Below are 58044 nucleotides of genomic sequence, written 5' to 3' on the forward strand. Positions count from 1 at the left end.
AGGGCAGTCCTCTTTGGCTTCTCCTCTGCTGCTCAGCCCAGGGCAGTCCCAGGGCTTTGCACCTTCAGTCTTTACCTGGCACATGCTGCTCCAGACTGGCTGAGAAGGCCTGAACCTGTCATAAACTTGGAACAGGCAGAGGGCTGGGAATGGAAAGGAGCTGAGGCAAAATGAACCTTTCCCTTTGGACAGCTGTTGGGACTGGGAGGTTCCCTTCCTGCCTGCCTGAGCTTAAGTGTCACTCTCCTGACCTTGGTGTACCAAATTGCAAGTCCCCCCTGCAGTGCTTCACCTGCTGCTGCTGCCCAGTGCTGCCTCTTCTCCAGCTCTCAGCTTGACAGAATTTCTTTCAGAGAAGCTTCCTCTCACCTGCTTGCCTCAGCTGCTCAACCCTTGCCTTGGCAGCCCCTCGGTGAGCTGCGTGTCCTTAAAGGCAGGGCTGCAGCTGCCTGCTCCTGCACTGGGGCTGAAGGCAATGAGAGAAGGCACTGAAAGCTTTCCCTGGAGGAGGGCTGGAGTGCAGGTGTCTCACCCTGCAGGCAGGAGGCAGGCAGCTGCCAGGACCCATCCCTGCAGCTGGGTTTGTGCTTTCCCAAGGGGCTGCTGTTCAGGCTGCTCTTACTGGCCCTGCTCCCTGCCCCTTCTCACCAACTCCTCAGCTGCTTTGGGCTTCTTCTTTCTGCTATCCTCTCTGGAGTCTCTCAGACCACTGGAAACTCAGACATGTGCCAGTTAGTTGTTGTGCTTAGGGTGGAGGTGAAACACTTGACCCTGACAGTTCTGCTGAGCCCTGGAGCAGTAGGGCTGCTGTGGGAGCTGCAGTGGAAGTTGCCAGCAGCTGCTGTGAAGGCAAGCAGAGCTGGGCCCCATTGCACTGGGAGCTGCTGGACCCTCCCCACTGTCCATGTTCCCTGTCTGTCCCTCCAGCCTTGCTGCAACACCATTACTGAGGCTCTGCTCTCTGTGGCCAAGAGAGGTTCTGGTGGCAGTGATGCTCAGGGGGGAGGCACAGTGCTACCTGTGCTGCAGCTTCCTGTTGTGAACCACGGCCTGGCTTTGCCTTCAGAGCAGATGCCTCTCTCCTGCCCCTAGGAATGTGCCACTGAGGCAGCAGAGGGCTTGTGGCCAGCTGTGGCTGGGGGGCAGTGAAGTGACAGCACCTAGGAAGATGCTGGGAGAGCTGCAGCCAAAGGCCCTGTTGGTGCAGAGCTGCAGGGGAAGAGCTCTGGCTGGTGCCTGCCTCTGTTGTGGGTTTGTAGGGTGCAGGGGAGCAGAGGGCTGCCTGAAGGCCACAGCCCTGCACAGGAGTCTGGGGTTGTCTCTATAAACCTTAAAAGAGTGAAAAAGGAGAGAGGCCAGCTGCTGTCACCTCCCCTGGCACAGCCCAGGGCAAGGCTGCTGCCTCAGGACTCAGCTCCTAGCTCTGAACACTGCTCTCTAGAACAGGCAGCATGGGGGCAGAGCTGCTCCCAGTGGGGACTCTGACCTCTGCCACAAAGGAAGGAAAAAGGTGTTCCAAAGGCAGGAGGCAGCTGTGAGAGGTGGCCAGCTGTGCAGAGAGGCTGCAGGGAGGCAGGGGGCAGCTGTTGGGAGCAGCTTTATTACAATATGGAGTGAGAGGCAAACAAAAACCTTACACCACCAGCAGGCTTGGGGAGCAGGGTAAGGCAAAGTGCCCTGTAGGAACGATGCTGTTTGAAGCTAGAAAGAGTTCAGGCCCTCATAGCTACAGCTACTTAACAGTGCACCACTGCTGCCCTGCCAGCACAGCCCCGGGGCAGGGGCCAGCAAGCTCCCCCCCAGGCCCCAAGCAGCGTCTCCGTGAGAGCCCCTCCTGGAGCACACCAGCCCCAGGGGAACAAAGGATACACAGGACACAAAGTATTCTGGGGAGCGAGTTCTGCACTGCAGCGAGGGCCAGGCTGGGAGCAGCGCCCCCTGCAGCGAGGGCCGGGAGCAGCGCCCCTGCAGCGAGGGCCAGGCTGGGAGCAGCCCCCCTGCAGCCCCTCAGCTGCGCAGCGTGGCCAGCCGCGACTGCATCGCCTCGATGTCCTCCTCCTCGTCCAGCGCTGCCGCCGCCCCCTCGGGCTCAGGCTCGGGCAGGGCATCTGTCACCTTGCTGGGGGCTTTGCCCAGGGCCCCTGCAACCAACCACAGCTCGTTAGTGTTGTCCCCGGAGCCGGGCTGAGCGGTGGGCGGCCTCCAGCTGCAGCCAGCTGCTTCTGCCGGGGGCCACTGCTGCCTGCCTCAGCCTGGGGCAAAGCCTCTGCTCCCACGGCCCCTGGCCAGCTTCCACCACAGCCCAGCAGGGAGGGAGCTGCTCCCACACATGCTAGGTTTAATCACATCTGACCACTCCTTTGGCTGCTCAGACTCTCCTCCTAGAGATGTCAAAATCCTCTGCTTGCTGCTTGGTGAGTTTCAAGCCAGGAGCAGAGCCTAGAGCCTTCACAGGGGCTCTGCTCAGAGACACCCCCTCCCATCCAGGCAGCTGGAAGGAACTTGTGGGGATCATCCAGTCCCTCCCCCCTGCAGTGAACAGGATCAGATTCCTCTCATCACCTGTACCCTGTGACAGCACAAATGGCAGTGGATGGAAACTGCAGCACAGGAGGCTCCACCTCAACAGGAGGAGAATCTTCTTCACTGTAAGGGGTCAGAGAGCCCTGGAGCAGGCTGCCCAGAGAGGTTGTGGAGTCTCCTCCTCTGGAGCCTCCCCAGCCCTGTCTGGATGTGTTCTGTGTGCCCTGTGCTGGATTCTCTGCTCCTGCTCTGGCAGGGGGTTGTTAGGGTTCCAACCCCTAACATCCTGTGAGCTGTGATCACACTGGGAAACGGGATGGAGAAAAGTCCCTCAGGAGGTGAGGAGGCAGCAGCCAGGCACAAGAGATCAGCAGGGCAGAGCTGGGAGCTGCCCTGCCAGCATGCTGCAGCTGAGTGCACCCCCAGCACCTCCCTCTGTCCCAGGAAATGCAGTGAGGCAATGCCCAGCACTACCTGAGCCAAGTAACTAACCCAGCAGGTCACTGCTGCCTCAGCTGCAGGGCAGAGGCTGGGCCTGGGGTTCCCCCCACCCCCCCAGCTAGCTCAGGACACTAACAGCATTTGACAGGCAAGAGTCCACACAGCTGATGACTCACCCACTGCAGCTCAGCTTACTCCCTGGCTCCCTTAGCAGCAGTGCATTTGACCACTCATGGAATGTCACCAGGACCCCAGTGCAGGCCCTGGTCTGCCAAAGCCCTGAGCACAGACCTGCACAGACCTCAGCTGCTGCAGCTGGCTTGGCTCGGCTGAACCTCCCCAGCCACTGCTCCCCGAGTTTGTCAGGCACTCCTTGCCTGCCAGCAGAGGGAGGGCACAGTGCAGCCTGAGCAGGCAAAGCTGTGAGCTGCTGCCTCCTACAGCCCACAGCAGGCAGCCAGCACTCACCAGCTGTGATTTCAAACAGGATTTTGTCAATTTCCATTTCAGCTTCCTCTTCCATTTCCTCCTGATCCTCCAGGCCTTCAAAGGTGTCCTCCAGCATCTCCTCTATAATCCCAGCCTGGAAGAGAACAAGGAGGCAGTGGATAACCCTCCTGGAAAGAGCAGCATGAGGAGACACTCAGGTGAGGCCATGGGCTCCAGGCCAGGCTGGGCTGCCCAGGTGCACTCCTCTGCACAGCTGATGCACAGGCAGTGGAAACTGAGGCCTAGGGACCCTCTGAACCCCTCAGCTGCTAGTCCCTGCTGCTGCCACCCTGCCTGCTCCAAGCTCGTGGCACCTCCCTGCAAGCTGCAGTGCAGCACCGGTTGTGTAGATGCTGCACAGCCAGTGCCTGACACAGGCTCCCTTTGCTCTTCTGCAGGGCCTGGCCATGGCCAAGATGCTCTGGAGCACATTGGTGACTTCATGAAGACACAAACTGATTTGAACTGAACAGTCTGGAGGGGTAAGAGAGGGAGCAGCAAACCCAGACTGGTGGTCAGAGAGGCAGCTGCCAGGACAGAGCAGCAGGCTTCAAAGGCAGAGCAGCCCAACAGGAGGTGACACACAGCTCCACCTTCTAAACCCTGCACCAGCTGAGCCAGCTTGCCTGAGGCAGGGGTCCCAGCTCCCCACTCCACAGCAGGCTGTGAGGGTCTTCCTTAGAGAACACTTTCACCCTGAAAGCAGAACTCAGCCTCTCCCAGGACAGACACTGGGCACAGAGTGAATCCTGTCCTGAGCCTTGGTCCGCCCCGGCCCAAGCTGCAGCTGCCCTGCTTTAGGGGGAGCTTCACACCAAGCCTGCTGCAGCCAGAGCTCTCCCCACACACAGCAATTTGCTGGAGCACCCCCAGCCCTCTGCTGCTGCTCAGAGCTCTGCCAGCTCTCACCTTCATCATCTCCTTGGACAGCTCCCTCATGGTTGCTTGGATCTCAGGGATTTTGACCAGGTTTTGCATAGCCTTCATGACTTCTGTGCTCTTCTGCAAGGAGCCTGCCACTCTGAGGACAGCTGTGAAGGAAAGGCATAGGAAGCCTGAGTGCTCCCTGCAGCACCCAAAGCAGGCTGCATCCTGCCCACCCACACAGCAGCTCAGCTGTGCTCAGGCAGTGCTGTTCAACAGACAGGGACAGCCCTCTCCTCCAGTCCTGTCCCCCTGCCCGGGCAAGCTCAGCTCCTGCCACATCCTGGATGGTTACCTGGAGCTCTCCAGCTTGCTGCAGAGAGCCTTCAACCCATTTGCTCTCCAGATCACAGAGAGACCCCTAAGGAGCTGTGCTCTTCAGCAGCCAGAGCTCTGGCTGGGGGTTCAACCGGCAGGGCTACAGCCCAGCTCCAGCTCTGGCTGCTGGCCAAGCTGCTGACCTCCTGCCTGACCCTGGGCAGTGGGGGCTGGCTGTGGCAGCAGCTCTAAGGGGGATGCCTTCACAGCCAACAGCAGGCTAGACAACCAGTCCTGAAGCAGGCAGGCTGGCAGCAAGGGCAGTCTGAACTGACCTGAACAGTGCTCTTTCCAGAGGCACTGCTCACAACACAGCCCAGAAGCTCTTCTCAGAGCTGATGCCAAAGCAAGAGCCAAAGGTAACAGCTGGGGGTACTCTGAGGGCCCTGAGCTGTGCCACCTCACCCTGCAGCTTCCCAGCCCTGCAGCACTTCCCTGTCTGGGTACAGAATGGGCACTGCTGGGGAAGCATCAGGAAGGTACAGCAGAGCTCACTGCTCACTGTGACACTTCCTGGCGTTCAGAACCCCACAGCTCTGATGGCAGCAAACCACCAGAAGCCTTGCCTGGAGCTCCACCACTCCCACAGAGGCAGCAAGCTAACACAAACCTGAGGCTCCTGCTGCTGGGCTGAGCACATCAGAGCACTCCCAGCACCAGGAGCATGCTGGCTGGCACTGAGGAGGAGGCTGCTGGGAGGCTTCCCTCAGAGGACACCTCAGGCCCAAGGACAGTCCCCACTTCCCCCCCTGACTGGGGATGTGGGGAGCCAGGCTGGCACTGCTGGGGTGGGCTGGGGACTGAGTGCCCTGGGAGCCAGGCTGGCACTGCTGGGGAGGGCTGGGGACTCTCTGCCCTGGGAGCCAGGCTGGCACTGCTGGGGTGAGCTGGGGACTCTCTGCCCTGGGAGCCAGGCTGGCACTGCTGGGGTGGGCTGGGGACTCTCTGCCCTGGGAGCCAGGCTGGCACTGCTGGGGTGGGCTGGGGACTGAGTGCCCTGGGAGCCAGGCTGGCACTGCTGGGGAGGGCTGGGGACTCTCTGCCCTGGGAGCCAGGCTGGCACTGCTGGGGTGGGCTGGGGACTGAGTGCCCTGGGAGCCAGGCTGGCACTGCTGGGGTGGGCTGGGGACTGAGTGCCCTGGGAGCCAGGCTGGCACTGCTGGGGTGAGCTGGGGACTGAGTGCCCTGGGAGCCAGGCTGGCCCTGACCTCAGGGCACTTTGCTGTCCCTCAGCTCTCTCCTCCAGCTGTGTCTGCTGCTGGCTCTGGCTCCTGTGGCAGTGAAGGCCTTGCTGGCCAAGCCCCTTTCTGGCTGTGCAGCTGAGGCCTATCAGGCCCAGCCTGGGGGCAGTGAGGCCTCACAGGAGCCTGCAGGTCCTGTCTGGGGGGGGCAGGTTTGAGTGGCTGAGGCCTGGCTGAGGCTGGTGCTCCCATCTGGAGAGCCAGGCCTGAGCTGGTGGTGCCTGCAGGCAGAGCCTCCTCCCTGGCTGCCTCTGGGGCCTGTGTGCAGTTTTGTAAGCAGCATTCCCATTCGAGCTCCAGTCCTGTGTGAGTGCTTTGGGGTGAAACACCTCCTGCCCCAGCTCAACCCCCAGTGGCACCTGTGGCACTCATCTGCAGTTAAACTCTGCTGGCAGCTGGCCTGGGTCATGCTGGGGGGGGAACACTTTGACCTTTCAGCAGCAGGTTAACCCCTACCAAGTCTCTCCTCCTCTTCAGTGCTTTCTGCTCTGCCCTGGTTGGAGGCTGAAGCACTGTGAGGTATGGAAATACTGCAGCTGGTCCATCACAGCACACATGGGGATGGGGACAAATGAGGAACAGGTGCTGGGGGGCTCCAAGGAGGGCTTACAGGGAGCTGGGTGTAAGCCAGAGGGTAAACCCACTCAGTCCCCATGGAGGAACTCAAAGCCAACTCCCCTGCTGCACCCAGGCCTCGTGAGCAGCAGTGCTGCCCAAGGTGAAGGGCATTCCACTGCAGGCAAGGAGCCTCCTCTCAGAGCCTGCCAGAGGCAGCTGCCAGCTCACAGGCACCAGGCACTGCTGAGCCAGGCACCTGAAACGTGCCCCAGGCTGCTGGGAGGGAGCTCTGCTACAGAGCCCCTGGCTCCTGTGTCACTGCAGGCAGGCTGAGGTGCTTGATCATCTGCTAGGCAGACACAGAGAGCCAGCCAGGGCCCAGGGAACAAGGAGGGCCAGAAGCTCCAGGAGGATAACTGGGGGCTCCCTGAGTACCCCAGGCTGGGAAACCTGCCCAGTAAGAAACCAGCTCCAGAGCATCCTGCAGACCAAGGGTGCTGCTGCCTACAGGGACAGGGAGGCAAGGCACAGAGCCTGGCTGGCTCTGGGAAAGCTTGCTACAGGGCTCTGAGGTGGCTGCAGGGGTGCAGGAACCACGATGGGATGCTGAGGGGAACAACTACAGGAAGAGAATGGGAGGGATCAGGGTGGACCAGGGAGACACACTGACCTCAGGGGCCTGCATGAGCAGGGAGCAGTTCAGGCAGGGGAGGGCTGGGCCCCAGCAGCTGGGCAGTTTAGACTGGGTGCCTGCAAACAGCCCCTGGAACAAGCCATGCATTGTGTGTGTGCTGCTCCCAGCCCTGCCTGCTCCTCAGCTGCAGAGGAAGGCCAGGACTGAGCTGCCAGGCGCTGCTGGTGCCCCTGTGCCGCTCACAGGGTGCTGTGAGGTCACTGCTGGGGGGTCAGGACACGAGGCTACAGCAGCCTCCCAGCCCAGCCCTTCTCAGGGCTTCAGGAGTGCAGGCCCACCCAGCTGTGCCCCAGGGCTGCCCCAGCAGCTGCTCTTACCCAGCTGGTTCTTCATGCCCATGAGCACGGAGTTCATGTGGGCCCTGGAGGCGTAGAGCTTGGCGACGGCGCGGCGGGAGCGCAGCAGCTCCTTGGCCAGGATCACGCAGGCCTCCCTCTGCCCCTTCTTGGCCGCCTCCTTGATCGACCTCTTCACCTTCTCCTCCTCCCTCTGGATGTCTGCAGCGCAGGGAGGGCACAGAGAGGGCTGAGGGCCTGCCCTGGGGCTCCCCACGGCCAGCCCGGGGCCAGCCTCCCTCTGCCGCCCCCCGGCACGGCTTCGCTGCCTGCCCGAGGAGCAGCAGGAGCATCCTCACCAGCTCTGCAGCCTCTGCACACAGCTCAGCTGCAGCACACACAGAGAGCTGGAGGCTGCTGTGCTCACCTGCCTCAGCCAGGGCTGCTGTGGCCCCCAGCAGCAGGAGCAGAGCTCTCACAGGGAGCCCTCAGCCTGCCTGCCTGCTCCTGCTGCATCTGACCCCGCTGCCTCAGAATCCCTGACTGGTGTGTCTCCAGCAAAACCAAACCCATTCAGGGAGAGGGCAGCAGGGGAGAATCAGCCCCCCCCTTCTGCAGGGAATGCCTCTGGGTGCACTCACAGCTCTGAGAGTTACTCAGGAACACAGATTAGTTAATTACTGCCCCAAAAGAGCCTGCAGACAGCCTCAATTATTCCCTCCTCAGGCACAACTCACTGAGCATTAACTGGATGCTGAGCCAAGACTACTCTTGGACTTGAGTTAAGGTCCTGGGTCCCTGCAGCTCACAGAGCAGAGGGTCAGTGGCACTTTCAAACCCTGGCTGGCTGCTGCCACAGCCAGGGATCTCTTACCAGCAAAGAGCAGAGTGCTGCTGAATGGGCAGAGCTAAAGCCGCCTGCTGCAGCTCTCCTGGCAGCCCTCCTTCAACAGCTGTCTGCAGAGCCTGCTGGAGCAGGAGCAGGGAGGCAAGGCTGCAGTGACTGAGCACCAAACACCTGCATTTAATGCTGCCCACTGAGGAAGCTCCCTTAAACCACCCAGCTTTCTCCAGGTCTGATGGGCTGCACATGCATCTGCCCTGCCAGACAGCCCTGCAGCCCAGGGCCTCAAGGAGCTCAAGGTGAGAAAGGCAGGGGCAAGCAGAGGCCAGCTGAAGCCCTCTCCCTCTCCAGACTCAGCAGGGCACTAGCCGCTGCTGAACCTGGCTCCAAGCTAGCCTGCAGGAAGGGAGCTCTCCCCAGCCCCAGAACTCAGGCAGCCAGGGTCAGACCCATGCCCTGCACAGCCCTGCACCACAACTGCAGTGACCTCTAGCAAGGGCTTTGCTCAAGCTGTGCTGCCAGACAGAAGTCACAGAGGCAGGGCTCAGAAGCTGTTCTCTCATCCACAGGCACCTCCTGGCACAGGCCAGCTTGGAGGCTCTGCTGCAGCCTCTCAGGTGGGAGCTAGTGAGCCCTGCACTCAGGAGGAGTCATCCCCTCAGTCTCACTCCTGAAGGACTGGCAGAGACCTGCAGGGTCAGCAGCAGAACAACACACTCCCTGCTGCTGCTCCCTGCAGAAGGGCCACAAGCTTGAAGGCTTCTCTGTGTCAGACACAGGGGTCAGAAGCAGCAAGCAGCAGCTGAAGTGGTGCAGCAGGGAAGAGCAAGCCCCAGGAGCACTGCAGAGCACGGAGCAATGGGGACAGGCTAAAAGCACAGGGCAGGGCAGGGGGGGGCTGGGCTCCAGTGAATGCTGCCAGGTGCCTGAGCAGCAGCTGCTGAGACTAATGGCATAAACTATGCAGGAATGGGCAACCTGCCCTCTGAAGGGCACTGCCAGCCATGCACCTCCCTGAGCCAAGCCCCTCTGCAGCCCCAGCAGGCAGAGGAGAGGCACAAGGCAGCCCAGAGCCCCCCTGAGGCCTGGCCAGCTCAGCTCAGCTCCCTTTGCTGTGCTGGTCCAACCACATTAACCTGGAAATTCAGTCTGGAGGTCACCAGGGACATCTTCAGCAGGCCTTCCAAGCTCTCCAGAGCAACCTGCTGCAAGCAAACCAGGACCAGAGCCAGCCACACTGTGCTGCTGTGCTGACTGCACTGCCTGGGCTCACCAAGCCCCTGAGCCATCCAAGGCCCCTGAGTGCACCCCAGGTGGAGCTGAGTGTGGCCAGCAGGGCACAGCCAGCAGAGCTTTCCCCAGGGCAGCTGAGGCAGGTCCCAGCTCAGCAGCTGCACTCCAAGCTTGCAGCAGTCTGCAGGGGAAAGGCCAAGAGGAGGCAGACCCCAGCTGCAGAGAGCAGCTCCTGAGGAAGCCCTCAGCCTGCTGGCCTGGCAGTGCTCAGCAGAACCACAGTCTCCAGGCTGCCACCCAGCCAGCTGGGAGATCCCAGCACAGGGAGAGCACTATGGAGATGACTGAACTCAGTGGGAACTGCCAGAGCTCAGGGCCTCACCCAGCCTGGCCCTGAACACCTCCAGGCAGGAGGCAGCCACAGCCTCCCTGGGCAGCCTGTGCCAGAGTCTCACCACCCTCACTGCCAGGAACTTCCTTCCTCACCTCCAGTCTCAATCTCTCCTCTCCCAGCTCAAAGCCATTGTTCCTCATACTGTCACTCCCAGCCCTTGTCACAAGTCCCTCCCCAGCACTCCTGGAGCCCTTCAGCTACTGGAAGGCTGCTCTGAGGTCTCCCTGGAGCCTTCTCCAGGCTGAACAGCCCCAGCTCTCCCAGCCTGGCCCCACAGGGGAGGTTCTCAGCCCTCTGATCATCTCTGTGGCCTCCTTTGGAGCCTCTCCAGCAGCTCCAGGTCCTTCTTGTGCTGGGGCCCAGAGCTGGAGGCAGTGCTGCAGGTGGGGGCTGAGCAGGGCAGAGCAGAGGGGCAGAATCCCCTCCCTGTGCTGCTGGCTGCTGATGCAGCCCAGGCCATGGCTGCTCATGGCAGTCTGATTCACCCTACCCAAAGGGATTGCACTGCATCCCCTCTGAGTGGAAGCAGACAATGTTCAGGTCCCTTTGGAAAAGCTCCTTGGAGCACTCCACAGCAATGTCACTTTGTGAGGCAGCCCAAGTCTGCCCCAGGCCCACACTGATCTGCCTCACAGCCTCCCCCACAACACAAACCCCTTCAAGGCAGGGAGGAAAAGCAGCACAAACCATGGGGAGCAAGTACCAACCTCTGATCTGTCTATCAATCACTCTCATCTCTTTCCTTATCTTCAGGGACCACTCATTGACCTTCAAAAGAGAAAGTGAGAGTTACTGAACTGCCTCCCACCCAGGCAGGGCCCTGCCAGCTGCCCAAGCTGTGGTTAGACGTGTCACCACTCAGAGCCCCCCAAACCACTGCAGACATCCCACCGGCTGCTGCAGCCCCTGGGCAGCCAGGCAGAGTGCAGGAGGCCTCCCTTTGGCACAGGCAGGCCCCACAGCCTGGGGGCACGGCCTGGGGGCACGGCCTGGGGGCACCCCGGGGGCACAGCCTGGGGGCACAGCCCGGGGGCACAGCCCGGGGGCACAGCCTGGGGGCACAGCCTGGGGGCACAGCCTGGGGGCACGGCCTGGGCTCAGCCCGGGGGCACAGCCTGGGGGCACAGCCCGGGGGCACAGCCCGGGGGCACAGCCCGGGGGCACGGCCTGGGCTCACCCCGGGGGCACAGCCTGGGCTCAGCCCGGGGGCACAGCCTGGGCTCAGCCCGGGGGCACGGCCTGGGCGCACAGCCTGGGGGCACGGCCTGGGGGCACGGCCTGGGGGCACGGCCTGGGGGCACGGCCTGGGCTCAGCCTGGGGGCACGGCCTGGGCTCAGCCCGGGGGCACGGCCTGGGCTCAGCCCGGGGGCACAGCCTGGGGGCACAGCCCGGGGGCACAGCCCGGGGGCACGGCCTGGGGGCACGGCCTGGGCTCACCCCGGGGGCACAGCCTGGGCTCAGCCCGGGGGCACGGCCTGGGCGCACAGCCTGGGGGCACGGCCTGGGGGCACGGCCTGGGCTCGGCCTGGGGGCACGGCCTGGGGGCACGGCCTGGGGGCACGGCCTGGGCTCAGCCTGGGGGCACGGCCTGGGGGCACGGCCTGGGCTCAGCCCGGGGGCACGGCCTGGGCTCAGCCCGGGGGCACGGCCTGGGGGCACGGCCTGGGCTCAGCCCGGGGGCACGGCCTGGGGGCACGGCCTGGGCTCAGCCCGGGGGCACGGCCTGGGCTCAGCCCGGGGGCACGGCCTGGGCTCAGCCCGGGGGCACGGCCTGGGCTCAGCCCGGGGGCACGGCCTGGGGGCACAGCCTGGGGGCACGGCCTGGGGGCACAGCCTGGGGGCACGGCCTGGGGGCACAGCCTGGGGGCACGGCCTGGGCTCAGCCCGGGGGCACAGCCTGGGCTCACCCCGGGGGCACGGCCTGGGCTCACCCCCGTGGGCACGGCCTGGGCTCAGCCCGGGGGCACGGCCTGGGGGCACAGCCTGGGGGCACGGCCTGGGCTCAGCCCGGGGGCACAGCCTGGGGGCACAGCCTGGGCTCAGCCCGGGGGCACGGCCTGGGCGCACAGCCTGGGGGCACGGCCTGGGGGCACTGCAGCAGGAGGGAGCCAGGATGGCAGCAGCAGGAGCCCTTGGCTGACCCCAGCCAGGAGGAGCCTCACCAAGCCAGCCCCCTGCTCCAACAGGAACAAGCTCAGAGGTCAGACAGCTTGCCCAGGGCCCCGTCCATCGAGCTGTGCCACTGTCCAAGGCCAGAAGCTCCCTGGCTGCTCTGGGCAGCTGCTCCAGCACCCAACCCCCTGGGCCCTGTCCCTGGGCACCCCCAGGACAGGCAGGGAAAGGCTTTAGATCCTTGGCCTTCACCTCCCCTTCTTGACAGGAGAAGGAGCCCAGCTCCCTCAGCCTCTCCTGCTGTGCCATGGGCCCCAGCCCTCCCCCACCTCAGTGGCCCTCTGCCACCCCTCCCCAGGCTGTGGAGAACATCCTAGCCCTGGCTGCTCCCACAGGGAGGCTTTGGCAGCAGAGCCACCAGGGGCTGGGCTGTCCCAGCTGCTGAGTGCTGCCCACTTGGCCCTCTCCACCATGGGGGCACGCTGCTGGCTCATGCTCATTGCCCACAGGAAGCCCAGCTGCTGCCCAGCTGGCCCCAGGCTGCCCAGCTGGCCCTGTCCCACCTGCACAGCCTGCCATCCCTCACCACCACAGCTTCCTGCAGGCTCATTCCTCCTGCTTGCTCAGCTCGTTGCTGCCCCTACCCAGCAGCTCTGCTCCCCAGCTTCCTTCCTCTGCCTGAGGGGAGACTCAAGCACAGCCACCCCCACACCAGCTTCCCCCCTGGGAAACCAACATCTCTCTATGGCCTCCTGCACCCCTGGCTTCCCCAACACAGGGCACTGAAAGAAGTGGAGAAAGTGCCCCAAGCCCCCTGCAGGGCAGCAGAGAGGGCAGGGGGGCAGCAGAGAGGGCAGGGGGGCAGCAGAGAGGGCAGGGGGGCAGCAGAGAGGGCAGGGGGGCAGCAGAGAGGGCAGGGGGGGCAGCAGAGAGGGCAGGGGGGCAGCAGAGAGGGCAGGGGGGCAGCAGAGAGGGCAGGGGGGCAGCAGAGAGGGCAGGGGGGCAGCAGAGAGGGCAGGGGGGCAGCAGAGAGGGCAGGGGGGCAGCAGAGAGGGCAGGGGGGCAGCAGAGAGGGCAGGGGGGCAGCAGAGAGGGCAGGGGGGCAGCAGAGAGGGCAGGGGGGCAGCAGAGAGGGCAGGGGGGCAGCAGAGAGGGCAGGGGGGCAGCAGAGAGGGCAGGGGGGCAGCAGAGAGGGCAGGGGGGCAGCAGAGAGGGCAGGGGGGCAGCAGAGAGGGCAGGGGGGCAGCAGAGAGGGCAGGGGGGCAGCAGAGAGGGCAGGGGGGCAGCAGAGAGGGCAGGGGGGCAGCAGAGAGGGCAGGGGGGCAGCAGAGAGGGCAGGGGGGCAGCAGAGAGGGCAGGGGGGCAGCAGAGAGGGCAGGGGGGCAGCAGAGAGGGCAGGGGGGCAGCAGAGAGGGCAGGGGGGCAGCAGAGAGGGCAGGGGGGCAGCAGAGAGGGCAGGGGGGCAGCAGAGAGGGCAGGGGGGCAGCAGAGAGGGCAGGGGGGCAGCAGAGAGGGCAGGGGGGCAGCAGAGAGGGCAGGGGGGCAGCAGAGAGGGCAGGGGGGCAGCAGAGAGGGCAGGGGGGCAGCAGAGAGGGCAGGGGGGCAGCAGAGAGGGCAGGGGGGCAGCAGAGAGGGCAGGGGGGCAGCAGAGAGGGCAGGGGGGCAGCAGAGAGGGCAGGGGGGCAGCAGAGAGGGCAGGGGGGCAGCAGAGAGGGCAGGGGGGCAGCAGAGAGGGCAGGGGGGCAGCAGAGAGGGCAGGGGGGCAGCAGAGAGGGCAGGGGGGCAGCAGAGAGGGCAGGGGGGCAGCAGAGAGGGCAGGGGGGCAGCAGAGAGGGCAGGGGGGCAGCAGAGAGGGCAGGGGGGCAGCAGAGAGGGCAGGGGGGCAGCAGAGAGGGCAGGGGGGCAGCAGAGAGGGCAGGGGGGCAGCAGAGAGGGCAGGGGGGCAGCAGAGAGGGCAGGGGGGCAGCAGAGAGGGCAGGGGGGCAGCAGAGAGGGCAGGGGGGCAGCAGAGAGGGCAGGGGGGCAGCAGAGAGGGCAGGGGGGCAGCAGAGAGGGCAGGGGGGCAGCAGAGAGGGCAGGGGGGCAGCAGAGAGGGCAGGGGGGCAGCAGAGAGGGCAGGGGGGCAGCAGAGAGGGCAGGGGGGCAGCAGAGAGGGCAGGGGGGCAGCAGAGAGGGCAGGGGGGCAGCAGAGAGGGCAGGGGGGCAGCAGAGAGGGCAGGGGGGCAGCAGAGAGGGCAGGGGGGCAGCAGAGAGGGCAGGGGGGCAGCAGAGAGGGCAGGGGGGCAGCAGAGAGGGCAGGGGGGCAGCAGAGAGGGCAGGGGGGCAGCAGAGAGGGCAGGGGGGCAGCAGAGAGGGCAGGGGGGCAGCAGAGAGGGCAGGGGGGCAGCAGAGAGGGCAGGGGGGCAGCAGAGAGGGCAGGGGGGCAGCAGAGAGGGCAGGGGGGCAGCAGAGAGGGCAGGGGGGCAGCAGAGAGGGCAGGGGGGCAGCAGAGAGGGCAGGGGGGCAGCAGAGAGGGCAGGGGGGCAGCAGAGAGGGCAGGGGGGCAGCAGAGAGGGCAGGGGGGCAGCAGAGAGGGCAGGGGGGCAGCAGAGAGGGCAGGGGGGCAGCAGAGAGGGCAGGGGGGCAGCAGAGAGGGCAGGGGGGCAGCAGAGAGGGCAGGGGGGCAGCAGAGAGGGCAGGGGGGCAGCAGAGAGGGCAGGGGGGCAGCAGAGAGGGCAGGGGGGCAGCAGAGAGGGCAGGGGGGCAGCAGAGAGGGCAGGGGGGCAGCAGAGAGGGCAGGGGGGCAGCAGAGAGGGCAGGGGGGCAGCAGAGAGGGCAGGGGGGCAGCAGAGAGGGCAGGGGGGCAGCAGAGAGGGCAGGGGGGCAGCAGAGAGGGCAGGGGGGCAGCAGAGAGGGCAGGGGGGCAGCAGAGAGGGCAGGGGGGCAGCAGAGAGGGCAGGGGGGCAGCAGAGAGGGCAGGGGGGCAGCAGAGAGGGCAGGGGGGCAGCAGAGAGGGCAGGGGGGCAGCAGAGAGGGCAGGGGGGCAGCAGAGAGGGCAGGGGGGCAGCAGAGAGGGCAGGGGGGCAGCAGAGAGGGCAGGGGGGCAGCAGAGAGGGCAGGGGGGCAGCAGAGAGGGCAGGGGGGCAGCAGAGAGGGCAGGGGGGCAGCCCAGAGGGCAGAGGGGCAGCCCAGAGGGCAGAGGGGCAGCCCAGAGGGCAGAGGGGCAGCCCAGAGGGCAGAGGGGCAGCCCAGAGGGCAGAGGGGCAGCAGCTGCCAGCCACCAGCTGAGCACTAGGGCAGAGGCTGTACAAGAGCAGGGCCCAGGGGGGGCAGCTGACCCCAGCACAGAGCAGGGAGGGAGCTCTGGTGCTGCTGTCACTGTTATTAGCAGCACAGGGTTTGCCCAGTGTCTGACCCCCCCAGCAGGAATCACAGAGCACATCCAGCTGGAAGAGACCTCCAAGCTCATCCAGGCCAGCCCTTAACCTAGCACTGCAGGCTCAGCACCACACCATGGCCCTAAGCACCACAGGCTGCTGGCACACCCCCAGGGATGGGCACTGCAGCACTGCCCTGGGCAGCCTCTGCCAATCTCTGAGATCCCTTCCAGGGCATAAAGATTTCCTGAGCTCCAGCCTGAGCCTCCCCTGGGGCAGCTTGGAGCCATTGCCTCTGCTCCTGTCCCTTGCCACCAAGGAGCAGAGGCTGTGCCCCCTCCTCACTCCAACCTCCCTGCAGGGAGCTGCAGAGAGCAAGGAGGTCTCCCTCAGCCTTCTCTTCTCCAGCCTGAACACCCCCAGCTCCCTCAGCCCTCCTCTAGCCCAGGGGCTCCAGGCCCTTCTCCAGCCTCACTGCCCTGCTCTGGACAGGCTCCAGCCCCTCAATGTCCTTCCTGCAGGGAGGGCCCAGAGCTGAACACAGCACTCAGGGGGTGTCATGGCAGCTCCAAACAGGCCCTGATGTGTCCCCCTCCTTGAGCATGGTCCCACTCTTCCCCCTCCTTCCTGCAGGAGTCAGGCTAATGCAGGAAGAGGAACAAAGGGACAGGAGCCAAGGTGTCTGGTAAACAAGTCTCCTTCTGGGGTAAGAGCCCTGTGCTGGGCACTGCTCCTGCCTGGCCAGGCCAGTGCTGCTGCCTTTTATGGCCACAGCCTGGCACAGTCCCTTCTCACTGGGTGACTTTGCTGGCTTCAGTTGCCCTGCTGAATCTTGGGCAAGAGACCTGCACAGGCTGCTCTCTGGCTGCCTCACCTCCTTGGCTCTGCCATGCTTCCATTTGCCTTGCCTCTAGCTGCCTGGGACAAAGCCATGAGCCCTGCTCACTGCAAGCTGCAGAAGCCAGCAGCCTTAGGAGCTGGGGCCAAGCCTTGCTTCCCTTTCCACCTGGAGCTCTGTGCCCAGCTCTGGAGCCTCTGTGCCAGGAAGGATCTGCAGGTGCTGGAAGGTGTCCAGAGCAGGGCCAGGAGAAGGAGCAGAGGGCTGGAGCTGCTCTGCTCTGCAGACAGCCTGAGAGAATTGGGGTTGTGCAGGCTGGAGAGGAGAAGGCTCCCAGGAGACCTAATTGTGGCCTTCCAGGATCTGCAGGGGGCTCCAAGGAAGCTGGGGAGGGACTTGTGAGGGTGTCTGGGAGGGATAGGACTGGGGAGGATGGAGCAGAACTAGAAGTGGGGAGATTGAGATTGGCTGTGAGGAAGAAGTTGTTCCCCATGAGGGTGGTGAGAGCCTGGCACAGGCTGCCCAGGGAGGTGGTGGAAGCCTCCTGCCTGGAGGTGTTTGCAGCCAGGCTGGAGGTGGCTGTGAGCAACCTGCTGCGGTGTGAGGTGTCCCTGCCCATGGCAGGGGGTTGGAGCTGGCTGAGCCTTGAGCTCCCTTCCAGCCCTGATGGTTCTGTGCCTGTAACTTCCCCAGGACAGAGTAGCTGCCAGTGCTGAGCAGCATCCTTCAGCCTGCCAGAGCCAGCCCAGCCCTGAGCTCTGAACCCCTGAGCCCTGAACCCCGAGCCCTGAGCCCCTGAGCCCCGTGCCCTGAGCCCCGCTGCCGGCAGCCGCCGTGCCTGGCACCCCAGAGGCTCAAGGGCTGGCAGCCAGCAGCAGCACTCCCTGCTTGGGCCGGAGGTGCTCAGCAGCACTTCACTGCCTGCCTCCTGCACACACAGCTCCTGTGCAGTCTCCCCTGGCCCAGCAGCACTCTGCTCCTGGGGGCTCTTAGTCCTCCCTGCTGGCTTCCCTGGAGCTGCCACAGCTGTGAGCTGGGCTGAGCGCTGCAGCCTCCCCCCGCAGATGTCTGCCCCAGCACAGCAAGCCTACTCCATGTGCCTTGGGACACTTTGCATTACTAAGGAGCTACTCCTCTTTTCACTCCTATTTGCCACATCTTGCTCACCAATTCACAAAGCCATTACAAGGGGAGGGTCACCTCCTGCCCTGCTGCCGAGCCCAGCCAGGAGGCCATCAGAGCACTGAAGAGCAGCCCTGGCTCACAGATGCAGCTGCAGGCCCAGGAGGGGCAGCTGGCTGGGGGACCTCGATTCAGGTGTGACTTTCAAACACTCAAATCCAAAGCTCTCTGAGCCTGCACAAGCTTCAGGGCAGAGCTGTGAGAGCACTGTGCAGGGCAGGAGCCCAGCAGAGCCAGGAGATTCTTGGCCTCCCAGTCACACCAGCCCTGCCTTCCCTGCAGACATCAGCCAAGCACAAAACCTGCTGCAAGAAATCCCCAGGCATCCTGCAGAGCTCTGTGTGTGCACATCCTGGCTGTGCAGGAGTCCTGAAGGGGCTTCAGGAAGCTCCTGCAGCTTCAGCTGATGCTCCACTGCAGGGAAAAAACTCAGGCTGAATCCCTGCAGGACTGACTGCAGCCTCCCCTCTCGCCCCCATTCCATGAGCAGAGCAGAAAATCAGACTGATGGAATGGGCTGGATGGGAAGGGAGCTTTAAAGGCCACCCAGTCCAACCCCCCTGCAGGCAGCAGGGACATCACAGAATCAGCCAGGTTGGAAAAGACATCAGAGATCAAGTCCAGCCTGTTACCCAACACCTAACACCTCATGACTAACTAAACCATGCCTTCAAGTGCACATCCTCAGCTAGAGCAGGTTGCTCAGAGCCTCATCCACCCTGACCTTGAAGACTTCCAGGGCTGGGCATCCTCCACCTCTCTGGGCAACCTGTGAGAATTTCCTCCCTCTCCCTGTAAAACAAATCTTCTATAGCCAGCCTGAATCTCCCTCTGCTGGCTTCAAACCATCCCCCCCTGTGCTGTCACACCAGGCCCTGCTCAAAAGTCTGGCCCCAGCTTTCTTATGAGCACTGCAAGGCCCCCAGAAGGTCTCCCTGGAGCCTTCTCCTCTGCAGGATGAACAACCCCAACTCTCCCAGCCTGGCCTCCCAGCAGAGGGCTTCCAGCCCTGCCAGCACTGCTGTGGCCTCCTCTGGCCCTGCTCCAGCAGGTCCCTGGCTGTGCTGAGGGCTCCAGAGCTGCCCCAGCACTGCAGGGGGGGCACAGCAGAGGGGCACAATCCCCTCCCTGCCCCTGCTGCAGGGAATCAGCCCAGGGCTGTGAGAGGGCATTGCTGGCCCATGTCCAGCTTTTCATCCAGCAGCACCCTCAAGTCCCTCTCCACAGTGTCTCAACATGTCACAGATTCCCTCCTCACCCTGCTAAGAAGCTGGGGAGGTTCCTCCTTTGAGAGCACCACCAGTGGGCAAAGCAGAGGGGAGGGACTGCAGCAAGCCACGGCTGCGCCTGCCACATCCCAGAGCAAACCTCCTCCAGGGATCAGCTCTGCAGCCTGGGGGCTCCAACAGCCCACTCTGGGTGAAGCCTTCCTGTACCAGCACAGCTGGCAGCAGGACTCACACCTCCTGTCTCTGTGAGGCACAGCCCAGCACAGACACCGTCACACCATGACTGCCCACACGCTGGCACCAAGCCCTGCCAGCTCTGCCAGCACAGGCCTCTGGGACAGCCCATCCCTGCTGCTGCCCATGCCTGTCCTGACAGAGGCAGAGCTGGGTGCCCCTGCATCCCCTGCTCTCCCCAGTTTTGTGCAAGAGGGAGAGGAAATCCCAGTGGCTCTGAGCCAGACAGCTGCATGCTTCCCATTCCATGAGACACAGCCATTAGCTGAGCAGTAAAGACACTGCAGTGCCAGCCCCAGGCAGGCCACCGGGGACACAGCTCCCCAGCCATGGCCTGGTGCAGTGGAGAGCTTGCACTGCTGGGACAGGAGTATGGATTGCCCCAAGCACAGCCCCATGCCAGTGAACCTACCCTGCTTCCACCTGTGACAAGCAACATTGTCATCCCCACAGCACTGCATCACCCCAGGGCCAGCCAGCAAAGCACCAAGCTGGACACAAACCACTTGAACTACACTGGAGTTCAAACCAGGCTTTAAGCTCCAACAGCTCAACCATGGCATTAGATCTGTAAAACCAAATCTTTTACAGCCAGCCTGAATCCCCCTCTGCTGGCTTCAAACCACCCTCCCTTGTGCTGTCACACCAGGCCCTGCTCCAAAGTCTGGCCCCAGCTTTCTCACAAGAGCCTTTAAGCACTTGAGGCCTTTAAACCCTTGCTTCAGACAGGCTGGAGTGCACCAGCAGCTCCTCACAGGGACTGGAGCTGATGCCTAGCATCATTCACATCAACAGAGAGCACACCAGGACCCCAGGGCCAAGCACTGCCAGCACAAAGCTCAGCCTCTTCCATCAGCAGCCACCCCCCGTGGGTGTGCTTGGGCTGCTCTCTCCAGCCCTGCCCAGGAACAGGACCTCCTGCACAGCTGCTGCCAGACACAAGGTCAGCAGTGCTGCTTCCCCATCGTCTACTGTGCAGAAGTAACTACTTCCTCCTCCTCCAGCTGCAATTACAAACAGGAGGAAAGAAGTTTCTTGCTGTGAGTGGGTTTCTCGGTATTGCCCACACCACTGCTCCCTGGGGGCCAGACATGCCTGCTCCCTACTGCCTCTGCAGCTGGCCTCCAAACAGCTCAAGGAGAGCCCATGCTGCCCCTGGGAACCCTGGCAAGCTTGGCAGCTAGGGAAGGGGCAAGATCAGTCACCAGGTGTGCCAATGCCCCCCACCACCGAGAGCAGCAGCCTCCAAGCCCCAGCTCCTTCTGTGGCATCTGCCAGCACCACCTGCACATGCAGGGAAGCCCAAGCAGGCTGTGTGGTGCTCAGGCACAGAGGAAGCACTCTCAGAGGGCTGCCCCTCCCCTGCCACCCAGCCAGCAGCAGCCACAGCCTGCTCCCCTGGGCTTCACCTGCTACAGAGGTGAGCCTCCAGCAGGGAGGCTCTGTGACACCACAGGTCTCCTGGGACTTCAGCCTCAGTGCCTGTCACCTTCCCCTTGCTCAGTGCCTCTAATGCATCTGATCCTCCCTGCTGCAAGGCAGCACAGGCTTTAACTAAAAATGCCAGCAGTGATTGATGGAAGGCAGCTGGGAAGGCTGTCACCAGCTTGCTCATTTGTTGCACTGTGACACTGGAAATCCAGGAGTAGAAGCCAGGCTTACACAGCTTGGCTGCAGACCTAACCCCAACTTCCAGCCTTTCAGGTACTCAGGCTTCTAAGCCTCTTTGCAGCAGGAGCTAGAGGTCTCCAGCAAAGCCAAGAGCTAGCAGCTATGCAAGACAGCCAAGAGCAAGCCAAAAAATCTGGAGCTTCTTTGGCTACTGGACACTGGCACAGGTTGCCCTGGGAGGTGGTGGAACCCTCCTGCCTGGAGGTGTTTGCAGCCAGGCTGGATGTGGCTGTGAGCAACCTGCTGTGGTGTGAGGTGTCCCTGCCCATGGCAGGGGGTTGGAGCTGGCTGAGCCTTGAGGTCCCTTCCAACCTTAACAATTCTATGCTGCTACTGCTGCTGTGGCCAGGAGTGGCCCTCTACAAGTCCCTGCACACCCCCAAGGGCAGGAGCACTCTGGCAGCAGAGCACAGGCACTAAGGAGCTGCTGCATTCCAGAAGAAATGAAGCACCTGAGCGTGGTGCCCCAGCGCGCTGGGGCCGGCTGTGGCCGCACAGCAGCTGGCACCGGGCACGCTTTGGCGCTGTGCTGGAAGCAGCGCTGGGCACACAGCGATGTCTTCAGCACTGATACGCAGCACCTCCGGCCAAGGGCTCTTCTGCCCCACAACACCCCACCAGAGAGTAGTCTGGGGGTGTAGGAGAAGCTGGAGGGGGCACAGCTGGCACCAGCTGACCGAAGGGATATCCCAGAGCATCTCTCAGCAGACACAGCTGGGGGAAGGAGGACGGGAGAGGTGTCGGGAGCGACAGCACTGGCGGTGCAGCCCTGCCCTCCTGCAGCCGGCACAGCACCGCAGGGGAAGCAGTGAGTCAGTGCCCTGCTTTGCTCAGCGGCTTTTGCTTTACCTGCTCAACCTGAGCCCCGCCAGGAGCTGCCTCACTCCTGCCCCTCCCAGGCTCCCTCCCATCCCAGCGGGACAGCTGAGCGAGAGGCAGCTGCCCCGGGTCCGGGCCCAGCCCCCGCCTGCCGGTGATGCTCGGTGGCCGCAGGGATGGCCGGGGTCGAGCTCAGCGGGGCACCCCGCCCGCACCGAGCCCTCCGCCCACGCCACGGGGACCGGGCTCGCCGCTCCCCGCTCGGGGCCGGGGCAGCCCCCGCGCAGCCCCCGCCAGCGGCCACGGCAACGCCGTGCAAGCAGGCCGCTTCCCCTGCGGCGCCCGCCCCGCCGCCTCCCGGCCCCGCCCGGGCTGGCCCCGCCAGCGGCCGCCTCACCATCTCCTTGGGCGGCTTCTCGGGGGTCTTCCCGAAGAGGCCCATGGCGGCAGCCGCCTCGCGCCGCCGGCCCTTCCGGGTGCCCGCCCCGGCCCCGCCCCGCCCGCGGCCCCGCCCCGGCGCCCCCCGCGCGTGCGCACAGCGCCGCCAGCCGCGACGCCTCCTGCGCACGCGCACAGAACCGCCCGGCGCGGCGCCGGGCGCGCTCCGCTTCCTTCCTGCGCGTGCGCGCCGTGCCGCCCCACCTCCTCTCTGCCCACGCCCAGAGGCCCGGCGCCAGCTTGCCCCAGTCCCTCCCCACGGCGTTCCTGGCGCATGCGCGCTGCCCCTCCGCCCGCGCTGATTGCCGCCGGTGCTGGCTCCCGCCCTGGGCGCGGCCGGCGGCGCCCCCTGAGCTGCGGTGTCCCTCCCGCATCCCCACGGCGCTGTGCGAGAGGGGTACCCGGCCCAGGGGCACAGCGAGGGGTTAACGGCATTTGTCCTGCCTGGGCCCCGCCGTGTCCGAGCGGCGCTGCGAGGCGGCGGCAGGTGCCCGGGCCGGTGCCCGCGGGGGGCTGGGCGGGACGAGAGCAGGAGGAGCAGGGCGGAGGATGTCGGCGCTCGGGCGGAGCCCTGCGCGCAGCCTGCAGGCAGCGCCGGGGAGTGCCGCTGCGGGCTGTGCGGGGCCGGCTCAGCTCCGGGCACCCGAGCCCCGCTGTGGCCTCAGCCGCATCGCAGCTGCGGGCGGCAGCTCGAGGCTTGGGTTCGCCACCCGCTGTGACCCCTGCGCTGCTGCGGCCGCGCTGGGGGCCTCGGCGCAGACAGGGACCTGTTGGGCTGGGGCCAGAGACCACAGCGGTGCTGGAAGCCCTCTGCTGTGAGGCCAGGCTGAGGAGTGAGGTTACTCGGGCTGGGGCAGAGGAGGCCCCAGGGACACCTTCTGGTGGCCTTTCAGTCTTGTTGGAAATCTGGGGACAGCCTTTTTGAGGGTGAGGAAATGCTCGCAGGTGGCCCGGAGAGAGGATGGCTGCCCATCCCTGGAAGCCTTCCAGGTCAGGCTGGCTGGAGCTTTGAGCAGCCTGCTTTAGTGCAAGATTCCTCACCGTAAGGGGGTGGGCTAGGTGACCTTTACAGGTTCCTTCCAACCCAAACCATTCTGTGACTATGGAATTACACTTCACAGCTCTCCCCTGCAGCCCAGGAAACACCCACAGGAAACCCAAAGGGAAAGAGAAGCAGCTGCTAGCACAGAATGTTACCTTCCTTGTCCTCAGCTGGCAGGGCTCTTTCAGAGATGCCCCACCAGCAAGGCCTGGCTCATCCCCAGCCTGTGCCATCCCCTCTGCAGCACAAGGCAGGTAACCTGGCCAGAATCAACAGACAGCTTGCAGCCCCCATGCTGGGTGCTGCAGGGCGAGCTCCAGCAAGTCATTCCATCTCCTTGTGCCCCAATGCACAGGCTGAGATGGAGAGGACTAAAAATACTCTCCAGTGCACAAAAGAGGCAAATTCTCAGGAAGAAAAAGGTGCCATGAGCTCAATCTACTACCTTACAATTGTACTTCCCCCCACTGTTAATTCCCAGGGAGAGACATTTTCACAGCAGTTGCACAGACCCTGAGTTCACCTTTGCAGAACAAACAGAGCTCCAAAAATGCTTTGGAAAGCAGAGCTCTCCTCCTGGGCTGGGTACCAGCAGTGGGAAGGCCCCAACCAAACTGTGACTGCTGAGAGTGGCAAAGACCTCCAGAGAGGATCTAAATCCACCCTCTCTGAACAGCAGCACGAAGCACTCCTCAGCCTCCTTGAACCTGCCGAAGGAAGCAACCTCACGGCAGTGCTTTGGCATTAGCTATTCACAGCTGGCTGCCAGCTTCCAGGCAGGAGATGGCAGGGCATAAGGCAGATCAAGAATGTTCAGCACCTCAGTTAGACACCTCACACATGCCAACACAACCCAGTCCAGGCAGGCAAAACAATGCAGCAGAAGAACTGCTGCCTGCTGACAGGCACCGGCCTGGCTCTCTTCTGTTGATGCGCTGGGCAAGGGCTGCCTGAGCACTCCATAGGACACAGCCCTACCTGCATGCCTCTGCTGCTGCAGACACAGCACTGCCTGCAATAAACACATCCAACTGCTGCTTCTTTTCCTGCTGGGACCACCAGTGCCCCACATCAGCTGCTGTGGGTTTGGAAACAGATGCAGGGCCAGGAAGTGCATCACAAACCATTTATGTAACACAGGCTAAGGGCCACGAGGGGACCGAGCCTCAGTCACAGCTCATAATGATCTGCTGACAAGAATGTGCCCTCTGCAGCCCTCCTGCTAATTGAACAGCAGTTTGTGTCATTTAGTGAAAGACTTGGACTGGCAGAGCAACTGAGGCCATTGCAGCAAGGCTTCAGCTGAAGTGCACAGTGCTGTGCAGAGAAGACTGAGCCTGTGCAGAGGAGAGGAGCTCAGGCTGTGTCCAGCTGCCAGCAGCAGAGCACTGGAGCTGCTCAGGCTGTGTCCAGCTGTCAGCAGCAGAGCACTGGAGCTGCTCAGGCTCCGTGTCCAGCTGTCAGCAGCAGAGCACTGGAGCTGCTCAGGCTCCGTGTCCAGCTGTCAGCAGCAGAGGTGAGCTGCAGCACTGGAGCTGCTCAGGCTGTGTGTGTCCAGCTGTCAGCAGCAGAGGTGAGCTGCAGCACTGGAGCTGCTCAGGCTGTGTGTGTCCAGCTGTCAGCAGCAGAGGTGAGCTGCAGCACTGGAGCTGCTCAGGCTGTGTGTCCAGCTGTCAGCAGCAGAGCACTGGAGCTGCTCAGGCTCTGTGTCCAGTTGTCAGCAGCAGAGCACTGGAGCTGCTCAGGCTGTGTGTCCAGCTGTCAGCAGCAGAGCACTGGAGCTGCTCAGGCTGTGTGTCCAGCTGTCAGCAGCAGAGCACTGGAGCTGCTCAGGCTGTGTGTCCAGCTGTCAGCAGCAGAGCACTGGAGCTGCTCAGGCTGTGTGTCCAGCTGTCAGCAGCAGAGCACTGGAGCTGCTCAGGCTGTGTGTGTCCAGCTGTCAGCAGCAGAGGTGAGCTGCAGCACTGGAGCTGCTCAGGCTGTGTGTCCAGCTGTCAGCAGCAGAGCACTGGAGCTGCTCAGGGTGTGTGTCCAGCTGTCAGCAGCAGAGGTGAGCTGCAGCACTGGAGCTGCTCAGGCTGTGTGTGTCCAGCTGTCAGCAGCAGAGCACTGGAGCTGCTCAGGCTGTGTGTCCAGCTGTCAGCAGCAGAGGTGAGCTGCAGCACTGGAGCTGCTCAGGCTGTGTGTGTCCAGCTGTCAGCAGCAGAGGTGAGCTGCAGCACTGGAGCTGCTCAGGCTGTGTGTCCAGCTGTCAGCAGCAGAGCTGGCTGCAGGGGCACTCCCTGCCCCTAGGACGCTGCTTGGCCTCACTGCTGGCCACCAAAGGGTGCAGTGGGCTGTGGCACAGCCCCTCGCTGTGTGCTTCCCTACGGCACCTACAGCCTGGTTTACACTCTCAAAACCTCTCCTGCATTTCCTCTCTGGTGATGGGAAGGCCTCACCACTTCCAGCCAGCTGCTTGTGATAAGCACACAGGGTAGGTATCACACTGCCACACCAAGCTCTTTGCCCTCGTTGTGCCCTTTCACTGCTCTGCCAGGGCTGTGCTGCAGACAAGGGCAGGTGCTGGCAGGCCTCAGCTGCAAGGAACATTACCTTCTGCTGATGTTATTCCCTTTTCAGCTCCTTGCTTCAGTACTGCAACAGGGAAAGGAAACCAGAGAGGGAACAAGTCCTCACCATTCAAACTGTCTCTTGATGATCACAGGAATCTCTCCTGGCACAAGCCCTGCTGACTGGAGGTATGAAACATTCGGTGCTACCTGGGCAGGTAAAACAATGCCAGGCAGCTTTGAGAGTGCCAGCCTGCCAGCCCTGTAAAGGCACAGAAACAGAGCTGGGTGGTAGCTGCACGAGGGACCTGTGCTGCGAGAGGGACCTGCGTTGCAGGAGGGACCTGCGCTGCAGGAGGGACGTGTGCTGTGAGAGGGACCTGTGCTGTACGAGGGATCTGTGCTGCAGGAGGGACCTGCGCTGCACGAGGTACCTGCGCTGCAGGAGGGACCTGCGCTTCGAGAGGGACCTGCGCTGCGAGAGGGACCTGTGCTGCACGAGGGACCTGCGCTGCACGAGAGGGACCTGTGCTGCACGAGGGACCTGTGCTGCAGGAGGGACCTGCGCTGTGAGAGGGACCTGCGCTGCACGAGGGACCTGTGCTGCACGAGGGACCTGTGCTGCAGGAGGGACCTGCGCTGTGAGAGGGACCTGCGCTGCGAGAGGGACCTGCGCTGCACGAGAGGGACCTGTGCTGCACGAGGGACCTGCGCTGCACGAGAGGGACCTGTGCTGCACGAGGGACCTGCGCTGCACGAGAGGGACCTGTGCTGCACGAGGGACCTGCACTGCACGAGGGACCTGCGCTGCACGAGAGGGACCTGTGCTGCACGAGGGACCTGCACTGCACGAGGGACCTGCGCTGCACGAGAGGGACCTGTGCTGCACGAGGGACCTGTGCTGCACGAGGGACCTGCGCTGCACGAGAGGGACCTGTGCTGCACGAGGGACCTGTGCTGCACAAGGGACCTGCGCTGCACGAGAGGGACCTGTGCTGCAAGAGGGACCTGCGCTGCAGGAGGGACCTGTGCTGCACGAGGGACCTGCGCTGCAGGAGGGACCTGTGCTGCACGAGGGACCTGCGCTGCACGAGAGGGACCTGTGCTGCAAGAGGGACCTGCGCTGCAAGAGGGACCTGCGCTGCAGGAGGGACCTGTGCTGCACGAGGGACCTGCGCTGCACGAGAGGGACCTGTGCTGCACGAGGGACCTGCGCTGCAGGAGGGACCTGTGCTGCACGAGGGACCTGCGCTGCACGAGAGGGACCTGTGCTGCACGAGGGACCTGCGCTGCGAGAGGGACCTGTGCTGCGAGAGGGACCTGTGCTGCAGGAGGGACCTGTGCTGCGAGAGGGACCTGCGCTGCATGAGGGACCTGCGCTGTGAGAGGGACCTGTGCTGCACGAGGGACCTGTGCTGCAAGAGGGACCTGCGCTGTGAGAGGGACCTGTGCTGCACGAGGGACCTGTGCTGCAAGAGGGACCTGCGCTGCAAGAGGGACCTGCGCTGCAGGAGGGACCTGTGCTGCACGAGGGACCTGCGCTGCACGAGAGGGACCTGTGCTGCACGAGGGACCTGCGCTGCGAGAGGGACCTGTGCTGCGAGAGGGACCTGTGCTGCGAGAGGGACCTGCGCTGCATGAGGGACCTGCGCTGCACGAGGGACCTGCGCTGCGAGAGCGACCTGCGCTGCGAGAGGGACCTGTGCTGCGAGAGGGACCTGCGCTGCAGGAGGGACCTGTGCTGCGAGAGGGACCTGCGCTGCAGGAGGGACCTGCGCTGCACGAGGGACCTGCGCTGCATGAGGGACCTGCGCTGCGAGAGCGACCTGCGCTGCGAGAGGGACCTGTGCTGCGAGAGGGACCTGCGCTGCAGGAGGGACCTGTGCTGCGAGAGGGACCTGCGCTGCATGAGGGACCTGCGCTGCACGAGGGACCTGCGCTGCATGAGGGACCTGCGCTGCATGAGGGACCTGCGCTGCGAGAGCGACCTGCGCTGCGAGAGGGACCTGCGCTGCACGAGGGACCTGCGCTGCGAGAGCGACCTGCGCTGCGAGGGACCTGTGCTGCACGAGGGACCTGCGCTGTGAGAGGGACCTGCGCTGCACGAGGGACCTGCGCTGCGAGAGCGACCTGTGCTGCGAGAGGGACCTGCGCTGCACGAGGGACCTGCGCTGCACGAGGGACCTGCGCTGCGAGAGGGACCTGCGCTGCGAGGGACCTGTGCTGCGAGAGGGACCTGCGCTGCGAGAGGGACCTGCGCTGCGAGAGGGACCTGTGCTGCGAGAGGGACCTGCGCTGCGAGAGGGACCTGTGCTGCGAGAGGGACCTGTGCTGCGAGAGGGACCTGTGCTGCGAGAGGGACCTGCGCTGCGAGAGGGACCTGTGCTGCGAGAGACCTGCGCTGCGAGAGGGACCTGCGCTGCAGGAGGGACCTGTGCTGCACGAGGGACCTGCGCTGCACGAGAGGGACCTGTGCTGCACGAGGGACCTGCGCTGCAGGAGGGACCTGTGCTGCACGAGGGACCTGCGCTGCACGAGAGGGACCTGTGCTGCACGAGGGACCTGCGCTGCGAGAGGGACCTGTGCTGCGAGAGGGACCTGTGCTGCAGGAGGGACCTGTGCTGCGAGAGGGACCTGCGCTGCATGAGGGACCTGCGCTGTGAGAGGGACCTGTGCTGCACGAGGGACCTGTGCTGCAAGAGGGACCTGCGCTGTGAGAGGGACCTGTGCTGCACGAGGGACCTGTGCTGCAAGAGGGACCTGCGCTGCAAGAGGGACCTGCGCTGCAGGAGGGACCTGTGCTGCACGAGGGACCTGCGCTGCACGAGAGGGACCTGTGCTGCACGAGGGACCTGCGCTGCGAGAGGGACCTGTGCTGCGAGAGGGACCTGTGCTGCGAGAGGGACCTGCGCTGCATGAGGGACCTGCGCTGCACGAGGGACCTGCGCTGCGAGAGCGACCTGCGCTGCGAGAGGGACCTGTGCTGCGAGAGGGACCTGCGCTGCAGGAGGGACCTGTGCTGCGAGAGGGACCTGCGCTGCAGGAGGGACCTGCGCTGCACGAGGGACCTGCGCTGCATGAGGGACCTGCGCTGCGAGAGCGACCTGCGCTGCGAGAGGGACCTGTGCTGCGAGAGGGACCTGCGCTGCAGGAGGGACCTGTGCTGCGAGAGGGACCTGCGCTGCATGAGGGACCTGCGCTGCACGAGGGACCTGCGCTGCATGAGGGACCTGCGCTGCATGAGGGACCTGCGCTGCGAGAGCGACCTGCGCTGCGAGAGGGACCTGCGCTGCACGAGGGACCTGCGCTGCGAGAGCGACCTGCGCTGCGAGGGACCTGTGCTGCACGAGGGACCTGCGCTGTGAGAGGGACCTGCGCTGCACGAGGGACCTGCGCTGCGAGAGCGACCTGTGCTGCGAGAGGGACCTGCGCTGCACGAGGGACCTGCGCTGCACGAGGGACCTGCGCTGCGAGAGGGACCTGCGCTGCGAGGGACCTGTGCTGCGAGAGGGACCTGCGCTGCGAGAGGGACCTGCGCTGCGAGAGGGACCTGTGCTGCGAGAGGGACCTGCGCTGCGAGAGGGACCTGTGCTGCGAGAGGGACCTGTGCTGCGAGAGGGACCTGTGCTGCGAGAGGGACCTGCGCTGCGAGAGGGACCTGTGCTGCGAGAGACCTGCGCTGCGAGAGGGACCTGCGCTGCAGGAGGGACCTGTGCTGCACGAGGGACCTGCGCTGTAGGAGGGACCTGCGCTGCACGAGAGGAACCTGCGCTGCACGAGAGGGACCTGCGCTGCACGAGGGACCTGCACTGCAGGAGGGACCTGCGCTGTGAGAGGGACCTGTGCTGCACGAGGGACCTGCGCTGCACGAGGGACCTGTGCTGCACGAGGGACCTGTGCTGCACGAGGGGCCTGCGCTGCGAGAGGGACCTGCGCTGCAGGAGGGACCTGTGCTGCAGGAGGGACCTGCGCTGCGAGAGGGACCTGCGCTGCAGGAGGGACCTGCGCTGCGAGAGGGACCTGTGCTGCAGGAGGGACCTGCGCTGCGAGAGGGACCTGCGCTGCAGGAGGGACCTGCGCTGCACGAGGGACCTGTGCTTTCATTTCCTGTTAGCCCCTTCGTTTAATTACCCTTCTTTTACACCACATGTGCAGCAGCTGGGACAGCAGAACAGCAATGAGCCTGATGCTTCTGCTGGGCTACCCAGAACAACTAAAAACCCTTTTCCTGTTAGTCCTACTTGCATCACCTCACACCGTTCTTTCCACCCCTTGCCTCAACCTCTCCTTTCTTTTCTTTTCAACCAACATTTATTCTCTGGCCTTTCAGCCAGGTGATTTCTGACCCATACAGCCAAACCCCTGGCTTCACAGTGAAACACAAACACAACTACAGACTCCATTTCCATGGCATTCAACAGCCACCACTTTGCTCCATGGAAAGGGAGAAACTTTGTCCCTATGAGTGTGCTGGAGCCTGGAGCAGGCTGCCCTGAGAGGTTGTGGAGGTTCCTCCACTGGAGCCTTTCCAAACCCACCTGGATGTGTTCTGTGTGCCCTGCCCTGGGTGCCCTGCTCTGGCAGGGGGCTGGGCTGGATGAGCTCTGGGGGTCCCTTCCAAGCCCTCATGTTCTGTGATTCTCCAAGAAATCAGAAATCACTTCAAAGTGTAGCAGTTGGAAACTGGCAGTTTTTACCTTTGCAAGCCACAGTTGGTGCTGCATGACAACATTCTGCCACTTCAGGATGGTTTGATGTGGTGACAGAAAGGAGCCCTGAGGAAAAGGACTTGGAGGTGCTGGGGGGGAGAAGCGGGACAGGAGCCAGCAATGGGCACTGGCAGTCCAGAAAGCCAAGGGCAGCCTGGGCTGCATCCAAAGCAGTGTGGCCAGAGCTGGAGAGAGAGGATCCTGCCCCTCTGCTCTGCTCTGGGGAGACCTCACCTGCAGTGTTGTGTCCAGCTCTGGAGCCCTCAACACAGGAGGGACCTGGAGCTGCTGGAGAGGGTCCAGAGAAGGCCACAAAGATGATCAGAGGCTGGAGAACCTCTGCTGTGGGGACAGGCTGGGAGAGTTGGGGCTGTTCAGCCTGGAGGAGAGAAGGCTCCAGGGAGACCTAACAGCAGCCTGGCAGTACCTGAAGGGGGCTACAAGAAGACTGCAGAGAGACTGTGTGCAAAGGTCTGCAGGGACAGGACCAGGGGCAATGGCTTCAAACCAAAGCAGAGCAGATTGAGATTGGATGTGATGAACAAGTTCTGCCCCAGGAGGCTGCTGGGACACTGGAGCAGGTTACCCAGGGAGGTGGTTGAGGCTCCATCCCTGGAGCTATTCCAGGTGAGGCTGGACAGGGCTCTGGACAACCAGCTCCAGTGGAGGATGTTCCTGCTGAGTGCAGAGGGCTTGGACTGGATGAGCTTTGGAGCTCCCTTCCAACCCAGCTCCTCCTGTGATTCTCTGAGGCTATATAGGAGCTACCCTAAAGTCTGTCTGCAGATGAGGCTGCTGCAGAGACGGCTGCCTGAAGAGGGTCTCCATCCCATGAAGCAGTTTGTAGTCACCTGGAGAAGCCCTGGCCAAGCAGAGCAGCTCCCAGTGAAGCACAACTGCCAGTAGCTGGGGCAGGAGCTGGCAGCAGAGCAGTGCCCTCCTGCATCACTCAGGAGATGACTGAGGAGTCACCAGGAGCTGTGCTGTATTGTTTTATTGTCGTCACAGATAGATCAGACCAGCAAGACATCTGGAACCATACACACAAAATAGTTATCAAAACAATTAACATTACAAATCTCCTCTTGAAATAATTTACTCTTTCATTGCTGCCCTGTGGCAGGGCCCTGTCTGACAACACACACCACTCAACAACGATGTGCTGAACGGACTCCAAAGGAAGAAACGCGTCGGTCAAGCGGTGAGGATGCGGGGCTCAGCCGCAGCCTGCCGGCTGCTGGGACACGCTGCTGAGCGCAGGCTTCGCTTTTGTGCTTACCAAAAAGAAAACAAAAAAGAGGGAAAAAACCCAAACCAAAAGAGCCTCGAGCTTGTAAGGTGGGGAAAAGAAAAGAGTGAGTGACGGGCAGGGTGGAGGTCAGCAGACAAGGCAACCCGAGGAGGCCGTTAGCCGCAGCGTCAGGTACAGCTTAGCTCACCGCACTAACATTGAAACTAAAACTCGGAACCACGGAATCTCTGGAGGGACTAACATTGACAAGGCAAGCAGGAAGGTCCTGACAGCTCCCCCGGGGGGCAGCAGGCACAGCTAGGAGGGGGCCTGGCCCCAGGCCGGCCGGGCGTACAGCTGCTTCTTCTTGTAGGAAGGCCACCTGCAGACGGGGCAGCAGTGCCGCCCGCCCGCCAGCCACAGCACGATGCAATTCTGGTGGAAGACGTGGCCGCAGGGCAGGCCCATCAGCACGCAGCCACCGCTGAAGTTTTCTAGACACACCACACACTCTGTACAGTGCAACATCTGGGAGGGCCAGGCTGCCCAGTCAGGCTCGGAGCCCCCCGCGGCGCCGCAGGGACGGTGGGAGCCGGCCCCGCGCCCGCACGGCTCCCGCTGACGGCAGCGGCTCCCGGCGCCGTGCCCCTGCCGCCTGCCCGGCTCATCGTCCTCGGAGCCTTCTCTCTCGCTGCTGCAGACCTCTTTGCTGTCACTGTCAGAGTCACTCTCGCTGTCTGGAAAGGTTTCCAGCATCTCCTCATCGGAGTGGCTGCCAAGGCATCGAAACCTCCACATGGGCAAGTTTTTGATATAGTCGGTGGGGATCAGAGGGTGAAGCCAGAGGTCAGGGAAGGCCAACCGCTCCAGGAACAAGTCTGGGTCTTCATCCCAGTCCGAGTCGAAGGGGAAGTGCTGGAAGGAAGCGATGGGGTGGAACAAGTAGCTGGTGTACCAGTCCCAGAGGCTCGACAGCCACTCCAGGTTGTTGACGTTCACCTCGTCCGCGTTGTTGTGGCGCCGTCTCTTCTTCTCAAAGTAGTCGATCAGCAGACCGTGGCCCAGGTAGGTGCTGAGGAAGAGGGCTGGGTGTGAGGAGTAGAACATCCAGTCAGCCCTTACCCAGGAAGCCAAAGTAGTTGTGTTGGAGTACCTGAAGAGTTTTAAGCTGTACTCGTAAAAGCTGTCTAGGTAGGGCAGCTGCAAGAACCCCAAGACGGGCAGCCAGGAAATAATGAGCAGCGAATTGTACGTCCCCAGGGTGCTGATGAGAACCACGAAGCGCTTGATGGTGGCGCCCTGCGTGATGAACAGGTCCATCCACGCCATGAGGTTGACCAAAACTAAGCTCAACACAAACAGGTCGTTGACCTCCGGCTGCAGGGAGCGCAGGAAGGAGTCCATGGCTCGCAGGGAGATGAACTCCCCGGTGTTGTTGCCGTACCTGTAGATCCCCTCGGGAGTCCTCAGGATGTAGGACGGTGTCTTGTAGACGCCGATCTCCGCCATGTAGCTTCTGTTGTCCCAGTTCTCCACGTTCACGAAGATGAACTCCACCCTGCCGGTGAACTTGACGCTGAGCGCGGAGAAGAAGGCAGGGGGCTGGTCCAGGCTGGCGAACAGGTAGATTTTCACCCGGTACCGGTCGCTCCTGTTCCACTCCTCCCTCAGGTGCTCCGAGCTGTGGATGGTTTTGATGCGGGAAGCGGCGTGGGCTGTGATCCATTTGAAGATGTGCTCCACCTCCACCCTGCGCCCGCTGTACTCCTTCAGCGTTACCTTCCCCTTGGAGGTGCTGGTCTGTGGGACTGACATGATGAGGGTGGACTTCAGCCAGCCCCTCCTCCTGCAGTACCTGCAAGGAGAGCGGCAGGTTAGGTCACAGAGCTCCAGAACCCTGCAGCTGCAGCCCTTCAGTCGCTGTTACCAGCCCAAAAACCAGCACCTGGGCATCCTGATGTGTGCCAGCAGTGCTGCCTGCCAGAGGGCATCTGTCCTTGCAGGGCACTTGATACCCACCTCACAGAAAGGCTGTGAGGAGAGATGGAGCACAGCACAGGAAGAGGAGCAGTTCATGGACCATTAGAGCCAACAAGGCCATATGGTCACCCTCTGTGACTGGATCTGACACATACCCAACAGGAAGCTTTAGTGTCAGAAGGTATTTGACCTTGGCCCTCCAGGCAAGAAGAAAACCACTGCACTGCAGCTCCACATCCCACAGCCTTCCCCAGCCTGCAGCTAACTCTCCTAGTGCCTCCCTCTCCTGCTTCTGCCCAGCAGCAAAGCTGATCACTGGCCTGCTCACAGCTGCTTGAATGAGGCTGGCAAGTGCCCACCTCCTACTGGGACCATTCAGGAGGGATGCAGACAGGGGGGGTGTGGTGGGAGAGCAGAGCACAAAGCTGGTGGGGGTGCTGCCTGGTGATCTGGGCTACAGGAGCACCACCCCTGAGTGGCACACAGAGTGCTGAGGTGGGGTAACTCCTCAAAGAGGCTCCTCAAGGCCCTGAGTCATGGTACAGATCCCAGTAACCATGAGACAAGTCTGATGACTTGGAAGATTCTCTCATGCATCTTTCCTACCAGCATCAATGTGCCACCCAGTTTGCCTTGTCCTCCTTCCAGGAAATGTCTGGCAGGCCTCAACAATTGAAGCATTGCACAGCCAGCAGCCATGCAAACTGCCTCTGAGCACCCTGCACACTCAGACAGGAGGCACCAGCCTCAGGCACCAGCCCTCTTACCTACAGCCTCTCTGGGTCTGCTCTCTTAGCATCTGATGAGACAATTACAACTCATCACCTGAGGAACCCAAAGGGAACATTTAGAAGGGGCCCTGAGGTATTAGCCTACCAATAAAAGTATCCTGACAACTGTAGTGTGCAGTCTTCTTCTGAATTTCCCCAGCAACCTGATGAAACCCATTCCCTTTACTCAGCTGCTCTGTGTACTCAACAAAGCAGTGCTGGTATGAGGGAAAAATGCAGATTCCTTTAAAAACATAACATCTGATATAACACTGAGGCCACTCAGGAGCTGTGAGAAGAGCAACACTGCCAGTGGTTCAGGTGTCCAGGCACCACTGTTGTGGCTAGACAGGATTGGTTTGCATGAGCACTCTGAAGCCTGAGAGTTTTCTCTTCTGCTTAACCCTGAGGTGTCTTTCCAGGCGTGGCCCCTCAGCTGTGTAGGACACAGAGGTACCCAGAGGTGCCACTGCAATTCCAGACACAGCCTCCTGCCACCTGAAGCTCCAAAACGTTCACAGCTCCAGCACAGAGCTGTTCACAGTGCCTTGGGCTCTGCTCCTCTCCCTTCTTCAACAGCTCAGGCAAACAGGAGAGCCGCCTGCAGAACACACAGGGTGTTGTCACAGGGTGTGTGCAAGCTGTACACAAACACAGGGCCCTTTGTCAGGGAGTAGGCTTGGCAGCAAGCCTGAGAAGCAGGACTCATGCCACCCTGTGCTGCTCCTTTGCAGATGGCAGTGTCACAACTCTGCAACTGCCACAGTCCCCTCACATGGGCTATATATACATCTGCCCCATTCTTGTCCCTGAATGCCTGGGCTGTAAAGCCAAACTCTTCTGCTCCATCCCCCGCCACTGCTGTGCTCACTGCACACAGCTGAATCCTGCATTTCCCACCCAGTGCTTCAGCAAGCTGCAGGGCTGCCCTCGGGAGGCTGCCGGCGGGGCTGCCCTTGGGAGGCTGCTGGCGGGGCTGCCCTCGGGAGGCTGCCGGCGGGGCTGCCCTCGGGAGGGAGGCTGCAGGCGGGGTTGCCCTCGGGAGGGAGGCTGCAGGGCTGCCCTCGGGAGGGAGGCTGCAGGGCTGCCCTTGGGAGGGAGGCTGCAGGGCTGCTCTCGGGAGGGAGGCTGCCGGCGGGGCTGCCCTCAGGAGGGAGGCTGCAGGGCTGCCCTCGGGAGGGAGGCTGCAGGACGGGCTGCCCTTGGGAGGCTGCCGGCAGGGCTGCCCTCGGGAGGCTGACAAACAATCCTGAAGGGATTTCAGCAGAGATCAGCAGACAGCTGAGCCTTCAGAGCTTCCTGGGGTGTGGGTGATGCAGGAAGCACGTACCTGGGGTCACTGGAGCAGTTGAAGGTGCCAGTTCGTATGCCGAATCTCGACACTTTCTTCACCATTTTCTCCCAGTGGACTTTCCCCACCAGAGGGCTTCTGCCATTGGCTATGACCTAGAGCCAAAAGCAAGTAAGAATTTAGTACCACACGAAGGCTGCTCCCTGAAACAAAGAGCAAGCTGCATGGACACAGAGAGCTAGGCACCCTTGACACTCACAACACAGTAGGTACATGACCTGGATGGTCTTAAGGTCTTTTCCAACCCAAGCACTCCTGTGGCTCTCTATGCAAGCAGGCATCACAATAAATGTCTTTGGAGAGTAAAGCTCCAGGACAGAAATGTGGCTTCTGTACATCAGCACTGCAAGTACCTGTGGGGATACCAACAGCAGTTCCACAAACCCTTGGCAGAGGGAACAGCACTGCTGCTGACCAGCTGATAGCAGTGCAGGCACCTGGACAAGCTGCAGAGGAGGACTTGGAGGTGCTGGTAGGGGGAGAAGCTGGACAGGAGCCAGCAAGGGGCACTGTCAGTCCAGAAAGCCAAGGGCAGCCTGGGCTGCATCCAAAGCAGTGTGGCCAGAGCTGGAGAGAGAGGATCCTGCCCCTCTGCTCTGCTCTGGGGAGACCTCATCTGCAGTGCTGGGTTCAGCTCTGGAGCCCTCAACACAGGAAGGACCTGGACCTGCTGGAGAGGGTCCAGAGAAGGCCACAAAGATGATCAGAGGCTGGAGAACCTCTGCTGTGGGGACAGGCTGGGAGAGCTGGGGCTGTTCAGCCTGGAGGAGAGAAGGCTCCAGGGAGACCTAACAGCAGCCTGCCAGGACCTGAAGGGGCTACAAGAAGGCTGCAGAGAGACTGTGTGCAAAGGTCTGCAGGGACAGCACCAGGGGCAATGGCTTCAAACCAGAGCAGAGCAGATTGAGATTGGATGTGAGGAACAAGTTCTGCCCCAGGAGGCTGCTGGAACACTGCAGCAGGTTGCCCAGGGAGGTGGTTGAGGCTCCATCCCTGGAGCTGTTCCAGGTGAGGCTGGAGAGGGCTCTGGGCAGCCTGCTCCAGTGGAGGATGTCCCTGCTGGGTGCAGAGGGCTTGGACTGGATGAGCTTTGGACCCTTCCAGCGCAAACCTTTCTGTGATGCTCTGGTTCACTTACAACAGCAGGATTGCACCAGGCATGGGTTTGTGTTTTGGAAAGCAGTCACCACCTGCATGGATGAAGGCCAAGCAGCCATGATGCCATCCAGCCTCAGTTAAAAACAACTTTCAAACACATGGAACAGAGTTCATTTCAGAAGTGTGAATTTTGACAAGAAAGTCAGCTAAAAAACCTCTGAGTGAGGAGACCAGGAAGGGAGTGTGGAAGAGGCCTGACAGCTCCTCAAGTCCAAGGTGTTTTAACTGGACTTTAGATTTCAAGCAAGGGGGGAGAAAAGTTGAAGTATCACAGTGTCACAGTATCACTTAGGTTGGAAAGGACCTCGAGGATCATCGAGTCCAACCTGTCACCACAGACCTCATGACTAGACCATGGCACCGAGTGCCACATCCAATCCCCTCTTGAACACCTCCAGGGATGGGGACTCCACCACCTCCCTGGGCAGCACATCCCAATGATGAACAACTCGCTCGGTGAAGAACTTCCTCCTCACCTCGAGTCTAAACCTCCCCTGGCACAGCTTGAGACTGTGTCCTCTTGTTCTGGTGCTGCTTGCCTGGGAGAAGAGGCCAACCCCTTCCTGGCTACAACCTCCCTTCAGGTATTTGTAGAGGACAATGAGGTCACCCCTGAGCCTCCTCTTCTCCAGGCTAAACAATCCCAGCTCCCTCAGCCTCTCCTCATAGGGCTGTGCTCAAGGCCTCTCCCCAGCCTTGTTGCCCTGCACTGCTTCCTCAGCAGCACTTCCACAGCATGTTAGAAGTAGTATGAGAATCCACAAGGAATGAAAAAAGTCCAAAGAAAGAACTGGAGAAGAAAGCTATGCAAGAGAGAAAGAGTGAGCAGTTCAAGTTAGACCTTGCAAAGGCTTCTGTGAGCTGCACTGAAAGGTTTCTAGTCACATAAATGAAGTAAGGGGAAGGCAGCAGGATCCCCAAGCAGTGAAGGCAGCAGGGAAGTGTAAGGTAATGCTCTCCTGAAAATGGCAGCAGAGCTCTGACTCAGCTTTCCATGGGGAGGAGACAGCTGGAAGGGACTGGGTGAAGGTGGGAACTAAGCTCAAGTAACTTAACGCACTTCAATCAGAACAGGCAATCTGCAGCCCAGGGCAATGAGCACAGAAAGTCTGAGACCAACCTGGGAAGACTTCTTCTAAAAAATCCTCCCAGACTAATTTACATTTGGACAGCAGAATAACAGGGCAGGGGCCGGGGCAGCAGCAGGGCAGGGGCCGGGGCTGGGGCAGTGACTGGGGCAGCAGCAGCAGGACAGGGGCCGGGGCAGCGGCAGCAGGACAGGGGCGGCAGCAGCAGCAGCAGGGCAGGGGCAGGGGCGGCAGCAGCAGGGCAGGGGCAGGGGCGGCAGCAGCAGCAGCAGGGCAGGGGCAGGGGCGGCAGCAGCAGCAGCAGGGCAGGGGCAGGGGCAGCGGCGGCGGCAGGGGCAGGGGCAGGAGCGGCAGCAGGGCAGCGGCGGCAGCAGGGCAGGGGCAGCGGCGGCAGCAGGGGCAGGGGCAGCGGCGGCAGCAGGGGCAGGGGCAGCGGCGGCAGCAGGGCAGCGGCGGCAGCAGGGCAGGGGCAGCGGCGGCAGCAGGGGCAGGGGCAGCGGCGGCAGCAGGGGCAGGGGCAGCGGCGGCAGCAGGGGCAGGGGCAGCGGCGGCAGCAGGGCAGCGGCGGCAGCAGGGCAGGGGCAGCGGCGGCAGCAGGGGCCGGGGCAGGAGCGGCAGCAGGGCAGGGGCGGCGGCGGCAGCAGGGCAGGGGCGGCGGCGGCAGCAGGGGCAGCGGCGGCAGCAGGGGCAGCGGCGGCAGCAGGGCAGGGGCAGCGGCGGCAGCAGGGGCCGGGGCAGGAGCGGCAGCAGGGCAGGGGCGGCGGCGGCAGCAGGGCAGGGGCGGCGGCGGCAGCAGGGGCAGCGGCGGCAGCAGGGGCAGCGGCGGCAGCAGGGGCAGGGGCAGGGGCAGCGGCAGGGGCCGGGGCAGGGGCGGCAGCAGGGCAGGGGCGGCAGCAGGGCAGGGGCGGCAGCAGGGCAGGGGCCGGGGCAGGAGCGGCAGCAGGGCAGGGGCGGCAGCAGGGCAGGGGCGGCAGCAGGGCAGGGGCGGCAGCAGGGCAGGGGCCGGGGCGGCAGCAGGGCAGGGGCCGGGGCGGCGGCGGCGGGGCAGGGGCGGCAGCAGGGCAGGGGCAGGGGCGGCAGCAGGGCAGGGGCAGGGGGCGGCAGCAGGGCAGGGGCAGCGGCGGCGGCAGGGCAGGGGCAGCGGCGGCGGCAGGGACTGGGGCAGCGGCAGTAGGGCTGGGGCAGGAGCAGCAGCTATATTTAAGACCTTCTGAACAAAATATCCCCCATTTGATCTCACCACTATGCAAACCTGTTAAGATGCTCCAGGAGCAGAGGCAGTTGAACTTCCCCCCCCTGCCAGCATGCTGCTGCTAAAGCTTAAGTCCTGAGTTAAAAATCCTTCTTTTCTTGGAAGAAGAGAACTGAGCTTCCAGAGGAAGGGAATGTGGCAGCCTGCCTGTGGTTTGGTAAAGCACTGTGTGTTGTGCCACAGGGAGCACTGTCATGAGAAGTAGAGAGAAGCTTTCATAGTGAGGAGGAAAGACAAAGTTTTGAAGGGAGGTAGACATTGGCTCAAGCAAGGAAACATCCAACCAGCAGAAAGGAGCCAGGAGAGCTGCTAACAGATCCACCCCAGAGTGCAGTGCAGGCTGTTTGCCTCTGAATGCTCTTCCTGCAGACACCTGCATGCTCCCAAAGCCACCTGTAGATGACATCAAAGTGGGAAGCACATCTGTGTACCAGAGGTCCTAAGGCCATGCAGGGCAGCTGCACAAATCTTGTGAGGCAGAGTGTCAGGAGGGGAAGTGGATTCTATAACCAAGGGGACACTGGGGGAGTTAATCAGCCAGAAACAGCCACGGGAGGCAAAGGCTGAGCCTATGAGCTGGGCCAGAACCAACCAGCAGCCCTCAATGCTAACTGGCTGTGCCACAAGCAAAGCCCAGGCTATGCTGCAGCCACCCAACCAAACTGCTTGGTTCAGCTCCCACGGGAGGAGCAGTGGGCGGACACAGGAGTCTGTGACACTGGAGAGCAATGTCAGCAGCAGAACAAATCAGCCAGGGATACACTTCAGGCAGCAGCAAGAGAGAGGCTTCCAAAGCAACAGTCAATAGGAGCACTGCACTCAGATGAGCAGCAAAGAGAGCACCAAGACACACTGCAGGGCCCAGCAGTGAGCTGAACTCACTCATCCAGAAGGTCTCTTTCTGAAACATGCTCGAGTTCAGTTTAAAGAGAGATCAACAGAGCTCCCAGGGGAAGGGGTCTGGGAGGAGAGCAGCTGCCACAGCCTGGAAGCAAACACTCTGTTTGGGAGAACAAACCCAGCAAGATTTTCTCATTATTAGCTATGTTCACCACCTGTAAAATAGCAGGTGTCAGAATGAAGACAACTCAATCCTTGAACTGCCTTCACGGGTTAGGAGAATCCAACAGGATGAAGGTAACCCACACTGCACAGCCTGCTCCCTCACCTCCCCCAGCCCAGGGCTGGCTCTGCCTGCACAGTCTGAATTGCTATCTCTGTGCATGGATTCCTGGAATAAACCAAACCAAACCAGGTTGGAAGAGACCTTCAAGATCATCGTGTCCAACCCAGCAACCAATCCAACCCACCCAAACAGCTAACCCATGGCACCAAGCACCCCAGCAAGTCTCCTGCTGAACACCTCCAGTGATGGGGACTCCACCACCTCCCCGGGCAGCACATCCCAATGGGCAATCACTCTCTCTGGGTAGAACTTCTTCCTCACCTCCAGCCTAAACCTCCCCTGGCACAGCTGGAGACTGTGTCCTCTTGTTCTGGTGCTGGGGGCCTGGGAGAAGAGACCAAACTCTGCCTGTCTACAACCTCCCTTCAGGGAGTTGGAGAGAGCAAGAAGGTCTCCCCTGAGCCTCCTCTTCTCCAGGCTAAGCAACCCCAGCTCCCTCAGCCTCTCCTCACAGGGCTGTGCTCCAGACCCCTCCCCAGCTTTGTTGCCTTTCTCTGGACACCTTCCAGCAGCTCAACCTCCTTCCTAAACTGAGAAGCCCAGAGCTGGACACAGTACTCGAGGTGTGGCCTAACCAGTGCAGTGTACAGGGGCAGAATGACCTCCCTGCTCCTGCTGGCCACACTGTTCCTGATGCAGGCCAGGATGCCCTTGGCCCTCTTGGCTGCCTGGGCACACTGCAGGCTCATGTTCAGCCTACCATCAACCAGCACCCCCAGGTCCCTCTCTGCCTGGCTGCTCTCAGCCACTCTGACCCCAGCCTGTAGCACTGCCTGGGGTTGCTGTGGCCAATGTGCAGAACCTGGCACTTGGTTGTGTTCAACCTCCTGCCCTTGGCCTCTGCCCATCTGCCCAGCCTGTCCAGGTCCCTCTGCAGAGCCTCTCTGCCCTCCAGCAGATCAACTCCTGCCCCCAGCTTGGTGTTGTCAGCAAATTTACTGATGCTGGACTCAATGCCCTCATCCAGATCATCAATGAAGATGTTAAAGAGCACAGGGCCCAGCCCATCCCTGGGGCACACCACCAGTGACTGGCTGCCAGCTGGCTTCTGCTGGAGAGGCCAGGCCCTCACTGAGCTTCCAGCCACAAACCTCCTCTCAAGCCTCAGACACAAGCTCCTTCATACTCTGTGATCTGGGAAGACCACACTGTACCCCAGAAGGCCAGGAAATTCCCAGCCCCTGAGGGTGCAAAGTTGCAGCTGTGCCAAGATGTGAAGAGTGAAAGTGGAAAGGGTTTCCTTTGTTTCTACATGTGCTCTTCTTTAGTTTCCATAAATGCCTACAAAGGAGGCCTGCAGCCATCACAGAACACAGAATGAGCACAGAACTCACCTAGGGACACACAGCACTGAAATAAACCCTGACCATCAACAGCCATCTGAATCAAGGTGGCTTTGGCACTGGCAGAGCTCTCCTGCCTTGGAATTAAATAGTGTCCCAAGAGAGGCCAGGCAGGACTGTAATTACCAGAATCATTTTGATCTATGTTAAAGTACTCATAGTTAGGACATCAAAGAAGCAAATAGACCTTAAGAGCAAATACCCTGAAGACAGAAAGCTATCAACACTTGGAAAAAGAGAGCAGTGCCAGCAGGACACTTGGCCTCCCTCACCTAGTCCAAAAGGGAAGTGCATGCCTGGGGCAGAGGCACCACTACTGCCATAAGCACTCCAGAGCTGTCATCCATGCTCCTAACTCCCAGGCACCATCAAGCACTGTTAACAAAGCACTTGGTGAAATGTGCAGTCTTAAAGACGAGTGGAAGATGTAACAGGAGCTGAAGAGGCTCAAGGACTCCAGGGGGACCTTAGAGCTGCCTTCCAAGAGCTGAAGGGAGCCTGCAGGAAGGCTGCAGAGGGACTTGTTACAAGGGTGCCCACCAATAGGACAAGGGGAGATGGCCTGGAATTGAAGGACAATAGGTTTAGATTGGATCTGAGGAAGAAATTCTTCACTGTGAGGGTGGCAAGGCTGGCATGGATTGTCCAGGGAGGCTGTGGATGCCTCCTCCCTGGAGATGCTCAAGGCCAGGTTGGATGAGGCCTTGAGTAACCTGGCTAGTTGAGAGGTGTCCCTGCCCATGGCAGGGGGTTGGAGTAGATGATCTCTGAGGTCTCTTCCAGCCTAAGCTGTTCTGTGGCTCGATGAAACGCTGCTGTGTCGAAGGGCTGCTGCAGCGATGCAAGGTGCACAGCCAGAGCCTGCTTCTGGCAGCCCTGCAGCACTGAGCATGGCACTGAGAACAGCCTCACCCAAGTACTCTCCTGCTTCCTGGGCATTTGAAGCAGAGATTTCACAAGAGGTCAGGGTGACAAGGTTTGGTCTCAGTAAGTTCTGAGGCTCACTCACAACTAGGAACATTCCAGTATCACAAGGCAAGGGAATGAGCCAGAGCTGGACAAGCACAGCAGAAACACTTGATGGCATTTCAGCTCTGGATGGACAGCAGGTGCCAGGGACACCTGCTCACACCAGCAGCACACAGCCCTGAACATGCATGAAGAGTCACATCTGGGTTTACAGCTCAGCCACAACAACTCCCAGTGCTCAGCAGCTCTGGGCACCAGGGCACTGCAACAAACTTGAAGGCACCAGGAAGAACAGAGCTTGTGAAACAGGAGACACCACTTGCTGCTGCACACAGCTGTGCAGGTAGCTCTCTGGGGAGCAGTGGGCTTTGGGCAGCCTCAGCAAACCAGAAGGAGCACAGACATTGGAGCTGGGCAAACCTGCACCATTCTGCCAGCAGCAGAACTGATTTCTGACTTCAGTGTGCTCAAAGGCTGCCTGCATGCAAGGCCTGCCAGTCTGGCTTGGCAGATTCCAGTTGGAGATACCCAGTTTCATAGTTTCATAGTTTCATTTAGGGTTGGAAGGGACCACAAGGATCATCTAGTTCCAACCCCCCTGCCATGGGCAGGGACACCCCACACTAGATCAGCCTGGCCAGAGCCTCAGCCAGCCTGCTCTTAAACACCCCCAGGGACAGGGCCTCGACCACCTCCCTGCACAACCCATTCCAGGGCTTCACCACTCTCATGGGGAAGAACCTCCTCCTCACATCTAGCCTGAATCTCCCCACCTCCAGCTTCATTCCATTCCCCCTAGTCCTATCACTACCTGAGATCCTGAGAAGTCCTTCCCCAGCCTTCCTGGAGCCCCCTTCAGATCCTGGAAGGCCACAATGAGGTCACCTGGGAGCCTTCTCTTCTCCAGACTGAACAGTCCCAATTCCTTCAGTCTGTCCTCACAGGAGAGGTGCTCCAGCCCTCTGATCATCCTCGTGGCCCTTCTCTGGACTCGTTCCAGCACCTCCAGATCCCTCTTGTAATAGGGGCTCCAGAACTGGAGGCAGTACTCCAGGTGGGGTCTCAGCAGAGCTGAGTAGAGGGGGAGAATCACCTCCCTCGACCTGCTGGCCACACTTCTCCTGATGCAGCCCAGGCTCTGATTGGCTTTCTGGGCTGCAAGTGCACACTGAGAGCTCATGTTGAGCTTTTTGTCCACCAGCACCCCCAAGTCTCTCTCCTCAGGGCTGCTTTCCAGCCAGTCACTGCCTAGCCTGTATTTGTGCCTGGGATTGCCTCGACCCAGATGCAGGACCCTGCACTTGCTCTTATTGAACTTCATGAGGTTTGCTTGTGCCCACCTCTCCAGCCTGTCAAGGTCCCTCTGGATGGATCCCTTCCCTCCAGCGTGTCTGCTGCACCACACAGCTTGGTGTCATCAGCAAACCTGCTGAGGGTGCACTCAATGCCACTGTCCATGGCACCCACAAAGATGTTGAACAAGCCTGGTCCCAGGACTGATCCCTGAGGGACTCTGCTTGTCCCTGGCCTCCACTGGGACATGGAGCCATTGACAGCCACTCTTTGGGTGCAGGCATCAAGCCAGTTCCTTATCCATCCAGTGGTCACCCATCACACCCATGTGTCACCAGCCTGGAGACCAGGATGTGGTGCGGGACAGTGTCGAAGGCTTTGCTCAGGTCCAGGTAAATGACATCAGTTGCTCTCCCCTCAGCTATTAATTTTGTCACCTGCTCATAGAAGGCCACCAGGTTGGTCAGGCAGGATTTGCCCTTGGCAAAGCCATGCTGACTGTTCCCAATCACCTCTTCACTATTCTTTTGAGCCAGTAGTGACTCCAGGAGGATCTGCTCCATGATCTTTCCAGGCACAGAGGTGAGACTGACTGGCCTGTAGTTCCCTGGTTCCTCCTTCTTACCCTTTTTGAAGATGGGGGCAATGTTTCCCCTTTTCCAGTCTGTGAGGACTTCACCAGACTGCCAGGACTTTTGAAATATAATAGAGAGGGGTTTAGCAACCTCATCTGCCAGTTCTCTCAGTACCCGTGGGTGTATCCCGTCGGGTCCCATGGACTTGAACACCCAGACCCCTGCATGTCCACCCATGCCTCCACAGTGCCTGCAAGGGCAAGGGCAGCCTGGTGTTACTGCAGAGAGCCCAGGCACTTGCTGGAAGATTTTTAGGGAGCCACAAAGATAGAGAGGTTCAAAACCTCTATCTAATACTTAAGCTCCTCACACACTTTGCATGGAGTCCTTCACAGCCAAGGGCTACATTTCCAACTGCCCTCCAACTTAAAATATCTGGAAAACTCTGCTTTAATTAATTATAAATGAACTGGGGAGTTGCTGATTAGAAGCCTGGCAAACAGTCCTCTTATTGCAGATAATGTCAGTAAGTTCCTCCCTGCTGTCTGCACTGCCATGAATCGAGGCATCTCACTCTCTGCTTTCTCTTGGGCATTGTGCTGATGAAACTGAATTTCCACCCCACTGCTCTTTGCTGAGAGCTCACAGCTGCTGCAGAATCCATCCATATGGAGTAAAGATGTCTGATGGTCTGAGAGAGACCATGAGAAATTAGATCAGAACTGTCAAAGAATGAAGACTGCATCCATCACAGCATGCAAAGCTCGTCCACCTCGTGGAGTTTCAAATCCTGTGCAGTTTCTCAAGGCAGGGGAGGTGATTTATGCACCAAGCTGAACAGCTCAGTCAAGCTGAGGTGACTTCAGTGAGCTTCTGCAATGAATTAAGGTGGATATGCAGTAAACAGGGTAGCCATTACTCTCCAGCTGATGGTATTCTGCACCCTTGACAGGATGTGAAGACTCCCAAGGAGGACACTGGAAGTTAAGAATCAGGGATTCTATGGCACACGATCCTGGAGGGCTACTGGAAAGGACAGAAATACTGCACAATGGATCTGGAAAGAACTGAGAGTTTCTACTTCACTTCCTTAGAGCAAGAACAGCTGATCACCTGCCAAAACTGGCAGCCCTAAATATGACAACTACTCATCTTATGTGCAATCCAAAGAACAAACCAACCACCACCAAAATCTTGTAGGCACGTCCCTGGCTCTGTGATGCCACCACCTGCAGCAGCTGGAAGCAGAACAGGCTGAGACATTTTATACATCCATGCTAAAGGCCTCTGCACCTCTGCCTGAGAACCCAAATGTCTGTCCTCCCATTTCCATGCCAGGCAGGAAGTTGCCTTTACTTCTCTCGAGCCCTGAGTTACAGTAGAGACTTCAGAAATAAAACCATCTGGTAGTTTAGGTTGGAACTTCAAAGAGGATTTTAACCTGCAGATCATTTGCTGCATGCTTTCTGGAAGTTACAGTGACTGCAGTACTTTTGGATGTGACAGGTCCAGAGACTCACCAGAGACCCCAAGCCACAACAGAGCCTGCAAAAGCAACACCCTGATGGGTTACTCCTCTGCCAACAAGAGAGGCAGCTCCAGAAACTACCACTCGCCCTCCCTGCCAGGCAACAAAGTGCACAGCAGCAGCTGGCAGGCAAGAAGAAAGGCAGAAAAGGAAAGGTGATGAGATCATGAGCTAATAGGAGAAAGAATGTGCTGCTCTCTGTGGAAGCTCCAGGCAGGAGCAGAGGGCACCTGTGAGCAGGGACACTGCTGAACAAACCACCACTGGAACTGGATGCTACGCACAGGGCTTTGCAAAGCCACACCACACTGCTCCCTTGGCTTTCTTCAAGCAGCTCATCCTGCTGGCTCCAAATGATAAATTCACATCTAAGTGTACCAAGAACTACTGCTTCCCCCTTTGCCTTTGAGTCTCTGCAGACAGTGAGGGCTACCACATTATCAGCCTGGGCTACCCCAGGGTTTACATGCACAGGGAAGTAAAAAATCACCTTCAGACTCAGTTCTCCCATACACCACCACAAAGTGTTTGAAACTGGCTCAACCAACAGCCACGGTGCCAGCTGAGCCACAACTGCATTCCAGCAGCCCCTACAGAGTGGAAATGCAGGCTTGGGATCATGAGAAGGTCCTGGAGATCCTTTGTTTCCCAGCCAGCAGCAACACCAGAGCAGGGGAATGCTCCAACCTTGTCTGGGTCACCAAACCCATCCCCGAGGCACCCCCACCCTCACACCATCCCCTGCCTATGCATGAGCTGATTTAATCAGCTGGGAAGTAATTAATCAGCTGGGAAGTTTCCACAGGATGCCCAGTGGTGAAGGAGAAGGGGCAAGGGAGAGGAACCCAAAGTTGGAGCAGGGAAGCAATGACAAAAGGCAGCTTTGGAGGGCTAAGGAAAGAGCATGGTGGAACCTGGGAGAGGAGGTGAAGGATGCACACACAGGAGTGACCCAAAGAGGAGTTAGGGTGGGGAAGGAAGCCAGTGACAATTCCCAGTGCTGAGTAGTCAAAAGGTGAGAGTGACCCAGAGAGGCTGGGTTTGTCTGGGGGGGCTGCTGTGCACAAACAGACCAACAGCCCTCAGCAAGTAAATCATTCAGTAAATTCCACTGTCCACCCCCCACCCCCCAGCTATTGTGACCAAGTGAATAGCTGTGCAAACACTCCCAGAGGATGGCAACATCCATCACACTGTACACAGATCCCAGAGCCCAGCCTATCTGAGCTGCTGCTGTCAAGCCAGCCAAAATAGATCACCACTCAAATTCTGCAGGCACCAGAGAGCAGAGAACTCCACCAGACTGGAGCTGCAGGGGGAGAGGGAAGGGTCTGCACAGCAGAGCCAGGCTGGTGTTTGTCAGCTGCCTTGGAGAAGTGTAAACTGCCTTTCAAGGCTCTCTCTGCTTGAAAAACGCCCTTCTGTATGATCTAAACTTGGACCTTTGATCCAATAAACTCCAAATACTCCTTGTCCCAAACACAAATGCCAAAGGTAAGCTGTCCTCCCGTAGCCTGTTTCAGGGTGAGCCCTGCTGTGGTGACAGCATAGGTCTAGGAACAGGAAGTCACTAGATGTTGATAATCTATTTAAATAGAAAACACAGAGAGAGGAGACCAGAGAAAGCAGGCAGGAGAGCTGCCTGCTGTCTGGTGCACAACTCTGATTGCCTGATGTGGCTGTTGGCAGGGAGCTTATGCCTAAGAGACCTCTTATCAATACAGAGGTTCACACAGAAAAGCACATTTCCACTTTGGTCTCAATTACTCACACTCTCCAGAGTGATAAATGGTTTCAGAACCCTCTCTGCCAAAGCCTTCCTTTCAGTCTTGTTCTCCAGCAGCCCTGGGGAAGCAGGCTCTATATCCATGTGCCCACAGGGTGTGGGGCAAGGTGCAGCTCTGCTGCTGCAGTAGGCTGCAGAGGCAGCCTGCTAGCCTGGGAAGCAGCACGCTGGGATCTTGCCTCTGGGAAGAAGCCAGAGAGATTTATCTACCCTCAGACTAACAGAAACTCAAACTGCCTGGGTCTGAGCAGGTAATGCAACCAAGAGGATGAGCAGCACCAGAAGCAGCTCTGCCGTGCCAGCTGGGAGCCATTCACACTTAATACACCTACTCCAGACAAGCTCTTACCAGGGCCAAGTACTTGCCTAGTCTGTGTGCTTAAGCTGTGCTGCTTTGCTTGTTTGCTGGGTCTGAAGTACCTGGTTTTCAATGAGCAGCCCAGAGAACAGCAGGGTTTGTCCTGTCTGCCACTTCCAGCCTTTCTTGGTATTCTGAACAGATTTACTCCTCATGAGCTCCCTGATGGAGCTGATCTTTGGCACCATCCCTCTGTTATCCATTTTCACTGCTGGTTAATCATCCTCACAAACTCCTACTGTGAAGCACATTTGGATATGGCAAAGCTATAAAAATAAGTGATCAAGTTTCCATACCTGTACCAGCCAGATCCCATCTTTTGTGTCTTCCACAAGCTCATAGAAGTGCATTTCACCACTAAAGTTGGTACTGGAAACCGATTCGGAAGCCTCTTCCTCCTTGAGAGCAGAATAAAGCTCTCCTTCCATGAGGTCTCCTGAAAGAGATAATTGGAGACACTGCACTAAAATGGCACTTGGGAACAATCCCTTCCTAAGCTCTGGTAACAGTTTAACTGCCTGGATTTGGCATGGCTGCTGGGAGAACCCTCTCAGTGCAAAGGTAGCTAAACCTTGAAGCTGTTGTAATTCCACCCAGAGTGACATGCCTGTGAACAGCCTCAGCCCAGGCTGCCAGCCCAGAGCAGAGGCTGTGGAACACAGAGGCACAGCACCCATACAGCTGAGCACACTGAAGGATAAACGAACATCTAAGCCTCATCTCTGGAAGTAAGGCTGCTCAGGGGCTGAGAGCAATTTCAATTCATGGATCTTGGTTTTCATTTCACAGGGCTGGGTTTGGCTTTTTTGTGTTGGTTGGTTGGTTCTGGGCTTTTTTTTTTGCAGCAATCTCCTCCTTCAAACTGATCACTCAATCAGACTTCCAAACTCTCAATCAACAACTCTGTACCAAACTCAGATGCAAGTAAACATCACTGGATCATAGCTCACAGGTTGTCAGGGGTTGGAAGGGATCTCCGGAGATCACTGACTCCAACCCCCTGCCAGAGCAGAGAATCCAGCGCAGGTCACCCAGGAACACATCCAGATGGGGCTGGAAAGGCTCCAGAGAAGAAGACTGCACAGCCTCTCTGGGCAGCCTGCTCCAGGGCTCCGTTACCCTCACAGCATCCTCATGTGGAGATGGAACTTCCTGTGCTGTAGTTTATATCCATTGCCCCTTGTCCTATCCCAGGGAGCAACTGAGCAGAGCCTGTCCCCTCCCTCTTGGCCCCTGCCCTCAGCTATTGATAGACATTTATTAAATCCCCTCTCAGCCTTCTCCTCTCCAGACTGAACAGCCCCAGGGCTCTCAGCCTCTCCTCCCCAGGCAGTGCTGCAGTCCCTTCAGCATCCTTGGAGCCCTCCCTTGGACTCTCTCCAGCAGATCCCTGTCCCTCCTGAGCTGGGGAGCCCAGAGCTGGATGCAAGATTCCAGGTGAGGTCTCAGCAGGGCAGAGCAGAGGGGGAAGAGAACCTCCCTGGCTCTGCTGGACACACTCCTCTGCATGCCCCCCAGGACCCCCTTGGCCTTCTTGGCCCCCAGGGCACATTGCTGTCCCATGCAGAACTTGTCCATCAGGACAAGTCCTTCTCCACAGGGCTGCCCTCTACTCTGGTAGAGTAACTTAGCTGCTGGCTTCTGTTTGAGCAGCTGGAAGAAGTTCCCATGGCTTCCAGCGCTAGCAATGTACAAGCTCACATGACAATCATCTGCCCATGTTTCTTTTCTAATCTCATTTCCTTCCCATCACAAACGCTGCTAGTAACAACCAGCGTGCTAGTAACTCCTCAGCTAAGTCTGAAGAAACAAAGTCTTGCCCAGCAGAGCTGTTTCCTCCAAAAGAGAAAATAAAACGTGTGAGAGCTGAAGTCCTGGGGAGGTGAGAGGGAGGTGAAAGCATTCATAGAATTCAGCACAACAGACTCAAAACAAAGGGAAAAACGCTGCAAAGCCTCTTGGTATGAGCCATGTTTCCATGACATCTGAAGGAGTCGCTCAGCACAGTTTGTTTGGAGTGAAACACTTCCCTGCAGCCCTTGCCACCCAAACAGCATGACATCATGGGAGCACCTCCAGCCCCGCAGGGAGAGCCGCGGGCAGCCCGAGCGAGATCCGCACCCCTCCCTGTGTCTCAGCGCTGGGGCAGCAAAGCAACAAGCAACAGAAACAAGCAAGGAAGTACAAAAGCGAATCAGATTTAAATGCCCCGCACGGACATCGATTACTTAAAGCGGCGTTTGTAAGGTGAGGGCAGTCACGGCATCCATCCGAACCCTCTCCTCCGAGCCCTCTCGGCCCACCTCCCCGAGCAGCAGCCTTCGATCCCCAGTTCAAAGCGGCTGCTCACATGTCCCTGCCTGGCTGGCACCACAGCTATTACATCAGCCCCATCTCCCAGGCCTCGGGGCCGGCTCCCTCCAGCCCTTCCTGCTCACCGGCCTTGCTTTCCTGCCGCTCCTCACATCCCCACTGCTCTTCACGCTTCGCTCTCCACCACCCCCCGGAGCCCACCTCTTTCCCTGGGCTCTCCCTGCTTCCCGACCGCCTCCCTGCAAGCCATTTTTTGTAGGTAGGATGGACTTCTTGCCCTCTGCTCTACGCCCGCCGTGGGTGGCTGGAGCCTGTCCCCGCGGCGCTGCGGATGGCTGCTGTCCGATGGCCGCACCGGGGACAGCCCAGCCCGCGGGGCTGCAGGGGGGCAGCGCCGACCCCCGCCCCGAGCAGGCACCCACCGCACGGATCCGGGCCCCCTCCTCACGGCAGACGCCAGCTCCCACCCGTGCGACCACCCCGAGCCGCAGCCGGGGCAGGGCCACCCGCCGGTGTCAGTGCCCCGCCGGCCTTCCCCGCGGCTGGAACCGCCGCCGAGGTTTTGCGCGTCACCGCCCCGAGCCTCCCCCGCCGGCCTCCATTAGCCGCTCCGGCTGCCGGCGCCGGCCCGCGGGCGAGGCGGCTGCAGCCCAAGGGCGGCGGGAGCCCGGGCGGGGTCACCGCCGATCGATCGCCCCCCGCGGGCCGAGGGGCCGGGACCCACCTCCCCCCCCCCGCCCACCAGCGGGGAACGGGCGAGCTGTACCTGACTTCTCCACCAGCTCCCGCACATCCTTCTTCTCGGGCAGCCCCGAGTGCCCCAGGCCGCGGCACTCCAGGATGGTCCGCAGCTTCCTGAAGCTCAGCGCCACCGGGTCCACCAGCTGCGTGGCGAGGAAGCCGCTCTCGTACCACGCCACGGCCTCGAACACCCGCGCCAGCACGAAGAGCGCCAGGAAGTAGAGCAGCAGGCAGCACAGCTTCACCCACATCTTCCCGCCGGGGCCGCCCGCCGCGGGCCGGGGACTGCCGCGCCGCAGGCCGGGCTGCCGCGGGAGGGAGGGAGGGCAGGGGAGGGCAGGGCAGGGCAGGAGCGGGGCCCCGTCAGCGCCGCGGGGCCGCCGCCCCCCCGCCTCCCTCCCGCCGCTGTCCCCGCCCCGGCGGAGCGGCGGCCGCCGGCGGAGACATAACAAGTGACGTGTGCGGGGATGGGGGCTGCCCCGCACCGCCCCCGCTCCGCTGTGATTCAGCAGCGCCGCCCCGCACCGCCGGTACCGGCTCCCCTTGCCGCGGCACCGACCGGGACCCGGCGGCTGCGCTGGCTGCAGAAACGTGAGACGGGAGTCCCTGCGGTATCGGCTGCGGGGGGATCCGAACCCTCCCGGTGTTGCTAACGAGAAGAGGAACATTTGCACAGCGGGAACGCGGCGGATCCGTCCGGGCAGCGCTGGGACAGCGAAAGGGACACGGTGTGCTCGGAGCCGGGCTGCGGGCAGCCGGGCTGGGGGTGCCGGGAGGATCCCTCCTCTCCTCACTCCACACACCAGCTCTGCTCCAAGCCAGTAATAAAGAGAGATCAGGGAACTACCGGATAGAGTCCGTTCAGTCGGAAAAGGACTTTAAGACCATCAAGCCCAACTACGTAAATCCCTCCACAAGGATTGAGACCGGGATGCCGCAGCTGTGTGTGGACCTGGAGCTTGTTGTGCTTAAAAAGGCAGCACCACTCCTGACAAAAGTTTACATTGGGTCTGGTCTCACAGCAGCAGCACCCGGAGTGCGGTGTGGATGTTCCTTAAAGTGTGTCCAGAAATAATCTCCTGGGCTGTACAAGTGTCAGACTGCAAACACTAAGCCTGCTGCAAAAGCTGTATGAAACCAAGCTTTGTCTCTGAGACAAAGGCTCTTCTCTGAAGCAAACTCAACGTTTCTTTTGTACATTATTTTTAGAGTCCATAATTTGCATGAAAATTGCCAGCTCACACAGATGAGCACAAAAATAGCACAGCTTCATTTAACAAACGCTGGCAGCCCCCAGGCTGTGCCCGGTGAGGCCTTTCAAGAGGACACAGCGGTACTGACCAGGAGAAGGCTTAAGCAGGCTCCTTCCCCACAGCCTGTACAGGGCTCCTGGCCTCCTGATGGGATTTCAGACGTCTCAAAGCCCAGGTGTGGCCTGTTTTTTCTGCAGCCTCCTCAGGAAGAGAAAACATGACACTTCAGCAAAGGGATTGCTTTCTCTTGGGGAAGAGCTGGGGCTGCTCAGGAAGGAAGCCCTGATGGGTTGGTAAAGGTGCGGGGCACAGGGCATCACCTGTGACTTCCTCATGACATGGGAAAGAGTAGGGGAGAGCTGCTCTCTCTGCTGCCTTGGCACAAAGGGATTTCAGCTCAGCTGGGCCTGCAGCAAGCCTCAGGTGGGACCCGGGAGCTGGGGCAGGGTGTACCAGTGGGGTAGCAGAGGCACAGCTGGCAAGAGCCCAGGCTGAAGCTCTACCCTTGCCTTCAAAGCCACTAGTTGGCAAAACTCCCCCTTCACCGGGGCCAGGGCTGCCTCCCTGACAAAGCATCGACAAGGTGAATTGATGGGAGAGCCCTGGTACAAAGAGTGGCTTTGTTACTGCAATGGGCAGAGCCAGGGGGCTTCCAGTCAAGTGCTCACTGGGCATCACTTGCCACAAGCGCCAGAAGCAGGCTCCTCTCCCTCCCACCCCCTGCCCTGGAACCCCCCAGGGCACAGCTCTTCCTCAGAAGCTTCCAGCGGGCTCATTTCTTTAGTCATGTGCACAAGGTGCCTGATTTCCCAGCCTTCTGGTTCAAGTGAGCAGCTCAAGCTGAAGCAGTGAGAGGAGAAGGGAGTTGGGTGTCTGAGGAGGAACCTTGTATGTTTAGCTTCAGTTAGCAAAAATTGTTGGGGGCTTGGTGTTGGCCGCTTTGTTTTCAGTGAGCACTGCAGAGCCTCTGCACTCCATCCCCTGTCACTCCTTTGGGGACACCCTTGCTTCCTCTGGCAGAACACCTAGCAACAATTAGGAGGCCGTGCTCACTGCTAAACAATTTGTGGCACCAACTGCTGGGGAGGCTGTCACCAATATGTCATCTCCTAATGCTCATGGGTTAAGCTAAATCAACTCTTAACATTCCCCAGGGGTAACTGATGACGAGTCCCCTGCAGAGTTGACACTAATCATCTGCCAAAACTCAAAACCCTGGAGTCCTTTCAGGAAAGTAAAAATGGTCTTTCACACCACTACCCCAGCCCCAGATCAGCCAAAAGCAAGGCAGCTACTAACACAGAAGCACCCAGCCAAGGAGATGGGCCAGGGCCAGGGCTGCAAATGAAAAGCAGGGATGGGCACAACCAAGAACTGCAAGTGGGCCTGTACAAACCCCATGAAGTTCAACAAGGCCCAGTGCAAGGTCCTGCATCTGGGTCGGGGCAATCCCAAGTACAAACAGAGCCTGGGGGATAAGCAGATTGAGAGCAGTGCTGAGGAGGACTTGGCAGTGCTGAGGATGAAAACCAGAATAGGACTGGCAACGTGCTCTTGCAGCCCAGAAAGCCAGTTGCATCCTGGGCTGCACCCAAAGCAGTGTGGGCAGGCTGAGGGAGGGGATTCTCCTCCTCTACTCCACTCACATGAGACCACCACACAGTGCCTAGCATAAAAAAAGACATGGATCTCTTCAAGTGAGTGCAGGGAAGCCATGAAGAGCATCAGAGGCTGGAGCACCTCCCCTGTGGGGACAGGCTGAGAGAGTTGGGGCTGCCCGGCCTGGAGAAAGCTCTAGGGAGACCATAGAGTGGCCTTCCAATCCAGAGGGCTTATGGGAAAGATGGGAAGGAGGTAGTGACAGGATGAGGGCTAACAGGATGAGGTAGACTTAAATTATGTACTCAGAAATTCTAAACTGTGAGTGTGGTGAGGCACAGGCTGCCCAGGGAGGTCATGGCTGCCCAGGGAGGTCGTGGCTGCCCCCTCGCTGAAGGTGTTCAAGGCCAGGCTGGATGAGGCCCTGAGCAACCTGGGCTGGTGAAAGGTTTGGAACTGGATGATCTTGAAGGTCCCTTCCAACACAAACCATCCTATGATTCTACAATGAACTGGCCAAAGGCCTTGCAGAGAAAACCCAAAGTGATTTGGTTCCGCTCCCCAGGCTCTCCAGCCCTCTCTTTCCTCCCTCCCTTTACATCCCTGATTTACTAAGCTGCTCCTACCAGAAGATCTTGTGTTTTCTAGATACAGTCATCATCTGCTTGTTTCCAGCTGCAACCCAGCACTTTTTTGACATGTCACCTGCAAACAGTTTTTCAGGTAGTTTTAGTTACCTGGAGGATCTAAATATCTTAATGTTGAATTCAAACTCATTTGGGCTGAAGAGGAAGAGGACACAGGCTGACAAGCCTAAAGACTCTGGGGTCAACTCTGCCTAATTAACAGCATTAAATAGTCATCAGTCAGTCAGCCCTGTGCTCAAAGAGCAAGTATTACAAATGTGAAGAGAATGGAGACCATGAACTGTGCCTTTAAACCACAGGCCAAAGAAGGGATCTGCTTTGAAACTATTTTGGCAGCAAAAGTATTTTACTGATTTACTAGAGAACGAGACCACAGCCTGCGAGCTGGGGCAGCCAGGTTTTCCTGTCACACAGCCAATCTGAAGCCACTGCTGCCTGCTGAGAAATGGCCAGGATTCCCTCTCCTCCCTCAGCCTCTCTGACAAGCTTTTGCTGAGTGCACAGCCTGGGAACATGGACAACAATCCATTTTCAGGCTTCCAGGGAACGTTACAAAAAGCATTTCCATCTTGAAGTTGGTACAACCAAGGACTAAAAATGGATGTGAGGAACAAGTTCTGCACCAGGAGGCTGCTGGAACATTGCAGCAGGTTGCCCAGGGAGGTGGTTGAGGCTCCATCCCTGGAGATATTCCAGGTGAGGCTGGACAGGGCTCTGGGCAACCTGCTCCAGTGGAGGATGTCCCTGCTGAGTGCAGAGGGGTTGGACTGGATGAGCTATAGAAGTCCCTTCCAGCCCAAACCATTCTGTGGTTCTATGAAAATCTTAATTCAGTGCCTTGAGATGTTAAAATATTCCCCTAACAGCTCTAAAGTTGTATGTGTCACAATGAATTTCACAGTCACAGAATGGGTTGGGTTGGGTTGGAAGGAACCTTCAAGATCATGCAGCTCCAACCCCCTGCCATGGGCAGGGACACCTCCCACCAGCCCAGGCTGCTCCAGGCCTCATCCAGCCTGGCCTTGAACACCTCCAGGGAGGAGGCAGCCACAGCCTCCCTGGGCAGCCTGTGCCAGAGTCTCCTCAGCCTCACTGTGCAAAGCTGTAAAGTTCTGCTGCCGTGCACCAGGGTCCAAAGAAGTGACAGTAAAGCACTCCAGAACAGAATGGCTCATTTGCCTCCCACAGCACCTCCGCTGCAGCACAGCTGAGCCCTGGACCTGCTCCTTCACTTGTGATGCTCCTGGTTCTGCACAGGGAGCCACAGTTTAGCTGCAGACCCTGACAGAGGCATTGCTTGTTGGACAGAAGAAGTTTGATTTCCCTGCAAGGCACATACCTGATAAAAATCTTTATCATGAAACCTAATTTGGTAAGGTTTTGCATTCCAGTAATCAAATCTCAGAGCCTCTTTTGCTGAAGGTGTGAAAGCAACTGATGCAAAAGTTCAGTTGTGCTGCTTGGGGTTAAATACCAAATGCCAAAGAATCGTTCTGGATTGGAAACAGCACTGGCAGGAACTGCTCATCCCAGGGCCTGTCAGTGCTTCAGTCTGGTGCTCCAAGAATGTGTAGTCAGCATTCTTTCTTTTCCCCCTTACCATACAGGTGGAAGGTCCCTCATTAATTGCATTTGCAATACTGCTCATATGAACTTCATTTAAGGATAAGGAACCTGGGTAGGAGTATTCCAGCAGGGCCTTATCTTTCTACCAGCTGTCACAGGAAAAAAGCCCCAGAAATTAAATACAAACTGTCTGGCAGAGTGAAATGTATTGGCTCTTCCAGCAAACCAAGTTTCAAAGCCAGATGACAGCAGCCCTGATGGAATTCTAAACTAGAAGCAGTTTCCTACCATCTAGAAGCAGACAGGCAGAAATAGGTTTGATATGTAGGTGTTGTTCTGCAATACAGAGGCCAACGTCTGGCACCTTAGCTACAGCAGCAGCGAGTTGGGTGAGGCAACCCTAAGGTGACCTGGCAGTGATTCACACAGCAGTTGGACAGGAGCTCAGGAAGTTCTGAAGCCCAGCCTCCTGCTCATTGCAGGCTCAGCTGCAACACCTGAGCAGGCTGCTCAGGGCTTTAAGCAGTTTTATCTGAGTCATCTCCTCTTCTCATGGCAATTTTTGTTGCTTATAAACATGCAGCAGTCAGCAACACAGAAAGGTACATTGGTCAAGGCCAGACCAGCTGGCAGGAGGGGTTAATTACATCATAAATAGTATTATGTAGAGCAATACCTTCATTACAGCTTGAGATATACAACACTTCTCTTTCCCAGGCAGTTGGTGTGTGTTTGGTTTTGTAACAGTGAAAAACTATTTGTTGCCTTCTGGAGAACATAAAATGAACAAAAAAAAATAACCCTGAGGAATGTGCCAAGATGACCTAGGTTTGATTTAACAAACCTCTGTGCTAAAGCCTGAGAAATGAGAAGACATGCACACGTCTTTAAACATCAGAGGAGACTTGATGGGGTGCTTGGTGCCATGGGTTAGTTGTTTGGGTGGGTTGGATTGGTTGCTGGGTTGGACACGATGATCTTGAAGGTCTCTTCCAACCTGGTTTGGTTTATTCTAAATAAATAAAGCTATCACCCTCGGTTATGGGAAGAGTAACAGTGCCAACAGAAGCAGCACTTTGGGCGCAGGTCTGGCAGAATGAGTGTCTGGTAAGCACCTACCCAAGTCCTGTACTCTTACAGGAACACAGACTTCGTGGTTTTCATGTCCTGTTCCAGCAGCGTGGGCACAGATGAACCAGCATCGTCCCAGACAGATGCTGGCATTTCAGTCAACTTTGTCCAAGCTTCTTTGGGCGCTGTGGCTGTCCCACGTTAGCCACAGCCACGGCCAAGCACCTGGCTCACGCTGCCACTTCCCAATACCGAAGTTGGAGCGTGCTAAGCAAGTGGTACCCGAGCTGAAACATTTTGAGCGCATTTTTATGCTTGCCAGTCAGATGCATGACCTCAGTCTGTGAGACAACATAACGCCCCAGAGGAAATGTACTGACCGAGAACCTAATGACAGGCTAAACGTTGTGTTTCCGGCACGCCAGGCTCCTTAACGCAGCCCTGACTGTGCAGAGCCGCTCTTCGGGATGGACGTTTGACGCATTATGGGGCAGCCAGGATGAGTTCCCAACCTGAAGTGGATCCCCTCCTGTGCCTGGGGCCACCCCACGGCGCCGAGCCCCGCGCCGCGCTCCCGGGGCCCTACCCCAGCGCTGACACCGACACCAGCCCCCTGCCCCCCTGCCCCGGGGCAGGCTCCGGCCTGCCGCTGCCCAGCTGCTGCGCGCCATCGGGCACCGGCGACTCGCAGAGCCCAGCCCTGAGTACCAGAGGGGCCATCCCGGCCTTCTGCGGGGCTGGGACAGGCCCAGGAACTGCCAGCCCCGACCTGGCGCCGCCGCATGCCCCGACTCCCCTGCCCGGCTCCTCGTGGCCATAGCAACAGCGCCCGCCCCCCGGCCCTGGCTCTTAGCTGCCTGCCTTCCTGC

At 60.0% G+C, this 58044-nt stretch overlaps 2 protein-coding genes across 3 annotated transcripts; both read right to left on the bottom strand.

Moving 5' to 3' along the window:
- Positions 1 to 1579: 1579 nt before the first annotated feature.
- Positions 1580 to 21873, bottom strand: CHMP3 (charged multivesicular body protein 3). Its single transcript, XM_068167697.1, has 6 exons — positions 21774 to 21873; positions 10642 to 10702; positions 7506 to 7685; positions 4363 to 4484; positions 3433 to 3547; positions 1580 to 2141 (listed from the first exon to the last, which is right to left on the bottom strand). The coding sequence occupies exons 1-6, from the start codon at positions 21816 to 21818 to the stop codon at positions 2008 to 2010; spliced, it is 657 nt and encodes a 218-aa protein (XP_068023798.1). The 5' UTR covers positions 21819 to 21873; the 3' UTR covers positions 1580 to 2007.
- A 9223-nt stretch (positions 21874 to 31096) lies between these two features.
- On the bottom strand, positions 31097 to 51453 carry RNF103 (ring finger protein 103). Of its 2 annotated transcripts, none has more exons than XM_068167696.1 (4): positions 51065 to 51453; positions 48282 to 48421; positions 35429 to 35544; positions 31097 to 33203 (listed from the first exon to the last, which is right to left on the bottom strand). In XM_068167696.1, exons 1-4 carry the CDS (start codon positions 51288 to 51290, stop codon positions 31667 to 31669), a joined length of 2019 nt encoding a protein of 672 aa, XP_068023797.1. In that variant the 5' UTR covers positions 51291 to 51453; the 3' UTR covers positions 31097 to 31666. The 2 variants fall into 2 exon arrangements, with proteins under 2 accessions (XP_068023797.1, XP_068023796.1); XM_068167695.1 differs by lacking the exon at positions 51065 to 51453 and adding an exon at positions 48936 to 49264.
- Positions 51454 to 58044: the final 6591 nt, after the last annotated feature.

The sequence above is a fragment of the Melanerpes formicivorus genome, unplaced genomic scaffold (assembly GCF_026170545.1).
Source record: "Melanerpes formicivorus ecotype bairdi unplaced genomic scaffold, bMelFor1.0.p_v2 SCAF_121, whole genome shotgun sequence".
Lineage (NCBI taxonomy): Eukaryota > Metazoa > Chordata > Aves > Piciformes > Picidae > Melanerpes > Melanerpes formicivorus.

What these genes read in the sequence shown, in the direction of transcription:
- CHMP3 (XM_068167697.1), bottom strand. Translation starts at nt 21,818, where the DNA reads ATGGGCCTCTTCGGGAAGACCCCCGAGAAGCCGCCCAAGGAGATG. An exon ending in TGTCCAAGGAGATGATGAAG is followed by an intron (nt 3,548 to 4,362) that starts GTGAGAGCTGGC and finishes GTTCTCTTCCAG; the next exon opens with GCTGGGATTATAGAGGAGAT. An exon ending in CCTGTTTGAAATCACAGCTG is followed by an intron (nt 2,142 to 3,432) that starts GTGAGTGCTGGC and finishes GGTTGGTTGCAG; the next exon opens with GGGCCCTGGGCAAAGCCCCC.
- RNF103 (XM_068167696.1), bottom strand. Translation starts at nt 51,290, where the DNA reads ATGTGGGTGAAGCTGTGCTGCCTGCTGCTCTACTTCCTGGCGCTCTTC. An exon ending in GGAGCTGGTGGAGAAGTCAG is followed by an intron (nt 48,422 to 51,064) that starts GTACAGCTCGCC and finishes TATCTCTTTCAG; the next exon opens with GAGACCTCATGGAAGGAGAG. An exon ending in ATGGGATCTGGCTGGTACAG is followed by an intron (nt 35,545 to 48,281) that starts GTATGGAAACTT and finishes TTTTGGCTCTAG; the next exon opens with GTCATAGCCAATGGCAGAAG.